Genomic DNA, 72,089 nt, shown 5'->3' on the forward strand with positions numbered 1-72,089 from the left:
TAAAGCTAATAAATATTTTAGCAATTAAGTTTTGAAAATAAAATTTAAAAGTGGAAAATATATTTAAAATTATTAAAAGATTCTAGATTTCATGTGATTAAAATATAAATATATTAAGATTGAAAAGTGGAATTATTAAAGTTAGTGCATGAGATTTAATAAATAAATAAATTAAATTGGAAAGAGTAAATTAAATATTATATTAATATTTGCTCACATAGGAGTTTGCAAATTCTCGAGAGTTGTCATGTAGACAACACGAGAGTTTGCACTCTAAGAATGCACAAGTTGTCTACACTTAGAAGTTAGCATTTTATTTGAGCACATGGTGTCTACAACCTTAAGACTCATCTAGAAGGTTGAAGAAGACCCATGCTTGGTTGTCATGCTTATCTTTTAGTTGTTTCTAGAGACACTCTAGATGCATCTTAGAGGCCTTTCAATAGAGGCTCTCCTAGTGTGTTTGGGGGCAAGCTTAATGGAAGCTACAAGCTTCAAGCAAAAATGGAAGCTTTAAGCTTACATGCATTTGTGAAGCTCATATGCTTCTATATGCTCATATGTTTCTCCATGCTCATATGTTTCTACATGCCTCTATGCTTTTTCTAGCAATTCTAGTCACTTGGAGATTTTCGGTTGGCTTGGATCTTGAAGGAATTGCGAATGATGGAGAAGGAAGAGACTTTCTATGGACTTCTGAGGCATGAAAGATTAACATCAGTGTCCAGGTGCACTCGTGATATTTGCATATTCTCTTTGCACTATTTCTCTTCCTGTCTTCATCATGTTTGTTATATGTTCTGAATACTCTCTGTGATTAAATCTACAATTGGAATCTACATATGCTATTTGGTTGAGAAGAAAACAATAGAAAAAACCCTAGATCCAATTAAAGAGGAAATTAGATCCAAATCGAGTTTGGGATCGAATCGAATTGAGAAATAGATTTTTTTTTTAAAGGGTTTTAAATTATTATAATCAAATATATTAGAAGTATTACCCTTTTGGAAGAGTCCTTAATTCATCTAAATAGAAATCCCTTCTTGTATAAGTTGGATATATATGTTCTCCTTTCTTATATACCTATGAAATTTGTACATATATATGTTTAGTACAATGCTATGTATTCATGATAGTGAACTGTGAGTATATATATATATACATATATGTATATAATTGTTTAAGAAAATGCAGTGGAGAATTCTCTTAATTAAATCCAAAAAAAAAACACATTGTTGAAATGTTATTAAAAACATTTTATTAAACAAATCAAAAATTTTAATACATATATTAAAGAGAGGCGAGGATGGATGAACCCATACCCCCACCCCTCTCGCATCGCACGAGCTGGCAACTCTGTTACCATAGACATTGCGACAGCAGTGCTGTCGCAGGTTTGCATCAGCAGACTACTTCGGCACTACCGCTTTATATAGCGGACAGTCGTGACGCACAGCCACGGGGTACAGTCTGTCGTGCCAATTTTTATATGGTTAATATACTAAGTTGTGTTATATAATATTATTTGTAACTCAATATTATTATATGTGTATATATATGTGTGTGTATAAATGTATGCACACACACACACACACACACACAAATATATATATTTATATTTATTTATTTATTTATTTAATAGTGTAATTCGATTTTGTAATTATAATGAAGTGTTGGATATTAATCGTTATTATATATATATATATATATATATATATATATATAATATTAATAAAATTTTATTTAAGATATTGAAATCTCAATAAAGCAATATAATTAGAATTTAATAATTATTTAATTAGTCTAAAGACTAATAAGAATGTTCTAAGTGAATTAATGGAGATTTTTTAATGGAAAGTTTGTAGATAGAGCTGATGGATAGAGATATTGAATTCAATAGAGAATGGATGACTTTTAATATTAATTATTTAATGTATATTAAATATTATTTAATATATATTAAATAATTTAAGAAATGATAATTTTAAATGAAGAGAATGTAATGTTAATGGATTAATTGACATGGAGTTATTATTATAACATTACTATAAGAAGAATTGTTATGTTATGTATTATTAGATAACTTGTCGATTTACCTTAATGGTGTTAAGAGTTAGTCAAATATTAACTAATGAGTATATGGAAGGATTCTATAGATCGAGTATTTATAGTTTGATGAAGTTCATTATTTATTAATGTTTGTAAGGACTATAAAACTATTAATAAATAATAGTTTGAATAGTTATCAATAAATTCGATTAGATTTAATCTAGTTGAGATTATTTAATGATTAAAGTTTTGAAGTGTAATTGATTTTTAATCAATTGATATTCATTAAGTTGATATTATAACTATGATATTAATACTTAAGTTATGTAATAGAGATTTAATTGATATAATTCTTTTAACGAGATTGTAGATTATTTATATCAAAGTTGATAAGTCTTATGACTTGAATTATGACTTTAGATATTATTGTCAACGATGATAACGATTAAATTAAAAGACTCAAACTTTAGTAATACTTAATTAAGTTTTTAATTGAAAACTATTAGAATGACAAGAGTCATGGAATTGTGTACCTATGTTAATTGGTAGATTAAATTGATCATTTTAATAAAGTTATAATTCTTCTTATTCAAAGATTGATAATTGGCTCTCTTATAATGTAGCAAATAATGATCCTTTGATTATGTTGAAAAGTTGAATTAATGATAAGGAAGAGTTATTCAATTAGTAACTTTGATCTTAGCAAAATAAAGTGAATGATTTAATTAAGGGTCAATGATGATCAGTTTAGTGAATATTTATCCTTAAGTTATTCTTAGAATGTAATTCTTAATAATAGAAGGATAATGCTATCGGGGAACAATTGGGTTGACTTGTAGGTCAAATGATGAAACTTAAATACACATGAGGTATACTTGCGAATAGAAAACTAAACTTCTACATATTATTCAACTATGTGAATTTAGTAAACCAAAACATATGTTTGCATCGTGTATTCTATATGCTTCTTGTTTTGGGTTTTGGGTTGACTAGTGTTGACCAGTCTTAGGTTGTTACTAGAGGCTCAGGGGTTATGAGATATGATGACATGTTGATCTTATTTGGTCTCGATCTTTATAAGCCCAACCATAGTTATGTGATCGTGTGCTCTATGAAATGTTTGTATTTACTGATTGTTATGGTTCATCAGTCTTCATGTGTGAAGCTGAGATGTATGTGTATGAGACACTTGAGCTAATCATTTTTGAGTCATCGATCAGTTATCCTTGGATTATTTTCTAGTCGCCATGATGGGACTGAAATGTGGATTTATTTCTTGATGATATCATGTTGTGACTTGTTTGACTCAACCATTTTGGAGTCTTCGATCAGTATGATTTTTAGATATTCTTGGTTGCTTGTAGAGAATCAATGGATATTGTGATTTATTTTGAGATATATTTTGGTTATTGAGAACCAATTGATACTTATGATTATCAATGATGTCTTCAGTTGCCAATAGAGAACTATTGTGGTCATGATTTTCTATGGATGCTTTTCCAGATGCTCATGGAGATTTGATGATTCTTATCTTGGAGATTTGATGATTCCTATTATGGATATTTGATGCTTATATTGTGGATATTTGATGATTCTTTTTATGGATTATCTTTTCGATTATCTTTACAGTCACTTGTACAGGACTATGGTGATTTTATGATTCCATGAGCTTAGGGTAGGTAATCTACTTGTAGTGTCGAGAAGTGGCTTGCCATGAGGGCCGGGGCCCTAAGTGGCTACCAGGGTAACTCATTGTAAGTTTGGTTAATAAGTGATAACCTTTACACACTAAATGAGGATTAAATGAACCTAAAAAGATAATTGTTTTGGTTCTCGCCCATGCCTTGAGTGCTTGTACAGGCTAGGATGGGAGTAGAGAGGACACATGGTTGCAACCTTGCATTCCATAGTATGCCTCGTCAGTATGAGAGGATACTAGTGGCCGCATGAGATCAGTATGGACTCGTGGAGTTTAGCTAACTGTCAGGGTAACTTGTATGTGATAAATGTGATGACACTTTCTCACTTGCATAGTAGGTTTCCTACATGTCATTGTGTGCCTTTGGGAATTAGATGTCAGTTTTGTGATTGGAACCTTTGAGTTAGTATACTTTTAGGATTCCTGAATTTATAGAGATTTATGCTTTGTGGTTTTGATAGCTTGTTTGGGACATGAGATTATCTCCTCAGCACGGTGGGAGTGGACCACTTAGGTTCCACGCGGTCGGGTGGTAGTGTATTTTCCACTCTTATCATTTGAGATCCATTTGAGACACCATGGCTGATGCTTTCTTGGTTGGTATTTATCTTTATTATGATCTTGGAGCATTATGATAGATGATATACCTTATGATGGATGTATTTATTGGTATGTTTCTTATAATGATGATTTGCATATGTTAGATGATAGTATCCTATGCTTTGCTTTGCATGTTAGTAGGATGTTTTAGGAGTGACATTCCTACTATGATAATATCGATGATCTCTTTGGTGCTTTGGAATGTTACGCATGGAGGGATGGCTAGGATCCATGATGGTCTAATGATGCTCTTTACGATTGGGAGGAACCGTGCACTTATTTATGTTTGTAATATATGGTTATCTTTTATGATGGATGTTTATGCCTTTTGTGATGATGTATCATGTATGGTTTTTGATTTCATTTACTTTAATTGCATCATAGATTAATATTGGATGATGATGTAGTTTATTTACATGGATGTTTATTCTTTCACGCCATGTAACATGTACAATGGATGATTGAGCTAAACTAAAATGTAATTACAAAAAGGAAACTTGTATATTGTTTATGAACATTTGACATATCATTATTATTTCATAAGGATGCGATGTTAAATGAGTAGATAAATTAGATGTGAATCAATGTTAAGGGATCCTTAAAGAATGTAATCTATTATGTTATGTTATGTGTACTTTTATTTGATTTGTTTCTATTGCTTCTGCAAGTGTTGTGAATGGTTTATCTTTCTTGTTTTAAAAAAAAATTGTTTAGCAAACTTAGTGAAATTCTTTGGATCCCTTGGCAGGGCATTACATTCGGTATCAGAGCCCAAGTTTCAACATTGGGAGCTTTGGGTATATTTGAATGCCACTAGTTGTTAACTATTTGAACAAAATGAAAACTTTGAACTATCATGTGTATCTTTTTCAAACTAAAAACTTGAAATTAGGTGAACTGAAACAGAACCTAAAACTGTTACTTGCATATTTTTCATACTTCAACACTTAGCTTTCAAAATTGAAAATTCTACTGAAAACCTAAATGAAGGCAAAAGTGAAAATTGAAACTTATTTTTGTTGCAAAACATGTATCATTCTATCTATGTTTTAAGGTAGTATGTCTTTGATTATTTTTGTGTGCATTAAGTTGCTCTTATTTAGAATGTATTAGGGGATCTATTTCAGTAGTTGTTAAAGGAATGATGTTGGATCGATATAGTTTTCGGTTTACCATTAAACTAGAATCATATCACTCTAAGTGTGTTGTAATATTCTTAGTGGAATCATATCCCCCTGTAGGGAGGAAAAGGGATCAATCCGACCCACATAGTGAGTATCTTAGTTTTTCATTCTTGTAGGCTTCTAGGAGTAAGCCTAATTCCAGGGGGGGTGAATGTAGTGCCTGCCCCTAGTTCGCATTTTGTTATCATTGTTGAACTCTTTTAGAGATGGTTTTATGTTGATGGTTAGCAGCATTGTTTTGGGACTATCAGATATTGTGCTATGGATTCAGTTTATTATGTGATGAGATTACTTAGACTCTACATTTCATGAATGCATGATGATTATTTTCAGTGTTTGTAATTATCAATGATGATTAGTAAGATGATTTATTATCATATGTGCTTTCTTATGGATACTTACCTCATACTTTCATGTGTATGGTGTGCGTGTTTGTTCTTATGTTTGGCATGTCTGATGTGGTTAAGGAAGGGAGTCATAGTCACCTGCTAGTCGAGATCTACACGATGCATCACTTCCTGCCATTGTCTGTTTATTTAGTATATATTGTGCTTGTACATGCATAGTTTTTATGTAGGTTGCAACTACCGGGTATCGACTTCCCTGAAATGCTAGGATGAGCATACCCTATCATATTATCTCAATGATAAGAGAGGGGAGATAAATTCTCAAGTCCAAATCCCAACCCTTTAAGCCATTTGTCCTAATTGAAAATTAGGACAAGTATCTGAGTTGAGTACCCTCTGAATACATTAGATAATGTAATTTATGATATAAACCCTAGGTTTGATTTTGTATGTATTTGCTATGATGGATTTTCGTATTTTACCCTTGTGAGTCTTTGGAGTATTTTATATTAATTAAGCTTAATTAAAAGATTTAATTAATGGTTTAATTTAATGGAAAATTAATATGATATTTTAATATTTATTTTATTTAATTAATTGGGAAATTAATTAAATAAAATAATTAAATTTGAAAATAAAAAGTTAAAAGTTTAAATTAGAATGTGACAATATTTATTTTAATAATAATATATTTGGAGTTCATTTTTAAATAAATGACTAAATAATATTATTATTAAAGCTAATAAATATTTTAGCAATTAAGTTTGAAAATGAAATTTAAAAGTGGAAAATATATTTAAAATTATTAAAAGATTCTAGATTTCATGTGATTAAAATATAAATATATTAAGATTGAAAAGTGGAATTATTAAAGTTAGTGCATGAGATTTAATAAATATATAAATTAAATTGGAAAGAGTAAATTAAATATTATATTAATATTTGCTCACATAGGAGTTTGCAAATTCTCGAGAGTTGTCATGTAGACAACACAGGAGTTTGCACTCTAAGAATGCACAAGTTGTCTACACTTAGAAGTTAGCATTTTATTTGAGCACATGGTGTCTACAACCTTAAGACTCATCTAGAAGGTTGGAGAAGACCCATGCTTGGTTGTCATGCTTATCTTCTAGTTGTTTCTAGAGACACTCTAGATGCATCTTAGAGGCCTTTAAATAAAGGCTCTCCTAGTGTGTTTGGGGGCAAGCTTAATGGAAGCTACACGCTTCAAGAAAAAATGGAAGCTTTAAGCTTACATGCATTTGTGAAGCTCATATGCTTCTACATGCTCATATGTTTCTCCATGCTCATATGTTTCTACATGCCTCTATGCTTTTTCTAGCAATTCTAGTCACTTGGAGGTTTTCGGTTGGCTTGGATCTTGAAAGAATTGCGAATGATGGAGAAGGAAGGGACTTTCTATGGACTTCTGAGGCATGGCGTATTAGCATCAGTGTCTAGGTGCACTCGTGATATTCACATATTCTCTTTGCACTATTTCTCTTCCTGTCTTCATCATGTTTGTTATATGTTCTGAATACTCTCTGTGATTAAATCTACAATTGGAATCTAGATATGCTATTTGGTTGAGAAGAAAACAATAGAAAAAAACCCTAGATCTAATTAAAGAGAAAATTAGATCCAAATCGAGTTTGGGATCGAATCGAATTGAGAAATAGATTTTTTTTTTAAAGGTTTTAAATTATTATAATCAAAACTATTAGAAGTATTACCCTTTTGGAAGAGTCCTTAATTCATCTAAATAGAAAGCCCTTCTTGTATAAGTTGGATATATATGTTCTCGTTTCTTATATACCTATGAAATTTGTACATATATATGTTTAGTACAATGCTATGTATTCATGATTGTGAACTGCGAGTATATATATATATATATATATACACACACACATACTCATACACATATATACATATATAAGTATATATATATATATAAGTATATATATATACATATATATATACATATATGCATATAATTGTTTAAGAAAATGCAGTGGAGAATTCTCTTAATTAAATTCGAAAAAAAAAAACACATTATTGAAACGTTATTAAAAACGTTTTATTAAACAAAACAAAAAATTTAATACATATTAAAGAGAGGTGGGGAGGGACGAACCTGTACCCCCACCCCTCTCGCATCGCACGAGCTGGCAGCTATGCTACCATAGACACCGCGACAGCAGTGCTGTCGCAAGTCTGCGTCAGCAAACTGCTTCAGCACGACCGCTTTATATAGCGGACAGTCATGACGCACAGCCACGGGGTATAGTCTACCATGCTGATTTTTATATGGTTAATATACTAAGTTGTGTTATATAATATTATTTGTAATTTGATATTATTATATGTATATATATATATATGTGTATAAATGTATGCATATATATATATATAATATTGTAATTTGATTTTGTAATTATAATGAAGTGTTGGATATTAATCGTTATTATATATATGTATATATAATTATATATATATATATATATATATATATATATAATTTTATATATATATATATATATATATATATATATATATATATATATATATATATATATATATATATATATATATATATATATATATATATAATATTAATAAAATTTTATTTAAGATATTGAAATCTCAATAAAGCAATATAATTAGAATTTAATAATTATTTAATTACTCTAAAGACTAATAAGAATGTTCTAAGTGAATTAATGGAGATTTGTAAATGGAAAGTTTGTAAATAGAGCTGATGGACAGAGATATTGAATTCAATAGAGAATGGATGACTTCTAATATTAATTATTTAACGTATATTAAATATTATTTAATATATATTAAATAATTTAAGAAATGATAATTTTAAATGAAGAGAATGTAATGTTAATGGATTAATTGACATGGAGTTATTATTATAACATTACTATAAGAAGAATTGTTATGTTATGTATTATTAGATAACTTGTTGATTTACCTTAATGGTGTTAAGAGTTAGTCAAATATTAACTAATGAGTATATGGAAGGATTCTATAGATCGAGTATTTATAGTTTGATGAAGTTCATTATTTATTAATGTTTGTAGGGACTAGCAAACTATTAATAAATAATGGTTTGAATAGTTATCAATAAATTCGATTAGATTTAATCTAGTGGAGATTATTTAATGATTAAAGTTTTGAAGTATAATTGATTTTTAATCAATTGATATTCATTGAGTTGATATTATAACTATGATATTAATAATTAAGTTATGTAATAGAGATTTAATTGATATAATTCTTTTAACGAGATTGTAGATTATCTATATCGAAGTTGATAAGTCTTATGACTTGAATTATGACTTTAGATATTATTGTCAACGATGATAACGATTAAATTAAAAGACTCAAACTTTAGTAATACTTAATTAAGTTTTTAATTGAAAACTATTAGAATGACAAGAGTCATGGAATTATGTACCTATGTTAATTGGTAGATTAAATTGATCATTTTAATAAAGTTATAATTCTTCTTATTCGAAGATTGATAATTGGCTCTCTTATTATGTAGGGAATAATGATCCTTTGATTATGTTGAAAAGTTGAATTAATGATAAGGAAGAGTTATTCAATTAGTAACTTTGATCTTAGCAAAATAAAGCGAATGATTTAATTAAGGGTCAATGATGATTAGTTTAGTGAATATTTATCCTTAAGTTATTCTTAGAATGTAATTCTTAATAATGGAAGGATAATGCTATCGGGGAACAATTGGGTTGACTTGTAGGTCAAATGATGAAACTTAAATACACTTGAGGTATACTTGCGAATAGGAAACTGAACTTCTACACATTATTCAACTATGTGAATTTAGTAAACCAAAACATGTGTTTGCATCGTGTATTCTATATACTTCTTTTTTTGGGTTTTGAGTTGACTAGCATTGACCAGTCTTAGGTTGTTACCGGAGGCTTGGGGGTTATGAGATATGATGGCATGTTGATCTTATTTGGTCTTGATCTTTATAAGCCCAACCATGGTTATGTGATCGTGTGCTCTATGAAATGTTTGTATTTACTTATTGTTATTGTTCATCAGTCTTCATGTGTGAAGCTGAGATGTATGTGTATGAGACACTTGAGCTAATCATTTTTGAGTCATCGATCAGTTATCCTTGGATTATTTTCTAATCGCCATAATGGGACTGAAATGTGGATTTATTTCTTGATGATGTCATGTTGTGACTTATTTGACTCAACCATTTTGGAGTCTTTGATCAGTATGATTTTGAGATATTCTTGGTTGCTTGTAAAGAACCAATGGATATTGTGATTTATTTTAAGATATATTTTGGTTATTGAGAACCAATTGATACTTATGATTATCAATGATGCCTTCAGTTTCCAATAGAAAACTATTGTGGTCATGATTTTCTATGGATGCTTTTCTAGATGCTCATGGAGATTTGATGATTCTTATCTTGGAGATTTGATGACTCCTATTATGGATATTTGATGCTTATATTGTGGATATTTGATGATTCTTTTTATGGATTATCTTTTGGATTTTCTTTACAGTCGCTTGTACAGGACTATGGTGATTTTATGATTCCATGAGCTTAGGGTAGGTAATCTACTTGTAGTGTCAAGAAGTGGCTTGCAATGGGGGTCGGGGCCCTAAGTGGCTGCCAGGGTAACTCATTGTAAGTTTGGTTAATAAGTGATAACCTTTACACATTAAATGGGGATTAAATGAACCTAAAAAGATAATTGTTTTGGTTCTCACCCATGCCTTGAGTGCTTGTATAGGCTAGGATGGGAGTAGAGAGAATGCATGGTTGCGACCTTGCATTTCGTAGTATGCCTCATCAGTATGAGAGGATACTAGTGGCCACATGAGATCAGTATGGACCCGTGGAGTTTAGCTAACTGCCAGGGTAACTTGTACATGATAAATGCGATGACACTTTTCTGCTTGCATAGTAGGTTTCCTACATGTCATTGTGTGCCTCTGGGAATTAGATGTTAGTTTTGTGATTGGAACCTTTGAGTTAGTATGCTTTTAGGATTCCTGGATTTATAGATATTTATGCTTTTCGGTTTTGATAGCATGTTTGGGACTTGAGATTATCTGCGCAACACGGTGGGAGTGGACCACTTAGGTTCCACCCGGTCGAGTGGTAGTGTATTTTCCACTCTTATCATTTGAGATCCGTCTGAGACACTATGGCTGATGCTTTCTTGATTGGTATTTATCTTCATTATGATCTTGGAGAATTATGATAGATGATATACCTTATGATGGATGTATTTATTGGTATGTTTCTTATAATGATGATTTGCATATGTTAGATGATAGTATCCTATGCTTTGCTTTGCATGTTAGTAGGATATTTTAGGAGTGACATTCCTACTATGATAATACCGATGATCTTTTCGGTGCTTTGGAATGTTACGCATAGAGGGATGGCTAGGATCCATGATGGTCTAATGATGCTATTTACGGTTGGGAGGAACCGTGCACTTAGTTATTAATGTTTGTAATATATGGTTATCTTTTATGATGGATGTTTATGTCTTTTGTGATGATGTATCATGTATGATTTGTGATTTCATTTACTTTAATTGCATTATGGATTAATATTGGATGATGATGTAGTTTATTTACATGGATGTTTATTCTTTCATGCCTTGTAACATGTACAGTGGATGATTGAGCTAAACTAAAATGTAATTACAAAAAGGACACTTGTATATTGTTTATGAACATTGGACTTATCATTATTATTTCATAAGGATGTGATGTTAGATGAGTAGATAAATTAGATGTCAATCAATGTTAAGGGATCCTTAAAGAATGTAATCTGTTATGTTATGTTATGTGTACTTTTATTCGATTTGTTTCTATTGCTTCCGCAAGTGTTGTGAATGGTTTATCTTTCTTGTTTTAAAAGAAAAAAATGTTTGGCAAACTTAGTGAAATTCTTTGGATCCCTTGGCGGGGCATTACAATATTTCGAAGGTGTTCCAAGATATTGTGGTCCTAATGGGGGTAATCCTGATGAAGATGGTCATGATGGAGGTGGTCTTGATGGTGTAGATATAGATGGGCCAACTATATTGAGTTGAGTCTGTCGAGTAGTAACTGTACATTAGGCATCGAGGCTTTTGATGTTTATAACATTAATAGAAGGCTTAACTTGTGATATGCATCCAATAAGGTTCCCATAGTCTAAGTATGAACTGAGGTGTAATTTTGAGACTTATCTCAGTTATCTCCTTATTTGTTTTGAGCATTGTTGGGTTTGTTGATAGGAGTGTTTGTAGGTGCTTTACTAGTGTTTGTGTTATGCAGAGGAAAAGCATTTTGGTATATCAAAAATCTTGCATTTGGTGAGGCTTGTTTCCCCACTGTGATCTCTTTCTGATCAATGAGGTCTTGGACATAGTCCTTGAGTTGCATGCACTTGAGGGTGGTATGCCCTTTGATGCGATGAAATTTTCATAATTCATTATCCTTATACTAGGATGCTCAAGACTAATTAGGCTCTAAGGGTTGCATTTGTGGATGTCGAATAAGGTTATCCTTGGCTAGTTTTGCAAAGATTGCATCAAAGGGCTCTCTCAAAGGGGTATACATAGAGGTTTCCTCTAAACACATGGTTTAGGTCCAATCGAAAGATTGATAGCATTAGTTTGATTTTGATGGTTGGGTACTTGGACATTGTGTTGATTGGTCTGTATAGGTGGTTGTTGATATATTTGTGGTTGTTGCTGGTAATGTTGTTGTTGGCAAAATGTGGTGGGAATGCTAGTTGCTGCCCCAATGACATGAACATGTCGAGAGTCGGTGACACCATTAGTAACTATGCTTTTATTCTTATTCCAATAATAGGGTTTTTCATTGCTTGGACCTCGGCGCTGGGTGTTTTCTTTATAAATTTTGATGACACAATCCTTGATGAGCCCTTGCTTGAGTCCCATCCCTTTTTCCTTAATGTCTTTATATGTTTGTAAAAAATTCATAACCATGTGATAGGAAATACTGGGAGGCATGTTGTTAATGAACATTTTGACAAGGTGATGTTCAGGGATGGTGCATGAGATCCTAGTGGTGAGGGTTTGCCAACATTGTAAGTATTCTACCAGGCTTTCTCCTCTCTTTTGCTTGGTATGACCTAGGTCTACTATAGATAAGTCAGTCTCAACCAGATGAGCATATTGAGCCACAAAGGCCTCAAAAAGATTAGCAAAGGTCTTAATGGTACCTTGGGATATATGATAAAACTATTCAAGGGCACCTAGCCCCTTAAGCTTTTTGGAAAAAGTTGCATGAGGAACATATCATTATAGGCCACTTCTTGGCAGTGCATATAGAATTCTTTGATGTGGGTGATTGGGTCACTCTTCCCTCTAAATTTATCAAACTTGGGGATCTCAAAATGTTTAGGAAAAGATGTCATCATGATGGTTTTGTCAAATGGGTACAAATAATCATTCTTGAATTTGAAATTTTTTGAGTTGGTCCCATCCTTAAGGGCTTTGAGAGCATTTTTCATTTCTTCCCATTTAGAGTTTATAGGTGGAGTAATGGGTTCCCTCGATCCAAGTGCCCTTAGTGTGGGATATGTGGCAAATGTTGAAGGTTGATAGGGAAAATCATGACTTCCATATGGTGATGCCTAAAAAATGGGTTGTGCTACTGTTGGGACATATGTTATGGGTGGTTAGAATGTTGTTTGAGCATACTGCTACATCTACTAGGTAGATTACTGTTGAGGAACATATGTGTGAGGTTGTTTTCCTACTAGATAGTTCTACGGGGATGCTTGGGTATACTACCAGTGTGATGTTTGTAGCTGAAAAGATGGTAGTGTAGGCAATGCTTGGACCATGCTTTAGGAGTGTATATTTTGTCCAATATATGTGGGTTGTGCTCTTTCTTGAGAAAGCGACTAAGTATTAGCAGGTGCCAAGTAATTTTTGTGGGGAAGAGTGTTCACAATTGGGTAGTGCGATGGAGGGGGCATTTAGCTATTGCCTAAGGTGGTATGGAAAAGTAGTTGGCTATTGTCAAAATGTATCACCTAATCTAGTTTAGTGTAAAAGGAATACTAATACTAACAAAATAATTCACAATAACTAAATAAGTAAACACTTATGATAGGACAACGTTATCACCAAAAGGAAGGAAAATCAAGAATGGTAAGCTCCTTGGGCATAACCTATGATGATGAAGCTATGTGTCTGATGGATAGTGGATGTGTGCTCACAGTGTGCTCAAGCTTCCGATAGGTGGGGGTTTTACCAAGTGCGTATATGGGTGAGGGTTTCAACAATGGAGGTGTGGATGTATTTCAGCATGACAATGGTGTAAAATGGATATGATGGAGTGGTTAGTGGAGCATTATAAGTTTTCATAAAAGTGGATGCTATTTGTGAAGGGAAAGGGTTTCATTTATAGGCTAAGGGGTAGAGAAATAGAGGATCATGATGTGGGGAAAGAGAAAGGATGAAGGAGGGCTAGGATGCCTTGAGAGGGGAGCACATGGATTGGGCTTATTTAGAGCCAATAGGGGAGTGACACTTGTCACAAGATGGATGAGTGTGAGAAGATGCGATAAGGGTTAGTCAAAGGGAGTACTGAGGGAGGATGAGTGTGTAATAGGGATGTAAGAGACATAAATAGGGATGTAAGAGGAATTAATGGCATGTAAGAGCCATTAATGCTCTTGGATAGGGATGGAAGAGGATAAGGGAAACTTGTTGACTTTGTCTTGGGTTAGCAAGTCTTAACCCTTGCTTAAAGTTGTGCGCATGTTTAGGAGGGGGATTAGACTTAGTTTAGAAAGGGGGTTAGGGGGCAAGTGGCTTAGCTTTGATGGGATGGGTTAGGAGGCTAAGTGAGGTTAGTATGGGTGGATGGGTTGGATTAGGGGTAAAGGTAGGGTTTAGGGATGTTTTAGGGGTTTGGAATGATCTATTAAATGATTTATTTAATAAATAAGGGATATGGGACTAAATTAAATAGATTTGAGGATTTATTTAATTTAATAGAGAAATATGGATTTAATTGATAAATTGATTTCAGGTTATCATTTAATATTATCAATTAGACAATAGTTATTTAAATTAATTAATTAACTAGGGGATGATGATTAATTAATTAAATAATAAATATTTAATTGATAATTTCCTAGGAGAAAAATAAATAAGATTACCTAGTGATGTAATCAGATTTAGGTGTTTATAGGTTCCATTTCTTAGACATTTTTCATATTGTAAAACCACAAGGATGGATCCAGTTAGGTTGAGATTTCTATCATGACCATGATTCCACCATTTCTTCAACATATTTCTCTATTATGAACAACAATGTTGTAATTTCTTGTAAGCAACTAGTTAATATAGTTGTATGTTGTGTATATTCTAAGTTTTGCATATACTTGATGTATTGGTTTCAAGGAGATTAATAAAAAGCTTCATTTTCTTAGTTTCATTCTGATTTTCATCTCCTTCCTCTATTGTCTACAACATTTTGTGTTTAAGAACAAAGAGCTTAAACTCATTTGCAATCCCTTAACGTTGTATGTCTGGATAGGTTTGCTATTGGAACAAAGAGCCAAGTAAATGCTTATTTACCTTGACAAGGTTGTAGGTTTCACCAAGAGGATACTACAATAAGTATGAGAGTTTTTATGAAGATAGATGTCTATTTACAAGGTGAGTGGATAGATCAAATATTAGAATACATGAGTATATTTCAGGTATCCATGTGTATGTTTTGACTTAGCTTATGCTCAATGGATAAGGGACTGATTAGCTAGGAGATTGCATGTGTTTTCTATTGCATATTTGGGTTATGTTGATATTCAACATCATTAATCAAGATATTTTCCCTTTCATGTTGAAGAGCTGAAAAGTGTTACACTCACTCAGCTTGTGGATTTCATAGGATTTACAATTTGCTACTGCACATCTTTGTTATTGCATAAATATAGGAGAAATAAGGATTTTATTTTCTTTGTTAGATTCAAGTGTATGCTTTAGCACTGGTACTATATGAATGAATTCGAGGTACACCTACCTAGTTTTTGTAGAGCCCGAAGTAGAAGAAGGGTCTAGCCTTATAGTTGGCTCAGTGTCTGAAAGGGTATGTTGTAAATGGGAAGTAGCTGCCCCTAGATGTATTCTATTCTCATTGGGATTTTTGAAACATGACATTTTAAAACACCAACAACACCAATATCCTTAGCCAACATAGTAGTTTGAAGGGAAACACGTGCCTCGGTGAAGTGGTTGGTTTGGTGCCCTAGAAGGAAGGTAACCATAGCAATTACGAATCACTCCACCATTCCCTACTTGCCTCGAGTTTCCTTTAGCTACCCCATCAAAATTCACTTTGTGCCAACCCATAGGGGGTAATGTCCATTGACATTCCTCTCTTCTTTTCTATGTGGCATTATTTCACCTGGTGTCTCCTACAAATGGGTTAGAACCTTTGCAAAAATGTAGTTCTCCAAAAGGGCATTAAGAATTTTAACCAGCACAATCTTGGTGGGGAGGCTAGCTTCCCTGAATATTTGATTATTGCATTCTTTCCATATTCCCCAACCAAAGTGAGGTAGAGCCCGTTTGTTAATGGTTTGAAGACCAAAGCCCTTTCACGAGTTGTCCCATTGTCTAAGGAATTTAGTAATCATAGCAAGGGCACACCATCCAACCCAAAAACATGGCTGAAAAAAGACCAAACCTCTCTCATGAAAGAACAATGAATAAGAAAGTGATCTATAGTCTTAGCTTGATTTTTGAAAAGGACACATCTATTAGGAATGTAAAGACCCCTTTTGATGAGATTGTTAATAGTAAGCACCCTGTTCTAGAGGAAAAGCCAAAGGAAAATATTGATTTTAGGAATAAGGCCAGGGTACAAGGCCTTTGCCCATATTGGTTTGGAATCCTATTTCAACTGAGCTTGGTACCCCAAGGCCACCAAGTAAATGCTAGAAGCAATGTTTTCCCACACTAATTGGTCATGATCCTCATTCAAAATCATAGTGTGAAGGATAGTCATCAAAGGTTTGAGCTCCTTAGAGATTAAGGAAAGGTCTCTCCATTATTTTCCTAATCTGTACTCATTGACTTTGCTACCAAACCTCTGAATGAAAGTATTAGCCCATCTATCAAAAGCTAGAAGATCAAGGAGAGGCCCTTGGATTAACTAGTTGTCCTACCAGAGCATTATCTTTGTACCCTTGACCACTCTCCATTTCACCTTGCTTTTGGTCATTTCTCTAGCTATTAGCATACCATTCTAGATGTAAGAGCCCTTAGGATTGGTGTCTTCATTGAACAATTGTCTAATAGAAGGTCTTTAAAGGTATTTATCATCCATGATATCATGTCAATCCCCCTTGCTAGAAAAGATTCTCCAAATTTGTTTGGTTTGAAGGGATTTATTGAAAGGTCTCAATCTTCTAATTCCCAAGCCCCCTAAGTGTTTGGGGAGGCACACAGTATCCCAAGAAATGAGAGAAAATCTCTTGTGTTCCTCTGAACTAGACTAGAGAAAATTCCTCTAGATCTTCTCCAATAAGTTAGCATATTTGAAAGGAATCCCAAAAAGACTCATCGCATAAGTTGGAAGAGTTTGAAGGGTGGATTTAACCAACTAAATTTTTCCAACTTGGCTAAGGGTTATACCCTTCCAGCCAACCAATTTCTTATTAAACCTATCAATAAGATTGGTCCAAAAAGAATCAGGGGGTTTGAGGCCCATTGGGAGATCCAAATAGGTCGAGAGAAGGGAACCTATTCCACATCCCAAAATTTTAGTTATCTTCCTCTATCTCACAACCAAAGTATTGATGAAGAAGGCATAGCTCTTATTCCAATAGATAAGCTATCTCGAACCCCTGGTATATGAGCTCAATATCTTTTTGACCACCCTGGCTTCCCCAATCAAGGCTCCCCACCCAAGATTGTGTCATCCATAAATTGTTGGCGAGACAACACAAGGGGGCCTGAAGAAGGCCTAATACCTTTCAATGCCCTAGATATCTTGTTGGCACAAGTCATCCTACCCAAGCACTCAACTAGAATGATGAAGAGAATGGGCGAAATGGGGTCACCTTGTCTTAACCCCCTTGAGGGTTTGAAGAAAATAAAAGGAGAACCATTGACCAAAAAAATGATAGAGGAAGTCAAGATCAGTTGGTTGATAAGGTTGCAAATCTTTGAATCAAACCCAAAGGTTGTGAGGACCTTAAAGAGAAAAGACTAGTCCACCCGATCGTAAGCCTTGGATAGGTCAACCTTTAGGAGAAAGCCTTCTCTCTTGCCTTCTTCCAAGGAGTGTATGACTTCATGGGTAGTCATAATAGAATCTAGGATTTGTCTCCCTGGAACAAAAATGGACTGCTAAGGAGCAATAATCAAAGGGAGGATCTTGACTATCCTATTAGCCAGGGCTTTAGAAATGATCTTATAGAAATAATCGCAGAGGTTGATGGATTTGAAATGATCCATCGAGTCAACCCTTGGAATTTTAGGGATAAGCACTAAAAAGGTAGAATTCACCTCCTTGAGAAAAATTTTTGCTTCAAAAAACTCTTGAACCACTTTGATAACATCCTGATGGACCACTTTCTAGAACAAGTGAAAGAAGAAAGTAGGGAAACCATCTAGGCTCGAAGAGTTGTCCATAGGGAGAGAGAAAATAGCCTCCTCAATTTCCAAAGGGGTAGAAATAGCCTCTATCATGGAGTTATGTTCAGGCTGGATCAAAACTGGAATGTTGGCTAAAATATCCTACTAGTCCCCATCCTCAAGATTAAGGTCTCTAGTTAGAAGACTGCAAAAGAAAGAGATGGCCTCTGCCACAATATCTTTTTCATCCTCCAAAACAACATGCACCTTCTTTATGCTACTAATTCTATTATTGTAACGCCCCGCCAAGGGATCCAAAAGAATTAACCTAAAGTTTCACTAAGTTTGCTAAACATTTTTTTTTAAAGTAAGAAAGTATAACATACACATCAAACACATAGTAGCGGAAGCAATAACATGTAATCATCGACAAACATAAATCGCAAGTTACATTTCTTAAGGATCCCAAGACGTTGAGTCACGTTTAAATTTAATTAATTCTAAGTCTAACAACCATCACATACATATGAAAGAATAATTAGAAAGTCCCATGTCCATAATATACATTTTTTCTGAATGCCTCTTGGCAAATTAATTCGGAATGCTCAATCATCCACTGTACATGTCACAGGGTATGAAAGGCTTAAAAGAATATACATATATAAAAATAGAAATGCTTCAACCTCCATGAATCCATGATACAAAGTACAGTAGAAATATATGAAACTATTCACCATACATGATACATCCATACATCCATAATGACAAAACATCTATCATAAAATCTAACCATCCATCATAATAATCCAAGAACATAGTGAAGGTAAATGCCAACCAAGAAAACTCCAACCACGGTGACCACGGAACGGATCTCAATGGTAAGAGTAAAAGAACTACCACCCGACTGCGTGGAACCTAAATGGTCCACTCCCACCACGCTGAGGAGATAGTCTCAAGTCCCAAACAAGGTATCAAAACACAAAACACAAGTACTCTCTAAGTCTGGGAAATCCTAAAAGTATGCTAACTCAAGGGTTCCTAAAAAGATCAACATCTAAACCTAGAGGTACCACAAGACATGTAGGAAACCTAATATGCAAGTGGGAAAGCGTCATCACAAAAGTCATGTAGAAGTTACCCAAGCAATCCCTTAGGAATCCCGGGTCCCTACTGATCCCTGCGGCCACTAGTATCCTCTCGTACTAACGAGGCATACTACGAAATGCAAGGTCATAACCAAGCGTTCTCTCTACCCCATCCTAGTCTGTACTAGCACTCAAGGCATGGGAGAGAACATACAATTATCTTGTTAGGTTCATTTTCTCTCATTTAGTGTAAATGTTTTCACTTATTAAAACAACTTACAATGGGTTACTCTAGGCAGCCTCTTAGGGCCCCAATCCCCATTGCAAGCCACTTCCCAACACTACACATAGATAACCTACCCTAGGCTCATGAAATCACAAATCAAAGAATCATAATAAAATCACCTCAGTCCTATACAAGCAACTGAAAAACATCATAAAAAGATAAGCCACAAAATTACATCAGTTCTTCATGAGCAACAGATAAGCATCAAATAATAATCATATGATCACAACAGTTCTCTATCAGCAATTGAAGGCATCAATGATAGATCACAAAATCCAATGGTTCTCCAATGAGCAACCAGAAAGTATCCCAATAGTAAATTACAATACTGATCGAAGACTCCAAAATGGTCAAGTCAAAACATGTCACAACATGACATCATCAAGATCTAAACGAACACTTCAGTTCTCTCAAAGCAACTAGAAGGTAATACAAGTATAACTGATCGAGACGCAAAATTGGTTATCACATATAACTGATTGAGACTCAAAAATGGTTAAGTTAGGTATCTCAAATACATACACCTCAGCTTCACACAAGGAAACTGGAAAGCAATAACAAATAGTAAATACATCCATCATAGAGCATACTATCACATTACCTTGGTTGGTTTGAAAAGATCGAGAACAAATCATCATAACATCACATTCACAACCCCGAGCCTCTAGTAACAACCTAAACTGGTCAACGCTAAACCAACCCCATAACACTCAAAGCATAGACAATATATAGAAAACATCATAGTCTCACAATTGGTTTTGATTTGAAAACATACAGTTGTGCTAAACAATAAGGTTTCAGTTTTCAGTGTTTATTTTCAAGTAAAAAGTCTTATAGTTCAATTTGATTGATAATATACTATTGAGTTAATGTGAGGTTTCCATTTTCAGTTGAACGTATGTTTTAAACAGATAGAACCCATGGTTCACCTTTACCAATTATCCCGTTCCTATATCCAAATGAAAAACCTAATTACCCGTAGTTGATTTTAAGTCAAAGTCCTAAAACAATCTAAGGGTAATAATTAAATTATTAATAATACTTGTTGATCTTTAATTATAATAATCTACGCTTCCATTAAAAATCAGTGTTATAATATTAAACTTGCTTAAACAAATTTTTGATTTAATTAATCTTAATTAAGTCAAACTTTAAATAAGATTAATTAATGATACATAAAGATTCATATTATATTTATTAATAATTTATTTATTTATAAAATTATTAATAAATAATAGTAAAATTTCAATATAATTTAAAATTTAATAAATTTTAAATTAAATAATAATAATATTAAATAAAACATTTTTACTTAAAACATTTTTAAAAAATTGATTAATAAAAAAAGTAAGTTGTAATTTTTTTTAATTTTTTTTTATAAAATAAATCGAGGTTTTTAAAAGGCTCGCCGGCCTGCCACACCCTACGGTCGCAGGTGTTACTGCTGCCGCAGGCAGCAATACCACCTGCCGCGGCAGCGTGGATGTGTGGGGCGTGGGAAGTGGTGGCCCTGCCCCACTCCAAATACATTACATATATTTTTTTAATTATATATTTTTTTAACTCTATTTTAATATATATAAAATAAATTTTGTTTTATTTTAAAATTAGTTTTGTTTAATTTCATTAAAACAATTTCCTCCAAAGGAAATATATATATATTTATTTTTTTTATTTTTATTTTTTTTAAAATTAGAACTTTCAATTTTACATTCAAAACCCTTACCAAATTAAATCTTAATTTCTTAATCTAGAAAACAAGGGTTCTAATAACTCTTCCAGTCTCCATGGATACAGAAATTATTGACGAACAATTAATAAATTCACAATATTGAAAGGTTAAAACTTTCATCACAGAGAATTCAGATTTACAAACCCCAGACACGAAGAAGATAGGAAAGGATAATTGCGTATTTAATCGAAAATAAAAAACACAAGACCCTACCTGATCCTGATGCTATTATGCAATCTCCAGGAACTGCAAGAGAATTCGCTCCTCTCAATAACCTTCCTCTGGAAAACTTTCTTGGTACCAACCTTCTAAAATTCGCTTCCAAAAGTTGTCTCCCAAAAATTTTCATCCAAATTAGTGTGTCACAAAAATGAACCCCCAAAGTTGTGATAAGAAGTTTTCTCCTCAAATCGGGGCACTAATTGTGCGTTCACCCGAGAAGACTCTTTGCACAACTCAGTTAACTCCCAAATTAACCTTTATTATCTTTTATTTTATTTTGCATTCATCTTTCATGCACATTAAGTTGAATTATTAAATAACTTTATTTAATATTCCACTTGACTTCTATTTTAAATTAATTTATTACTTTAATCTCATGTGCACTTTATGAAATTAAAATAACGGTATTGATTTCTATTATTTAATCTTTTAATTTATTTCTCATATTTAAACTCATGCTTAGATCATGCGATCTAGAATTCTTAATAATTTTATATCTTTCAACTTTTAATTTATTTTAGAAACTTAATTGATAACATATTTAATTAATTTAAATAACAATAATATTTAGCATTTATTTAAAAATGAACTCCAAATATATTATTATTAAATTAAATAAATATTATCCTGTTCTAAATTTATCTTTGAACTTTTATCTCCAAATTTAATTCTTTTATTTAATTAATTTCTCAATTAATTAAATATTAAAGATATCATATTAATTCTCCATTAAATTAAATCATTAATTGATCTTTTTAATTAGACTTAATTAATAGAAAACACATCAAGGACTCATATAACAACATACGAAAACCCTTCATAGAAAAACACATACTAAATCAAACAAAAAGGGTTATAATCACGAAATTACATTCTTTGATGTATTCAGACGGTACTTAACTCAGATACTTGCCCTAATTATCAATTAGGACAATTGGCTAAAGGGTTTAGGAATTGGACTTAAGAGTTTATCTCCCCTCTCTTACCATTGAGACAATGAGATAGGGTACGCTCATCCTGGCAATTCAGGGAAGTCGATACCCGGTACCTGCAACCTGCATAAAATCCACGCATGTACAAACACAATATTCTAAGCTAAACAGACAATGGCAGGAAGTGGTGCATCGTGTAGATCCCGACTAGCAGGTGACTACGACTCCCTTCCTTAACCACATTAGAAACACCATACATAAATAAAACAAACACGCACACCATACACATGCAGTATGGGGTAAGTATCCATAAGAAAGCACATGTGATAATAAACCATCTAACTAATCATCATCGATAACTGAAAACATTGAATAATCATCATACATGCATGAAATATAGAGTACCAAGTAATCTTCATCATATAATAAACTGAGTGTAAACCAACATCTGATAATCTCTAACATAATAATACTAATCATCAAACATAAAATTGGCCTAAAAGAGTTTGGCAAGGATGACAGAAATGTGACTTAGGGGCAGGCACTACAATTATGAACTTTGTGCTTCAGAGTGGAGATATGGAAGAGTCTAGTGCTTTGGTCTCCCTCTTTAAGCCAAACAAGTCTTGATCTCTATCTCTAGAAAGCCTCATCTTGCCCAATAATATTGTGAAGATCAATAAGAGTGATTTTTTCCTCCTCCACCCTCTCCTCATTATAACCCTCCTTATGAATAGCACCCTGAATAATACTAAGGTCCTCTGAAATCTTGGCTTTGGATTGGATTATGTTACCAAAATTTGACTTATTCCACTTCTTGATATTGAGTTTGACATTTTTCAACTTCTTGGCTACCCTGAACATGTGAGTGCCCTCTATGTGAATGTTCCGCCACTCTGAAATACGAAGCAAGATATTTGGGTGGGAAGTCCATATTCTTTCAAATATGAAGGGGAAGTTACAATTAATAGCAATGGGATCCAAAGTGAGAGAAATAAGAGAGTGATCTAAACTAGTCCGAGAAATAAGAGATAAATTACAATAGTAGGAATTCATCCAATTTAAAGATATGAGAGCCTTGTCTAGTCGCACTTTGATGCATTCCCTTGCCATTCTTCTATTATACCAGGTGAAGAAGCCACCTGAAGCTCCACATCCATCAATGCTAGATCATTGATGAAGTCAGAGAGGTCCTGCCTACTCTCTAGATCCGAAGCCAGACACCCTTATTTTGCATCATCCCTTAAGGGGGTGTTAAAGTCCCCCATGATGATACAATTGCCCACCTAGAATCTAGATCAAATATTTCTAATCTTAACCCAATAGTTCCTCCTACAATTCTTAGAATTAGGAGCGTAGACATTCAAAAGATACTAGTACTCATTGTATTTGATATTAAGAACTTGAATGAGTAGAATATTACCTTCACCATATAGGACTTGAGACTTGGAAATGTTGGAGTTGCAGAGGGTAAGTAGACTAACCGAAGCCCCATCAGAGTTTGTAGCAAACCTCTCCATACTACTACTAAAATAGATTCTCTCCACACTCTCCTTTTTCATTTTGGTTTCTTGAATGAGCATAAAATTAGGTCTACATGATCCCTAATCATATTTTTGAGAACCACTTGTTTGTGGACTCCATTTAGCCTACGTATATTCTAAGATATGACCTTCATATCTTCTTGGTAAGGCAGACCTCATGGATGGTCTTTTGATTCCCATCCGCTAAATTCCTTCTAGTTTCTTGTTGCCTATTTTGGCTGAGACTATTCCTTGCAAGGGTTCTAGGGTTTTCTCCAACATCAGTTTTCATCCTACATCTTTTTTTTCTCTCACCATCATCTATTCCCCTTGCCATTCATTTGCACAACTCGCAAATAGAGCCTCCATTCTAGTTAATTGGCATGGCGATGAAGCTCTAACCAGATCCAACACAAACCTTCCCTAGAGAAGCTACCCCCAGGACAAGGCTATACTTGATTCCCTACAAGAGGGACCGCACTATTGATCAATATCCTCACCTCTAACAAGAGCCTAGGAATCTAGGACTTGAGATATATCAAAAATCCCTTGCTCCCCAGATAAAAGACCCCCCATACAAGTAACCTCCATCACATTCAAAGGGATAACAAGATCCTTAGAATCTCTTCCCAAGGGAACTTCCTTGGTGCTAACCTCATCAGTAGCCCTCCACTCAACTGCCAAAAGTTGCAATGTTTCAACTTCCTTAATGGAGATTCCTCCAAAATCTACCTTGTGGACCACAAAAATGGTCAAAGGTAGGGCACCCACCTGGTCTGCCTATTGTTGCTTGGGCCCTCCTTCCTGATTCACCATTTCCTTATATTGCCATACCTTTTCTCCCTCACTGGAGTGCTTAATTTTATCTTTGGAAGTTCCCTTGGCCTTATTCCTATTCTACGTTCGTTTCTTGGCTTTCTCCTCCATAAATCTAGGGCATAACTTAGCCACATGGCTTATTTTTTACAATGAAAGAACACAAAAGGGACACTTTTAAAATCCAATTTCTAAATGTGTGTACCCAGTTTGGAGTGAAGATACACAACCTTCAACATATCTCTACCCTCACTGACCCCAATGCAGATCCTTGCATAAGTTAATCGACTTCTTAACACCATAATGGGATCAATGGATAGCATCTCCCCAAAAGATTTTGTTATGTCATCAAAAACATCCTCATACCAAAACTCCATTGGAAGTTCAGGAAGGTGAACCCAAACAGGAGCTTGAACAAAGAAAGAATCATTAAGATGTCCATTTCTGCAAAGCAAGGGTGGATCGACTAAAAGACTTTTTATTAGTTATGATGATTGATATTTAAATATTTTTTTAATTTAAAAACATTAAATATTAAAAAAGTCTTAAAAGTACATGGTTTAAGATCCCTTATGTAATCTTATTCAAATTCAAAGGAAGGAATTATATATATAAATATTAATGGTTTGTTAATCAAGTATTATCTTATTTTTTATATTATTATAAAAATCATTTTTTATGAAAAATGAAGAAAAATAAAATTGGATGATATTATTTTTTGTGTTTTATGTTAAGCACGTGAAGATTTGTAAAATCTCATATATTAATTTAATTTTTTTAATTTTTTCAAATACCAAGATTTTTGAACTTTTAATATTAAATTCATATAATAAGGAAAGTCAACAATCCTATAGTATAACTTGAGATGAGATTGATATGTTTGTCTTGCCAACTTTGTGAGTGTGAGGGGATCTTGTATGTGTTAAAACATGAAAATGGTGATTAATATATTTCAATAGAAATTTCAACTTACAAGGAATTTATAACATAAGATATATATATATATATAAAGATAAGTACAAACTCATAAACTTGAAAAAATAGTATGGCGTAGTATGAAATATAAATTCACATACTAATATAGTGCAAGATGAAAATGTGGGTGGAAAAACAATGGCCAACTCTATCACTTGAGATTTTTTAAAACTTTAATGAAGGAAAACCTTACATTTTTCTTGGAAGCTGCCTTTTATATGACTAGTTTTTCTGTTATAGAGAAAAAAAAAATTAAATGGAAGAAGACTAGAAGTTAAAAGGTTAACAACCAATTTTAGACAAGATAGAAAGATCATTCTATAATTCAACTCTTTCAAGAAAGCTCAACACATAAGTCTTGTATAAATCAATGCAAAAATGTTGTATAATTTCTTAAGAGGTTGTATTAAAGATAAAGATAGTGAAAGGACAAGACAAATGATGAAAACTAACATGAACTTGAAATTTCCTAAGAATATTTTAAAAATTTGACAACAATAAAATTTTATTTGACACAAATTTTATAACCCTATTTATTTAGATTGATAATCCATTTATGTAGGCCTACAAATTTCACTTGGACATCATTTATAGACATTTCTCTAAACTACTATTGATGCATATCACATTTATATTGGAAAATGACCTCAACATGATATTTTTTGACATTTAACAATTAAATTAAAACTTAAAATATAACTATACTCTCATTTTTAAACTTAATTATTAAATATAAGAAATTGTTCCTTTGATGGTTAGGTAGAGAATTCCTTTATATTACATATATCAATTGAAAACTAAATCCAATTTACTTTTAATAAAATATTCCAAGCATGATTGTTCACATGAGAAACCTTTTAGTTAATAATAGGAAAGACAGACTAGTAGTTGATAAAAGTATCAATATATTGTAGTGGGTAGACAAAAGAGACCTTATAGTGATGCACTAGAAGTGTCATATCAACAACCACTCAAAAGATTCCTCCAAGTCTTATAAAATAATAATCAACCATGTGATGAAACATCAATATATCATTAAACATGACCTAGTGCACTCTTATGAGACTATCTTACAAGTTGAAAAATATTGATATGACCATATAAATTAGAAAACAATTTAAAATAAAAATAAAAACCTTACAAGCCTGTCATTTTTTTTTTTTTTAAATCACTAAATAAAATTAAAAGTAATTTCAAATATCTACAATTTCTTTTTCTTCTAAAAATCCTCTACTCCCATATCACTAAAATAAAAAATTTAGAATAGTTTTCTTAACATACTAAAAGAGAGGTAAAAATCTGTTACGACAAGAAAGATAGAAATGGGAGAGCTCAACAAGGAGTTCTCCCCTATCTACAAGGTTACGAGATAATTTAGAGGTAATTACCCCTTATTCTTAACATTTCAATCTTGCACATGATCACAAGCACAATTAGCCAAGCAACCCACAGCTCATTCTACTCCAAAAGAATATAAGTAAAACAAACCTACTCCAATGAAATGTAGAAACATAGCAGGAAGGGAGTAGGTTCTTAGTTTTGTCATGGACCATCTAAATCCAAAACCAAGCTAAATAAAAAGTAGACAAATTCAAATCTTCTCCAATAAATAAATAAAAAACAAAAATAATCAATGAGTAGAGATTTAAATTAAAAATCACCACCTCAATTAACTACAGCGGTCCAGTATTTACTCATACCTTTCAAACGGCAATGTCAGGCGGGATGCTCTGGACATTGCGGAACACATTGTGCGGATCAACTCTGCTCTTCACCCGCACCAGCCGCTCATAATTATTCAAAAAATACTTATTTCCCCATTTACTCGCCTCCTCAACGGCAGAAATACTCTTATTCAACTTCTTCCCAAAACTTCCAAGATCAAGGTCCATGTAATTCACGTACGCAGCACGCGGATTTTGCGACACGTAGGGTTGCATGAACGCGTAAAACTTCCTCAGCCATGCAAGATATTCGGCGCCGTCTTTTTTCTCATCGTACCACGACACAGAATACTGAATGCTGAACAAATTCTCGGCCCTGTGAGGAAACGGAACGGAATCTGCAGAGATTTCCCCCATTCTCCCTCCGTACGGGTCGAAGATAGCGCTCCCCAATGGCTGTTCTCGCAGAAATTTCAGCCCTCCGACGAGGGCTTTCAACGGGATCGGATTTCTCACATAGTCGGACTTGGCGTAAAAATACAATTTGTTTGAATCGTATCGGTCGGTTAGACTGGATACGTTGGAACCCCTGCCGGAGAAAAACAAGACGGATTCAATCCAGCTCATCTCTTTACAATCTTCCGTCACAATACCCAGCTCGGGAAAGCTGGAATTCAGGGATTTCAGCATGGCGGTTTTCCGGCCGAGGTACATGCAGTTAAAATTAGCGGCGGTTGTGCGATTATCCGGCGCCTGCAAGTAAGCGAACAGGTAAAACTCCTTCTCCAGAGCCGGCGCCGCCGTCTGCCACTTGTAAAGCAGCGCCGCCACGTTGAGCAGCCCCTGCCTGGAGACGCTGAACAATGTGACCGTGGGCGGGACTCGCAGGAGCTTAATCTTCCACGCCACCACAATTCCCCAGCTCCCGCCGCCGCCCCCCCGTAAAGCCCAGAAGAAATCTTCGCCCATGGTTTTTCTATCAAGCAGCCGCCCCTCTGCGTCCACCACGTGCGCATCGACAACGTTATCCGCCGCCAGGCCGTATTTTCTGGAAAGAAGGCCGAAGCCGCCCCCGCTGAAATGCCCGCCGGCGCCGACTGTTGGACACGACCCCGCCGAGAAACCGTACTCGCCGGAAGTTTGCTCTGCAATGGCGTAGTATATTTCCCCCAGCGTTGCGCCGCCGCCTATCCACGCCGTCTCTGTGGCGACATGCAATCTGACGGCGCTGAGATTGGCGAGATCTATTATTACGAAGGGCGCTTCGGCCGTGCTGGAGGTGCCTTCGTAGCTGTGGCCGCCGCTGCGTATGCGGATTTCGTAGCCCCCTTTGCGAGCGCATGTGACCGCCGCTTGGACTTGGGGGCTTGTCTGCGGGAGAATGATGAAACGGGGCTTTGGCACGTGTGAATCCGCGTACCTGAGATTCTGTATGGAGTAGTCTAGCAAAAATTTGTAGTCTTTGGAATGGATGCTTGTTATATTTCTTATGCCATTTGATGCCACGCACTTTGCATAAAATTGATCTGAGACTGCAAATGCTGGTGTGAGAAGGAGAAATACGAGAGCACAAAAAATGGATGTTTTTGAAGCCATCCCGTTTTGAGCAAGGTTGGGCTTTCTGTTCAGCTGTCTTTCATTTTCTTAAATGGGTAAACAATGGGCCTGCAAGGAAAAACGTGAGCCACATATATTTGCTTGGACATTGTTCGCTTCGCACGACTTTTGTCGTTTTTTTCATATACATTGGACTGGTGATTTGTACATTGAATAGCTGGCTCAGTTTCCCTCCTATAACTCCGTCTCTAATTCCGTCCGGCAACGTCCTGTAATCAATTAAAAATTTTAATTAATCAATGGAAAATTAAAAAATAATTAATGTAATTGTTTTTTTTTTAAATTTAATTCCGGCTTACAATAAATGAGACATTATCGTTACCGCCTAGACAATATTGGTAGTAAGACATTATTTGCTTGGAGACTGTTAGCTTCACACTACTTTTGTGTGTAGAAGCTACGTTAACAAATAAATTAGGATTCTTAGATTGAATTGTAGGCCGAGTCTTTGTTTTAAAGTGCCGCCTACGGCCTGGTCTTGTGGATTTTCTGGAGCCGATTGCTCAAAACTGATGGGAAATTTTCAAAATTGTATTTTTTTTTGTTTTTTTAACTGGCAACCTTCCTTCAATTGGAATATGATATTTGCTTGTGTGGATGGATCAAAAAGTAGAAGGGGAAGAGATCTTAATTATTGCTTTTCAAAAGTTCAGAAAAGAAATAATATATGTATTAATAGCTGATCATTTTTCAACTTTCTTGGTTGCTTATTGTTCTATTTGTGTCGAGTACTATTTTTTTTGTGAGTGGCTATTGGGGCTGAATCTAATGGGGAGAATGCTTTAACACGACACTTTTAGACCACTACACACTCTACGACTTCTACCCAGAGCTCCATAAATATGCAAATGCCTCATCTGCTCTTTAATCAGAAAAAAATTGACAAATCTTGACATATAAAAAAATATCTGATCTCGAGAATCTATGGTTTTTAATTTGTGGTTTAGACATTTTCATTAATGAAGAGGGTCAATTTTTATTTCATTCTATTTCTTTTCTATGCTTTCCTTTTAGACCTATAGAATACATTCATTCAATCATTAGTACTTAGGAACAAGAATAATCTTAAAGCCCCAACCATTAATGTAACATTGTCAAATGTATCTTGTACTAAACTAATAATAGCTATATAATAATCATTGGAACATGCTCAACTAATAGATCCTTTCTAATATTAGTTGAACACCATAATTTTATGCTTTTTCCAAGATATTTTAAGATAGAAGGTGGTTGTCTATGAATTTTAATTTGGCATATTGCATTCATGTGATTAAATAAATAATATTAATAAAAATTTGAAGAAAAGTAAAACTAGTCAGACAATTTCATGAATGGAACACTTAGCACTCATTGCATATAGTTATGCTCACATAGCACTAGATCGTTCATCTCAATACTACAATGCAAGTGTACTTAACTATGGAGTTCCCTCTAAGATTAAACCCACTTACTTCAAATGAAAAGATTTTCCAAGCTTTCTTCTGACCTAATATGCATACTATTACTTTGTTTTGTGGCCCAATTGAGTGTTGTGAAAACTTTTGCATAAATACTTTAATTAACCTTACTAAAAGCATCATATTGATTCAAACATTATCTAGATTATTTGGTATAAATTAGAGTTAGAATTAAATTCTTGTTATTTTAACTTCTTATAAAATCAAAGTTGGAGATAACTTTTTATATGAGTGTTGCAATTTTTGTGTCAAACTAATTGACCTATGTTTCATGACTAGTAGTTGAAACTCATTTCATGAGAATGAATGGAACACTTAGAATTCTTTGTATCTAGCTAATACTCAACATCAATCACTATTCCTCCCTCAAATCGTCCATCTCAGTACTACTCCATGTGAATGTGTTTAACCAAAATTTCAAAGGGAAAGATTCTCCAAGATTTCTTCTTGACCAATTCAATATTAATATGCATACTAAAAGTATTAGATTGATCCAAATTTTATCTTTAAATGAGCTCAATAGAAATCAAATCTTGTTGAATGGAAAATTCCAATATCATTAAAAAAAAATTAACAATTTGAAAATGTTTTACAAATAAAACAGCCAAACGAGTCCATATAAGTAAGCAAAACAAGTGTTGTGGATAAAGTTTCCGACGAATGACAGGAGCACCTCACTCGCAACTTAAAAGGCGATAAAAGTGAATCAAATTTCAATTTCTTAATCAAGAGTATAGCAATACAGATCTACTTTATTTCATTGCGTCTGCCGGGAGTCGAACCCGGGTCTATTGCTTGGAAGGCAATTATCCTAACCGTTGGACTACAAACGCAGGTGAAAATCAATTTTGTAATTAAGGGAAAGATGTCACGACTCATGGGCTCTCTTCACACCCCTCGAAAAACTTTATTGCTGCTCATGGAAATTAACATTAAAATATTTTCCCAAATTAACATTTTGTTTGGTTTGTAAAAATAGATTACTTGGCTTGGAGTCAGCTAGAGTCGATGAATGAAAGACAGATGTCATTAATATCTGTTATGTGAAAGCAGTTTATGAGACCTCTTCTAAGCAGAATACATTTCTAAATATGGAATCTTAAATAATTTGTAACAACATTTGAATAACATTGCAGATCTAATAGCAATTTAGGAAATTCAAACAGCAGCAGGATCTTCCAATAAGATCTTATGAAATTCGTCAATTTTTGAAAAATTGGATATTTGTAGTGATATAATTTGCAATTCACTTCTTGAAATAATTTCTGTTACGATTATGTAACAGCACGTCTGGGTGGTGTAGTTGGTTATCACGTTAGTCTCACACACTAAAGGTCCCCAGTTCGAACCTGGGCTCAGACATGTATTTCAATCTACATTTTTTATTAGCTTTAACCTTTATTTTTAATTTAAAAAGTGCTGAGAGGATAAAAGGTTCGTTTGTTTGAATGCATTGTTGGAAGCATGTATGACTCGAGTACATTTGAGACGAAAAAGTTAATAAAATATAGTTTTAATCTATCTAGCTCGGTAGCCATAAAATGCAAAACTGTCTTCTATAAAAATGAACGATGGGAAACAATCAAGGGGTGGTGGCGCAGTTGGCTAGCGCGTAGGTCTCATAGCTGATTTGAGGAATCCTGAGGTCGAGAGTTCGAGCCTCTCTCACCCCACTCAAATGTTTTCTCTAAAAAACTTGTACACTTATTTCGTATTTAGAACATTATGGTTTGCACCTTTTTTTGTTAGTTTGGGATGCAAGCAGCAGCGTCTTATCTACAAATAGACAATTTTATTCCTGCAATTATTTTAATTATCTTTGGTTAAATGATCAATAACTATATGTTGTATAGTATTATGTTTTAAATATTGGAACATTTTTAGTTAGATTGGCATGTAAGCATCATTACCTTTTCTACAAATAGACAATTTTATTCATAAATTTCAGTGATTCAATTTTTTCCTGCTGTTATTTTAATTATCTTTGGTTAAATGATCAAAAACTATATGTTGTGGAGTACCATGATTAAAATACTCCAATGTTTTGTTAGTTTGGGATGTAAGCATCGCCTTTTCTACAAATAGACAATTTTATTCTTGAATTTCAGTGATTCAATTTTCTCAATTATTTTAATTATCTTTGGTTAAATGATAAAAAATTATATGTTGTGGACTACTATGTTTAAAATATTGCAACTTTTAACAATTCAACAATGTTAGAATTGATGGCTTATCATCAAACAACAATGCTTTCATTGGTCTAGTCTCCTAAGTATTTTCACCTTGTGTTATTCCATGAGCCATGCCCACTAGAACACCTTCATCGAGTTTGATTATATGCATGCTAATGACTACAAAACTGTGCTAAAGTATTTTATGAATTTGCCTTAAAATTGTATAAAACCTCACCAAGAATATATTTTATCTTATATTTAATTGAAGTTATTCATGCTAACGTTATTCTAGTATATTCATTGTTCCTTGTCTATAAACTACCCCATTGACTCAAGATTTTATTGTATTAGACATGAAGTCTTGTTGTTTCTTTATTTGGGTGAAGTTTCTTAGGTTGATTTTGTTACTTGTCTTAGAACTAAACAAGTTTTTGTTGGGTTGACTCTAGAAGAGGGTCTCTCTTGAAGTTGGCATCTTTAACATGATCTTGATGATCATATAGTTGATATGTAGATGGGTAAAATGAGATACATACAATACATCCTCTATCTAAACATGCCAAATGTTTGTTAGTGTTATCGATTGTCTAGGCATGAAATTGAGATGGTCCTTTGACCAAACTAGTTGTTAACACTCTTCCTTCAAGAATAAAATAATTTATGTAGTTGACTGCAAAGCCAAGGAAAATAGAAAAGACAATGCTTCATCTAAGCCATTTATTTGTTTTAGTGGCTAAATTCAAAAACTAAAGATATAAAAAGAAAACCACAAACAATAGACAAATTTTTTTTCCCTCTTATAGGACATTTTGTAAATCTATGCTAAAATTTACACAAGTTGCATTAGCAATGATCAATTCTATCATCTCCAAGGGTCATCGCCACCAACAACACTTCCCCAACTTTGATGGTTTAATAGTGATCTTGTAGTCAATTTAAGTTATTGCAAGGAGAATGTGAGTTAAAAACATGATGACCTTTCAAGCCATTCATTCTTATAGGCAATTTCAATTCTAGAGGACTTCCTACGAAATATTTATTTATCTTTGGAAGAGCTACATAATAAGAATGCAAAATTTGAAGGAATGTATCCTCAAATTAAAATTATTGAATGCTTTTACTATCAATAATTATAATGTTCTGGATAAGAATAAAAGAGAAAGATATATATCAAAACTTTAAGGCCAATAGGTAATTCAAGCACTTATATTTCATCGATTAGAGTCATCTATCAAAGCTACAATTGTTAACGCTCACTCTTAGCAAGGGAGGATGATTTCTATCCAAATAAACATCACAATGTATTATTGTTATCTCACAAAAACATTAGGAGTATGATATGCCCAAGAATATCAACTATATTATTTTCACCATACTCATATATTTTCTTGGTATGTGAATTAGCATCACGTCTTATGATGTCTACCAGAGAAAAATATCTGCACATGGTATCTCCATATGCTAAGACTCATAACACACCATGCCATATCTTAATAACCTAGATACATGAGATAGACACTATTAGATTGTGTGGCATGTCAATGAATATGTTTGATCAAAAGATATTCATCATAATGTATAGCATATCCACAGATGGATATGTGCAGGATCATGGTGTGCCAAAAAGTGGTGATGTGAAAAAAATGGAGTTTTAAAACATCTAAAAGTGTTTCAAAATTTGGTCTAATTTTTTTCCACCCATCCTGATACCAAAGTAAAAAGGTTAGACCAACCCTTATCGGATATTTGATCCATTATCAGGTACCCAATATCATATCGAGTATTGGATATGAGATCGGATACCCAAAACCTGTGACTACAAATTTAAAAAAAAAGAAACCTGAGAGCAATCATTTTCTATTATTTTTCTCCCCTTTTTGGGCATATGATAGGAAAATGGGTATATGATTCAAGTAAGTAATTTTCATTTTTGTTTATTTAATGGTTTTCAATGAATTGTATTTAAAATTAGGTTTTTTTAAAAATAGAAATCACTGATTTGTTTTAATTTAATTAAAAACTATTAATACAAAGTAAGTTTTGGATTCTTTGCAATTTAATAGGCATGTCTAGCCCGAATGATATCGATAGCACTGAGTCACGAAACAATGTTCCTCAAAACCTTCCACCAAATGATCCTTTACCCCCTCAAAACCATCCACCAAACGATCCACTACCCCCTAAAACCCTCCTCAAATTGAAGATTTGATACAATAAAATCTTACTGAACTGAGGGGTTTGCAGATCACATATAACACTATACCTTCACTAGCTCCCATGTTATCCACATTAAACACCATAGTGGATAATATTCATACACTTACTGATGAACAAAATGTTGCTCTTCACTAGTGTGAGAAAACGCATGCCATGTTTGATGATGGGTTGGACTATGATGAGGTTGCGGCCCTAAACATAAGTAAAGATGATATAGTTAATCTTTATGTAAACCCAAAAATCGGTAAAAAAGTAGACTGCACAAAGCCCAAATTATCAATTAAATGGAGCACAAATGAGGCTATGTGTGTGAACTTTTGGGATCGTTGGTGGATGGTTTTTGAAAAACCTCCACACAAATATTTAGAGGTGTCATTCTATTTCGTTATAAAATTGTATGTTGAATTTGTGTTGGTCCTCAAGGTGAACTACTAGAGCATGAGGCCCAACATGGGTGTAGGAGGAGGAGCTCCTCAGGATAGACCCTTTGTCTAGTGGAAGAAAGCTGACACTTTTATCCCCATTACTGATGTGCCCCCCCTTCCTCCAATGCAACATCTTAATATCATTGTAGAGGCTAGCTTTCAAACTATTAGATACATCCATAGATTAAGTAACCCATCAATATCCCAAGCTAGGTCAGTGTTGCCTCCTCGTGTTGATGATGCTTGCGCAAGTTCATCATCAGTGAGTTCATCACATGTTTGTGTGCCCCATGCTTTCATAATTTGCAAGAATATTTGTTTTTGTCCCACTAGAAAATTTCTAAGTATCAGTTTCTATTTGAGGAGGATGATACATCAAACACACCTACAAAGACTACACACCCTAATGTGAGAGAGGAGGAGCATGCAGAGCCATGAGATCCTTCTATGTTGGTACATGTATATTTTTTTGTTACAACATATGTGGTTTAAATTTAATCTTAATAATAGAATAATTTTAACCCATAGTGACTTAGACATGTATTCGATCTTCATTCATGTTTAGTTGATGGCTCAAGAGGAGCTTAGATAGGTTGATGATGTCACACTCTTAGCTATTTCATTTGGCCTTGAGACATCTATGGTACATTATGTTGTATTCTCATTATTTTTTTATTTGATATTGAAACATATATGGTCTCTAATCTTTCTTTTCTCTTGCAGGTATCACCTGTCAGTGAGGGGCAGAGTGTGGGGGGTGAAGCACAACCCGTTGACAAGGGAAAGGTAATTAGGTATTTTTAAAGTGACTAAATATCGATGCATTCTTGTAAAATATTTGTGCAAATGAAATTTAATTACATTCTTTATTATACAAGGCATGGCTATTGGTGATGAGTCCAGGCAAATTCGGCATCGTAGACCCTTTGCCATTTCCATTTGTAGAGAGAGAGCCCCATTGTATGTATAAGTATTATTTATTTGTTATTTTCCTTATTTTCATAAACTAATTTCCATGATATTAACAACTAGGCTTTTATATCTCATAGGAAACACCTAGTGCACAGGAGGCTCGATGTCAGAGTTTTGTATCTTTGCTTACATAGTCATTATACCCAAAGGAGGAGTCGATAGAGGTAAGCTTTAGTTTGAATTCTTGATTATATGTTATAAATTTAATATTATATGAATTATAATATTATAGTTAAAGTTGTAAATCCATATGACAACCATACTTGAACATATACATGCCACAATCAATGAGGTTAGAGGATTGCCAAGGACATATGAGAGGACTCCTGACCGTTGCAGGAGGTTGACGAGAGAGGTATTTATGATGAAAGTTTAAAACTATAAATCTTCATTAAAAAAGGGATCATTATGAATTTGATTAATTCAATGTTAGATACATAGAATCATATAAATTTAGTAGTCTAACTTTGGGTTTTCCTTTTTTGTTTATGTAGGAGGCATCTGATCCACTATCAACCTAGGATAGTATAGTTGTCTTAGTGCGCATCATGAGACATTTTGAGATGGCATATGCCACATTTTATACTGAAACATTGATATTATACATATTTTGATAGCATGATCAACCACATTTTGTATATGGATCTATGTCTTTTGATATATATATTTTCATAATTTGTCTATGGATACATGAACTTTGATATATGTTTGTGTAATTTGTCTATAGATACATGTATTTTGATAGATATTAATTTTTTTAATTTATGTGCACAAGGATATGTATATTAATTTAGTTTAGTATTGTTTAATTTATCATGGATCATGTGTGTTTTTCATGTTTATGATATATCATTCATTTTTATCATGTTTGTTATATTCAATTCAAATGCAATAATTTGTGAAGAACATTTTAACAACCTTTATTATCAAATTTTGATGCAATATTTAATTTGAAATTATATCATATATGTTTAATTTGAAATGATCTATGCAATCCCTTAAGATGTCAACAATTAGCCAAATCCATGGCCAATTTGGTCTTAGGAGCCAATCTTTGGTCTTACGAGACATTTCAGTATGTAGTGGTCGCAAATGTTATAGGGGCTGTGTGGTCAAAATAGGGGTGTCATTAGGTGTCACTAGGTTATTGTAGATCACAACATGATCATCCTATAGCATTACACATTTCACCAATAGCCCCCACAAACTTTGAGTTGCGACCATCAGAAGATCAATCTCCAAACACACTTAGAGCATCTTAGAGACTCTTCAATACAGGGTGGCCACGATCATTATAGGCACTCCACAATCAGAAAAAGCATGTCATTAGGGTTCACTCACCCATCCATAGCTAATGGCATTGACGATTTGATGCCAAAATCAGTGGTTTCAAAGTTATGTAGTGATGCACCAATGAACTGAGGCACACTACAAGTTTTGGCATCGAGCAAGTTCATTGTGCCAAATCCAAAAATAATGTGATCTCTTCAAAATGAGATAGATTATTATAGACCTCAACATAACTATTCTGTAGCATTGGACATTTCACTAATATCCCCCATGAAATCAATCTCCAAATGCACTTAGAGCATCTTAGAGATTTTTTGGTACAAGGTGGCCACAAACATTGTAGGCTCTTCATAGTTAGAAAAAGAGTTTCATTATGGTTCACCCACCATCCAAATCTAATGGTGCTAACAACTTGATGCCAAGATCAATGGTTTCAAAGTTACAAAGTGATGTACCAATGAACTGAGGCACACTACAAGTTTTGGCATCGAGTGAGATCGATGTGCCAAATCTAAATAGAGTGGGATCTCTCTAAAATGAGATAGGTTATTGTAGACCTCAACATCACCATCCTATAGAATTTGACATTTCATCGATAGGCCCCACGAGCTCTGAGTGACGACCCTCAAAAGATTGATCTCCAAACACAATTAGAGCATCTTAGAGACTCTTCAGTATGAGGTTGTCGCGAATGTTGTAGGCTCTTTGTAGTCGAAACAAGGGTGTCACTAGGGTTCACCCACCCATACAGAGCTAATGAAATTGTCAATTTGATGCCAAGATCAACGGTTTCAAAGTTATGTAGTGATGTACCAATGAAGTGAGGCACACTACAAGTTTTGGCATCGAGCAAGATCATTGTGCCAAATCCAAACAAAATGTGATCTCTCTGAAATGAGATAGGTTATTGTAGACCTTAACATTTCCATCTTGTATCATGTGATATTTCACCGATAGCCCCCACAAGCTCCAAGTTACGACCCTCAGAAGATCAATCTCCAATCACACTTAGAGCATCTTAGAGACTCTTCGGTGTGGGGTGGCCACAAATTTTTTAGGCTCTTTGAGGTTGGAACAAGGGTGTTACTAGGGTTAGTATTAAGTAAAAACTTTTTTTTTTAGCTCCCTCAAGTTTTTGGCATTGTGCACAGTGAAAGTTTGGTGTTAGTATTAAGTAAAAACATCATTTTTTAGGTCCCTTCACATTAATTACATTAAATAAAAACATCCTTGTTTCTTACATTAAATCAACAAGTTTATATTTACAATATCTCAAGTGCTTCATCATTATTACATCAATACACAACTACCAGAAATCGTAGTGTCAAAAACCGTAGTATCAAAAATAGAATAGATATTTCTTCATTCCACTCCTTATTTAGTTTTTATCTTCATGCATGGCTACTCTTCATGATGTATCTACATTCCAATATCATAAAAAATATTATTAAATAATTAGATTAAACAAGATAATCATCAGTTCACCAAATCATTATGAACAAAAGAACATACAAAGTAAATATACCTAGTCGAGTGTTTCTATAGGGTCCTCTATCTACTTTAGGGTCTCCAATAGGGCTTCATGATCAATATTACTAATAGTAAAAAGTTCTTTCACTTTTGGTCTTCCTTGATGCTTCAACAACTTCACATTTGCTACTATAATAAGATAATAACATATGAGAATTGTTTTGTGCTTATGATAGTCTTTGAATGCAGAAATTTCATTCCTTCTAAGCATGTATGTCTGTAACCATGTTTCAACAAAAAAAATTGAACCAATAGGATATGTGAATCCATCATCATCTATAATCTATTGTGCAAGCTTTTGTTTACCTTTTACACAACATGTTAACCAATAATCTGATTTCTCATCATTCCCCTGTGGTGCAACCAATGAAAAGATGTGTCTTAGCTGAAAAAGATTTGATAGATGGTTATGCTCAATTGAACTCTCCATGTCATCATTTATCATAGAGGGTATGATAGAAAATGGATTAAGATTATGCGGAGCCTATGTGTCCACCTAGTCACTCAACTCAAGGTGATCCCAATCACACTAAAAACAACTAGGACTAAAGCAAGCTAGTTTTCGTGTCCAAATGGTCCATGTAATAGAATCAGAGCTCCAAAATGAATACATTTTTGATGAATCTCTAACAATAAGACCATCTGATATATCATCCATGGACCCTTCCTCAACCAACCAAAAGAACCTATGTACTATTGAATCAAGAGTCTCCCCTTGTGATAATGTTGAACCACACCAATAAATAATGCTATGAGAACCAAGAAGCTTTGCTTCTGAAATCTTCAATTGTTCCTTAACTAGAACCCTTTTCACACATACCCCTGCCCCATCATGTTCTCCTTTTCAATTTTCAGACTCAAAAAAACTCCAAATATGAGGCACCCCCTCTCTACATGCATCGTACACAACCAATTAAACATGCAAACATTCTTGAGTTGACTTGTGCTTATGTGACCAAATTTTATGTCTATCTATAGCAGTTTCATGCTCCTATAAGAAATTAAAATAATTCTCAAAACAATATTGCACAAACTCGTGAGAGTCAAATCTATCATCACTCATGCAAAAATGAGACTCTCTAATAATCTTTTGATTATCTTTCGCACTATTAGAGGCATGTCTATATGTTATGTGGACAAAATTAGCAATGTGAATGGAGTTGTAATATTGAGATCGTGTCTCATTTTGGGTCTACAATGTGTAGTTCTCTTCAAAGTCAACAATTGATATAATAGCGCCAAAGGGAAAAGTCTCCTTACACATTCTAAATTGTTGATCCAACCATTGAGATCTGTGACTATGCCTTGTGTACTTGTAGAAAATATTTGTCTTGAAATCTGACATAAAAATAGCTACACTGATTTCTTTTACAACTAATTCACATCTAGAGCCCTCACCTCCACTCTTTAATGTGTATTTTACTATTTCATATACCTTTTTTTCTTTACTATTATCCTCACAAGATCTTGTTCACACCCCTCATGAAAACATATATCAAACTTGGAGAAGCCACCACATTCTGAACACTTCTCATTTAAGAAGGCATTTCTATAAAAGAAACAACCATCAACTCTATAACATAAAAATTGATCTAGCAAGTTTCATTACTATGCAAAGTAGAATGGATGGAGCATAATAGTTCATGGTGCATAGAAAACTCCAGATGATATTTATAACATGTATTTTGAATCCTAAGTGGCACACAATAAAATGGCTTCAAGGATTCAAAAACCCTTTGAGATACATGCAATATTGGATGAATCTCTCTAAATTCTTTGAACAAAATAGTTTGACTTACCTCTAAATAATGTTTAGGATGTGGTGTGCAGTCTTTAATACCAATTCTCAACTTCAACATGTCTTTAGCATTGGGTGAAACTCTTGAGCTAGAGTGTCAAAACTATCTAATTGCTTGCTTCACATCATTAGTTAGCTCCTTATCAAAATACGAAAGTCTCCCACTAGAAGCTCATGTATCATTTTGAAGAGGATCATCAATTATCTCTCGTTTAGTAAGTATTGTTCTCAATGTAGTATGATTTAGGTTCAACTCGATACAAGTTTGTCTCATATATCTACCCTTTCTCAAATGATGACTTACCAAAGAGGTTGTAATAACCCTTCGAGTTGCTCTCATATCCTTCTCCCTGCTATTTTTCCCAATGCTATTGAGAGCATTGAAAAGATTCTTCACAATAATGACATTTATTTGCATTTTCTTATTGACACAAATATTCAATTTGGAAATCATACATATCATATTTTGCATCTTTAATAAGTGCATAAAAAGTTGACATTGCTCCACCACTGTCTTGTTGCTGAAAAACATCTTATATAGTCTTGAAGCCCATAACCGAATGATTCTTTGTGATTTTTTTCTTTCCAAATTACTAATAATCGTTTCATCAATTTCAATTAACCATTTAGGTGTTGTAGGACCTTCATTTTAGTTGTAATTAGGAGATATGTAACATTCCTATGCATTTTTATTTTCAACATTGTCAATCGTGGCATTCATATTATAAATTGGTAAATTTTCATTCTTCAAATTTTCAATCCCGACATTGTCATTATCAATTGGTACATTTTCATTCCCCAACTGAACATATTCATTTTTTGGACCTTCGATCAATACATCATCAACTTGATTGACATTTAACATACCTTTTATCTTTCTTCAATGATTTAACTTGTCTCTTTCACTAGATGTTGCAATGTCTTCATTTGATACCTTACGTTTGCGTTTAGCCTTTCGACTACTACTACTCCAAATTCAGACAAAAATAACAAAGACCTAATGAAATTTTGTAGCTACATTTCAAACAATAGGCCCCCCAAAAAAATTCTACAAGACATTGTTGAACCCCTTGAAAAAGAAAAAAAAAAGTCATTGTTGGGTCTATAGTGACGGAGAATATTTTAGTAAAAGTCTGTCAGTGGAAAGATTCAGGTACCTGATATGATATCAAGTACCAAAAATTTGTGCCCAAAATTTGGAGGGAAATCAAGTGGGGACAATAATATATAGTATTTATAGTCATATATATTATTTACTTGAGAATAATTATATATTATTATTATTATATAATATATATTATTGTTTTATAATATAGTATTTATAATAATATATATATTATTTATTATATTATCATATATATAGTTAATAGTAATTATATAAATATATAGAATTTACTTATTATATATTATAGTTATTATATATTATTATATACATCTATTATATATTATTTTTAATCGATCATATGGGTTGAAGAGGGTCATAGGCTAACCAACAATGTATCCCTAGGGGTCCTAGAACCCCTAGGGACATATCATAATTGATCATAATGGTTAAATAGGGTTGTAGGCTAACCTATGACCCCCTTCCATCCATTTCATCACCAAATATGTCCCTAGGGGTCCTAGGACTCCTAAGGACATATTGTAATCAATCTTAAGGGTTGAAGGGGGTCATAGGATAATCTATGACCCCCTTTGACTCATTTCATCACGACATGTGTCCCTAGGACCCCTAGGGACATATAGTAATAGGATAACCTATGGGTTGAATGGGATTGTAGGCTAAACTATGACCCCCTTCGATCCATTTCATTACCAAATGTGTCTCTAGGGTTCCTAGGACCCCTAGGGACATGTCGTAATTGATCATATGGGTCAAATGGGATCATAGGATAACCTACAATCCCCTTTGACCCATTTCATCACAACATGTGTCCCTGGGGGTTCTAGGACCCCTATGGACATATCCTACTTGATCATATGGGTCAAAGGGGGTCGTAGGCTAACCTATGAGCCCCTTTGACCCATTACATTGTGACATGTGTCCCTAGGGGTCCTAGGACCCATATGGACATATCATAATCAATCATATGGATTGAAGGGGGTCGTAGGCTAACCTACGACCCTCTTTAACCCATTTCATCATGACATGTATCCCTAGGGGTCCTAAGACCCCTAAGTACATATCATAATCGATCATATGTGTCGAATGGGGTCGTAGGAAAACCTATGACCCCCTTCGACCCAATTCATCGCGACTAGTGTCCCTAGGGGTCCTAAATATTACAATCGATCATATGGGTTGAATGGGCTCATAGGTGACCCATTTCATTGTGACATGTTGATCATATGGGTCGAATGGGTTCATAGGCTAACCTGTGACCCCCTTCATCCCATTTCATCAGCACATGTGTCCCTAGGGGTCCTAAGACTCCTAGGGACATATCATAATTGATTATATGGGTCAAATGGGGTCATAGGCTAACCTACAACCCCTTTCAATCCATTTCATCATGGCATGTGTCCCTAGGGCTCCTAGGACCACTAGGGACATATGGTAATTGATGATATGGATTGAAGGGGGTCGTAGGTTAGGTCGTAGGCTAACCTACAACCCCCTTTGACCCATTTCATCATGACATGTGTCCCTAGGGGTCCTAGGACCCATATGGACATATTGTAATCGATCATATGGGTTGAATGGGGTTATCGATTAACCTACAACCCCTTTCGACCCATTTCATCATGACATGTGCCCTAAGGGTTCTAGGACCCCTATGAAAATATTGTAATTGATCATTTGGCTTGAATGGGGTTGTAGGCTAACCTACAACCCCCTTCAACCCATTTTATCACTACATGTGTCCCTAGGGGTCCTAGGACCCCTAGTGACATATCATAATCAATCTTAAGGGTTGAAGGGGGTTGTATGCTAACCTATGACCCCCTTCAACCCATTTCATCATGACATGTGTCCCAAGGGTCCTAGGACCCCTAGGGACATATTGTAATCAATCATATGGGTGGAATGGAGTCATAGGCTAACCTACGACTCCCTTCAACTTATTTCATCAACCCTTTTTAATCCATATTGTAATTGATCATATGGGTCAAAGGGGGTCATAGGCTAACCTACAACCCTTTTTAATCCATTCTAAGACCCCTAGGGACATATTATAATCAATCTTAAGGGTCAAAGGGGGTCGTAGGCTAACCTGACCCCCTTCAACCCATTTATTATGACATGTGTCCCTAGGGGTCCTAGGATATCTATGAACATATCACAATCGATCATATTGGTTGAATGGGGTTGTAGGTTAACCTATGACCCTCTTCAACCTATTTCATCACAAGACATATCGTAATTGATCATATGGGTCAAATGAGGTCGTAGGCTAACCTATGACACCTTCGACCCATTGCATTACCAAATGTGTACCTAAGGATCCTAGGACCCCTAGGAACAGATTGTAATTGATCAAATGGGTCGAAGGTAATCTATAACACCTTCGACTCATATCATCACAACATATGACCCTAGGATTCCTAGGATACCTTGGGACATATTATAATTTATTGAACTATATAATATTGTGTAATAATTTCTACTACTATGTTAAAATATATATTATAGTAGTATATTTAATAATATATATTTATTATTATATAGATAATATTTATAATATTATAGATAATATAGAATACTATATAATAATATATCATACTATGATCCTAATATGCTATGTAATCATATTTCATATCATATATAATATAATAATAATAATATTTATTATATAATATATAATAATAAAATAACAATAAAAAATATTCCAATATGATTATATCTTAAATGTAAAACATATTTAAATATGATTGTAAGCCTTTTGGTTTAAAATGTACAATTGGTTCCCACTATCTCAAATTTAAAATTTCATATTTTGTCACCACATTTCGGGCACCCGATTAGGCTTGGTATTTACCAAACCTCTTTGGTCAACTCAAAATATTTTTGGGCCATGTTTTCTTGACTTTTAGACTTCGATTAGCCATCTGATAATATTTTTTCTTCCAAATTCAATGAAATAGAAAGGGTTTTTTAAGAACACTCTCAAGATTCCATTAATCTAATTGGTGTCAAATAATGAGTTTGATAGGTATTTATTAGTTAATTTCTATTGAAGATGTATGTAAACTGTTAATTGACATACTGATTGACAAATAGCTATAACTTTCAAATGATAAAACATTATTGAGATCGAAAAGTTGCATCACATTCTATGCTTTTCCTAGTATAAGAAAAATTTAATTTTGTAAAGTTTTCAATTAGTTAAGGAAGTCCGACTTGGGAATTTTTTATTCTGAAAAAGTTATAGTAGAAAATTTTTATTTTATTATTTATTTGGAATAAATATACCCAAACATAAGTGTCACATCTGGGAATGAGTCTACTTTCTACATCTATAATCATATTAAAAAATATTATGATTTGATTTTGATTAAGGTTGTCAAACATACACCTACTTTTTATTTTTGCCCTGAAATGTTTGTAGTACTACATTAAAATCCAAAATTTTGACCAATCAAATATTTTTTTCTCCAGATAAGGCCTAGTAGTTTAGAAACTATATTCAATTTCATACAGATTAGTTTCTTACAAATTTTTGATATAAAGGCCATAACCACTTTAAATTATGTCTCAAGTTAACATAACCCTTATTTGTTGGTTTTTCATTGCCACTTAAGGCCATAGTTTGGTTGACCATGGTCTTGCACATACCCAAATATCTTACTACAAGATATCCTCCATAGTGTATGGTATATCCACATATATCTTACTACAATATATCCTTCACACAAATCATTAGATTGTATGCAATACCAACAAATATCTTATTACAAGCTATCCACCATTATCTAATGATATTAAGAGTAGTGGTCTATGAATATCAAGCCTCATGATATTCACCAAGTAGTCAAAATGTCCATAATGTATAGATGCATATGTATCACTCATATGATATTTTCCATAGGGATAGTATAATTCATGGCCTATCCATGGATATTGAATCCATCATGATATATATAGACACACACACACACAATACAACTCATAGATATCTATTAGGTGATATCTATCTCTTAGTTGATATTGATTACAAGATAAAATCTATTATGTTCTTCTTATGTATCATCCATATGACATACATCATGATAGAAGGTTAGATTATTGTAAGACTGCCACCTTACTATAGTAAACATAAAAAAAACATCAATGAAAGATCATCACCTTCCATGATATTTACAAAAATTCATGTAGTAAACATGACATCTACCATGAACATTTCTAGAGAGTTGAATAAAGGCTTTCACCTCAAACTTATCTCTCATAGAGAAGGGTGCATTATAGTACATCTTAGGTAATCACTGATGTTGAGGCTTCCTCTCACTAGAGGCTCTAATCCATTAGTTCAAGATTGTCTTCAATAATGTACAAACTTCACTTTGGTAGAAGGGTTGGCAAAAAATGCCTATTGTCAAATCTTTAGTAATAATGTATTGTGAATGAGTAGTATTCCAAGTATCTATCTATGATTAAGGCAATCACATAAAGACCTTTAGTCTACATATATGTAACTTCATCTCATGAATTATATTCCTCTGACTACTATAGTTTCTTGATCACTGGAGAATCCATCTCATCATGGTCTACTCCCTTTAATAAATATGATCAAGATCCTCAAAAGTAAACTGAAACATATCCTCAAGATTCACTCCCTCTGTTACAAAAGAATACCTTGATTCATAGTAATATGAGTGAATGTACTCAAATGTGAATTTATCCTTAGGCTTGGCAACTTTAGACATTAAGATAATGCAATTCTCTTAAGTACGTGTATTAACCTCCCAACTTCTTTGTCTAAGGGTGCCTCTAATTAAATATCAGGATCCCTCTTGATATAGAAGGATGCTCATAATCTTAATTCAAGAGCCTCACTTTATCTAGTATGATTATCAAATGACTAATGACTTATATATCATAACTTCTTTGGATCTATTGTCATAATATTGTGTTGTACATAATATTTGGTTGCATACCTAATGTACCAATCTTCTTTTCCTACAAGAACATCCCCAAAGACAAACGAAAAGATCAAAGCAAATAGATTTGTATAGTACGTATAGAAATAAAACTAAGAGAGAGACTAAAATGAGTAAACACATATAATAATAAAGGATAATAAATACTTATATGCACATCAATATCCTTGGTACAAGTTTCTCCAATGAGGGTCCACATGAAACAAATCAGAAAACATTTCCATATAAACATTTTTCAAATCATGGGAATGGAATATTGATTATTATTCTCCCTCACAATGAAAATTCTCACTTACTCCATTTTATAGAGTTTTTAGTCACTATTTAATCCTATGACTACACACATCAAGATTATACGTGGTACTTTGTAGTCATTTTGTATTTCAAATCATTACCAATACTAATTGTTGTGTTTTATCGCTCTTTAGAGGACTACTCTTTTATTCTACAAGAAAATTCAAATGTAGTATCATCCACTCCATGATACCCAAGTGTAATTTGAACTTTGAATTCTATACCAATATAATATGCCACCTTGTTGTCATCGTCTACCTCATTATCCAAGACAAGTTTTGCAACATTTGAACTTATTATCGTAGTTTCACCAATTCCTCATTTAAAGAAACTACAACCTCCAAAATAGATCTATCATCATCGGTGACCTCTTTCTAAATATCGTAAGGACACCACACATGATAACAATGAGTGCAATGTTCAATGTTTATAACAACTAGTAATATAATTTCAAGATCTCTGTAAATAATAGATCATGTGAATGTATGTGAATCTCAAGTCCAAGTATGTCAGCTAGAAGAAAAGCCATTACAACTATTCATTGATCCAATTATATGTTTTTTTTTGCACATAGTAATTTCTTAATTATTAATTCATCTATCATAATATGGTTTGGATTGATAGTAGCACTAGTAAATTTAGCCCTAAATTTTGATGAGAAAAGGTCACAATTTTAACCTGAGTTGGTCGAATAGATGACTAAACCTGTTGTTTATCTTTTTTCATCAATTTTTTGTCACAATCATTATGAGTTGAAATTTTGACTTTAAAAAGGTTGACTTACTAATGAGAGGTTTTTCGATTTCCTTAGTCTAGCCTAAACTCTTATTTCCTCATTTGCATCCATCGCTGGAAATTTTTTTGATGAAAACCCCTTGACATTTTCAATGGTGAAGCCAAACCTTCAATGGAAAAAATGACCAACCGGCATTGAAATTGCCACCGAGATTGCTTCAATCTTCTACGATGGTGCCATACTATGGATGGCAGAATCGACCAACCATCATCGAAATTGCAACCAAGATCCCTTAATTTTCTATGGTGATGCCATACATTCGATGGCAAAGGGAAGAAATGTGCGTAAAAATTGAGACCAACACTTGGTAGAAATTTAGATGGATTGTACCAATTATTGGAAAAGCTTTACTCTCATAGGAGCCTTCTAAACTGCACAAAATTTGATTCTAAAGCATAATTTCTTAGTGCATGAGACTCAGGGTATCATGCACATTTCTACCTCCACACCATTGTTTCATTCATCATATGATTTATTTCATACAAAACAATGGGGAGGAGGAAGAAATGTGCATGATATCTTGAGTCTCCACTGAGCAATTATGCTTTAGAATCAAATTTTGTGTAGTTTAGAAGGCTCCTATGAGAGCAAAGCCTTTGCAATAATTGGCACAACCCATCTAAATTTTGATTATTGAGACACCATTGCTTGTGAAGACTGTAGGAAAAAACAAAATTAGGAAAGAATTATTTATCGGGAATGAAAGCCACTAACAATAACTAATCTCTATTTTTCAAATAGACAAGTGTGACAAAAAAACTTACAATCCCAATCACATCATCATAAGAGAGCATATATAACTATAACCCCTTATTTGGCTACTTGTTGATCAATTCCTTGGCAAGAGCATCCATGACATAATATTAAAACACAACCAATCACTGAGCCTTTTAGCTCTTTTCTACCACCAAGTTTGGAACATAGTAACTTAGGATCTAACTATGTCTAAAACCAACATAATTTACAAATATCCACAATCCAAATATTATCCCTTGATGTTTTCTTTAATGCAAAATTTTAACTCAACTATGTTATCACCCTGGATGTAATACCAAACTTTCATTAGGCTAAAGACTGTAGCAAGATTTACGAATGCAAGGAGAACTACCCAGCCAAAGTAGAAAATGACATGAAAAGTTAACAATCTATCAATTGACACCTCTAGATGAAATATTTCTAGCAATTGAACTGTACTATAGAAACAAAAATTGCCTTAAAATTGACACCTCAGCAGTTGTAGTTCATTTGCATCCATAATGGTTTCACAAAAGTTGAAAGCTTACCATTTGTCAAGAACACAAAAGGCATTTGTAGTTCAGCTACATTAATAAAAGTAAATTTTATTTGAATGTTCAAAAAATGTGAAACTTCCACTTAATAGCTAGAAAAGCCATATCCTCACTATACATCATCTTTGATGGAATGTTCATAAGTGAATGATTTTCTCTAAAATCTCAAACTTATGCACAAAGAAGCACCATGCTCTTGAAGATATTTATACAAGTTACAAGATTGATATATCAAAAGGAGCACAGTGAGGGCAAGAGACTATCAATATCGATTGTGGAGTTGTAGATAGGTAAGTCATAAACATAAAAAGGTAGTACAAGGCACCATTTTCCATGTTCTAATATGATGAACTACCTTGGAGCTAGTTTGGAACCTTGATTTCTTAATGTTGGATTTGATCCAATGGTACCATTATCTGGAGGAGGTCCCACACCCCAATTTCCTTCTAATTCTGAAGGCTCAATGACATAAATTCTTTCGTCAGTCATTCCAAGAGTGAACAGATTTGAGTTAGATGGATGTGATGCAATTACTAGAGGATAGACATTGCATGAATAATCAAACGATACATTTTGAGTTAAATCATAAAATACTTGGGGATCCATTTATTCATACATAACATAACTTTTGCCTCCCTGTGCCAACTTACCTATTCATGCTTGAAGCTAAACATGCAGAAGGTGCAATATGATAGCGTGGCCTCAAGATCTTTGCATTGAATATTCCAACAACACCATCACAGTAGCTTGCAATTATGAGAAGGTTGTTGCATGAATATACCACACTTGAAATAGGAGTATATAGAGAATCATGAGGTGTCCACTATAGTACAAAAAAATGTGATATCAGTTTACACTCATATAGAGAAGGTAGCTTATATCATTATCACTTACTAAATTTGAATTCTAAATTGCTGACAAAGACTTACATAATGCAAACGATCAAACTTAGAAGCATCATAAATAGCAAACTAGCTCTCATGAACAACCAACAAGTGAACTTGATCATTATGGAACTGTACTCTTGTATCCCCAACCAATGGTGATGATCTTCCTGTCTGCACTTGTAAAAATTTTGACTTTTGCTTCTCCCATCTATCAATGCTCCATAAATAGAGCTGCCAAAACATTGGCCAAACATTTACTAATTTGAATCTATAAACATGTGAATGTACAAAATGAGATGGCAATGGATATACAAAAAGAAGACAAACCTGGGCATCAGCCCCAAAAGATACCAATACACTCAAAGCGTGTGAAAATGCCAAGCCTATAATTTTCTTTTGGTGGCCTTTAAGCTTCATTTTTACCTGGTTAGTTTAAACAAGTTTTGAAAAGACACAAGTTAGAAGTCACCATTTTTAATGATGTACTAAATGAGTGAGCAAGAAAGAGACTCATTGATCATACCTCATCTACTCAGACATTGTATATCTGATTGTTGAATCTTCCATCCCAATTGCAATGATATTATTATCATGAGGGTGAAAAGCCAAAAAAGTAGTTGTAGAAGGAGGTGCCATGAAGGTAGTCATAACCTACTATAAACACTCATTAGCAAGCATGCCACAAAATATTTTCTCAAAACTTTGGTTGAAAAAAGAAAACAAAAAACTTGATAAGGAACCCAAGTAAGAATATAACTTCTAAATTGACTAGCTCATCAGTCATGTTGAAGAGGAACATATTTTCAAAAGATGCACCTTGAATGTCATCATATTGAACAAGGAGACCTTTCCACTAGAGGTAGACATTACATAGGAATCATTCTTAGACAAAGCTATGCAAGCATCAACTTCTTCTGGATTCGTAGCACCAATATCATTAGTCATCAAAATCCCACTAGCTGGCTGCCACATTTGCAGTTGAAGATTGGCAATAGACTATAGAGAAGATCAATGTCTTGGTCACTTAAAAGACAATTTCTAAGAAGCACACAAAAATTCTTTCCAAATTAAGAGCATCACCTTTCCAGATGGATTTCGCTCATTCCATGGCCATTTCCACAGTTTGTGGAGTGCATTTGATGCCAATGCTAAAAGAGCAACACCAAAATTGGTATATATCAGTCTTGTAACCTGTAAAAAATAATAGGTGCTATCCTTGTAAATTTTGTTAAAACAATAAATGTGATTCTAAAGCAGACCTTGAATGATGCAAACTAGCTCCTTAAACTTGGGAGGTAAGAAAATGAATTGTTGAGGAAAAAAAGTTTGATTGATGATGTGGTGAAGATTATTCATGATGCCTTACATTCATATTGATGCATCTTTTTCCCTTAGAACAAAAAATGAAACTACTGACAGACTTATTCAAAGATCACTCTGCACACCTTGAAGAAAAAGCATAAGAGGTCATAATGAAGATGAATGACAAAAGGAAAGTTAAGAGATGTAACAAGTGCACTAATGCTCATACCATGCTGCAAGAAAATCTAAATAATGTTAGAGTGTGTGTCAAGAATATATACTACAAATCTATTCAAGTATAGTTTGAAATGGCAAGACTCTACCAAGCACATCAAAGCACAAATGGAATCAATATAAACCCATATTTTGCTAATGGACACATGATTTAGAGAAAGACAATGATGTCTCTCCTATTGCAAACTAGTCAACTTCATTCACTGCTAGATATATTACAAGAGAAAAAAAATCAAATTAAGAAAGAATTTCTTCTATTAAGGGAAGCAATTGATCAAACAATGGTGACTTTATCTTAGGTTTCGAAAGGTGCATAATAAATTGAGAAGAAAATGCAGAAAATAGATAATTTTGATTTGCAAAAGATCTTTTCTTGCAATTTAATGTCAAAACATGATTCTGTCTTTACCATTTCCTCATGGGAATCTGCTTTTGGATTGTTGAAGATACAATATAATGGCATATTACCTGATGTATTGGTCTCATTTGGTCATAATGTATTTAGCCATGAAATTTTAAATTTTTTTGAGTCACCTTTTATGTTGACTATCATTTTGAGATTGTGTTAGCATGTGTTGTGTAGAGTATTCAAATAAATGATCTTTTGTATCCCCTTCCCGAATCAATGCATTGGCTACAAATTAGCCCCATAAAGATTACAAAAACATATCATTGATAATGGAGCAAGAGAAAAAAAAAATTTAGATTTTTCATGTTGAACTAAGAAAGACGATTGATATTCAAAAAAATCAACAAAAAGTGAAGGACAATGTCACCAACGAGATGCATTGTAGAGAGGTAGCCAATAGAAAGGCATTAGTAAAGGAGGTGGTTTAAGTGATGCATTATATAGAGGTAGGAAATGCAAGAAGATATATCTAATTTATGGATCATTTAAAAGGGTGAAAGTGATTCTCATTCCATGCACCCTTCAAGTATTTGGAAAGATACAAGTGATTCTCACCATATCTATGAAGATACTATCACTCAAAAATGGAAAAATTAAATATAGAGGTTGGCATATTTCACATTGGTTTCACCAAAGGAGTAGAATTAAAAGTTCACTAACCTCAAGAATAATTAAAATCTTAATGGATAAATTATCTCTTGTGACACTTTACGTAACCAACACTTTGGTGAGCTACAAGATCAAGACAACTAATATGATAAAAGATATAAAATTCAAAATAAAATAAAATTTAAGATACTAATAAATAATGGCATTTTGACTATTGAAAATGTAAACACAAAAAATAAAGGGTAAACACTAAAACTCACAAGATCATGGTCCTAGAAACTAGTGTGAATCATTGATGAAAGTGCGGATTTTTGACATTAGCATAGTGTGCATTGTTCTTTTATGAAAATAATACATGTTTTGAGGCATGAACCCTTAGGAAAAAAATAATAACACTAACTGAAATATAAAAATAAGACTAATCTAACTAGCAAGGAAATTGACTATGAAATTTTAAAAATATATACTTAGAATGAAAAGATGCAAGATGAGAGAGACTTGCAAATAAAGAAGATCAAACTATCTCACTTCTTCCTCTAGTGAACCTTAACAAACAAGGACAATGGAGAATGTTGGTTGGCTATTCATAGACTTGCTTCAATAAAATTTTCATTTTGGTGTTTCCACCTCCTTGATTTACACACAATAAATGGTGATAGATAACCACAAAGATAAAATGATTAGAATGTTAATGAAAGAAAAATATAAAGAACTTTGATAAAGTATAGTAATATGAAATGAAGCAATGAGAGTAACTTCCCTCAAAAATTGCAAGGCCAAGGCTTGATGGAGTGAATGAAAGGATTATCTAAGGACCACAATGAAGCTTCCCCAGTGTGACTAGAGAGCTTAATAATATGACCAAGAAAATATGAAAATGGAGCCCAAGTATAATAGAAAAAATGGAGAGAAAAAGTGAGAGACGAACCATGAAGAAGAGGACCAAATGAAACCAATACAAATGGATTCTAAACTTCCTAGGTAATATGAAGCTTTTTATCATACTTGTAATATGAGACCATACATCATTATCAAGGTTCATATCAAGGTTAAGTTCTAAACTTCCTACTGTTCATGAAACTTGAACTTACTTATCTCCATACTCTCAATAGAAGATGACTGGCAAATTGATAGCAAAGATGCAACAACAAAGGGATGATTTGGAGAAACATTATGAATGGATATAGGCTATAAGCATGAATCCAAATTAGAATGTCACATAATATCATATAAACAACAAAAAATACCATAAACTTGTAATCATAGCATCATGATCATACCATCGTATCATCATATGCTTCAAGTTCAACATCAAAATAATAGAATGTCAAATGATAAATCATAACATCAAGTTCAAGTAAAGGAAATAGAGCTTGTATAACCATATTTTTTTGTCATACCCTTTTTGCAAGGAACTTAAAAATTATTCAAATTAAACAAGTATGAACTGTAAGAGACTAAGAAAGAAGGAAAAGGTGTTACCTCACTAGGATTATAGTAATAATGAGACAAAGAACCATGAAGACTAAATCCAAGGAGACCAGATCTCAACATCCAGGTTCATTCAAATTCAAAAATTGGTTTTCCTTCATAGCACTGTCAAGTCAACAACATGAGCATTATTTTGTGTCTAGAGTGTCATCAATGTTTTTAAATGTAGAATGAAATGGTTGTAAGTATGCATTTCTACCACATGCAAATGATTTTGAGATATAGACCCATGCAATCCAATCTCCCAAGGAATAGATAGCACCACTTATCGCCATCTTTGCCAAAATTGGATTTGTCATAAAGTGATGCTAGAATAGTTACTAAAATGGTCATAAATTATGTTCTTATAGTAAAAGAATACTTTGACTTAAGAAAAAAATACACAATATTAAAACATGAGATTGTGCTTTAAAAACTAAAAAGGTAACTGTAACAAAGAACTTCATTTGGACTTGCTAATTGGTTGTCACTATTAACTATAAGCTTATCTTTAAAGTTTGAGCTTCACTTGGTTTCGAGAATAGTTCAATATTCTCTACTAAACAAGGCCAACCACATGAAGGTGGAAGCTCATTTGGCCCCTCCCCCACATGACCCCCCCCCACATCACTCTAAATTCCCCATTAACATTTAATAACATTCATTCATCCATCCATTTTTAAAATATAAAATTCAATCATTATAATCACATGATAACATTCATTAACACATAAAATTCATTAACACACAACATTCATGAATAATTCATTAACATGCAACATTCATGAGTAAGTCATTCATGAATAATTCATTAACATGCAACATTCATGAATAAGTCATTAACACATAAAATTTATTAACACACAACAATCATTTCTTTTTCGCTTTCTTACTATTTTTTTTTTCATGAAATTTCTAAGAGGACTATCAATGTCCTTATCATCCCCCTCCTCTACTGGTTCTAATTGCAATGCATGTCTCCTCCTCATCTCTTGAGGAACATGAGGCCGTTGCACCAAAGGGGGGTCTACTGCAATAACAAGTACTTCATGAGTTAAATTCACACCATTTTATATTAGTGAATTATGAGTTTTTATTTAAGTAAAAGAACTATAAATTAAAAAAAATAATTTAAAAGAACAAAACATAGATTTTCTTTACCTGAATGTGCAACATGATCTACCTGTTGATCAGTCTGAACATCCTTTGGCACTCGTTCAGCATGACATGATTCTATATTCTCTAAATTATGCACAAAAAGGTTACACCAAGTTCAATTAAAGATGTTAAACTGTATTAATAATTACATAATTAGTTTTAAATAGCAAATGAGCACCTCCATGGATAGTACGATGCACATTAGGGCTTCATGATGCGGCATATGATCTATGTCACAATTAATAGGCTACATTGCAATGTCATGCACATTATTATCAAATAGATTGTTGCTCAAGTATTCAATTTCTAATATATATTTTTTTTTATTTACCTATGCACATGATGCACAAGACTGTTCGGTTGGGGCAATGGAAGCTTGTTGTAGGCATTCAACCACGGCTGCATAGCCTTGCTTGAAGGCAATTCTTTTGTGTTCTTCTATGGCCTCTAGATTAAAATCAGTGCCCTGCATTTTGTTATTAATTAACAAAATTATTTTCATTTTATAAATAATTTTTCTTTGCAATTCATTTACTACTACTTACAACTCATGCTTTGATTTTAGAATATCCCCTAGAGCCAAGTCTGTGTTGCCCAACCTTTTCTAGCCTGGCCTTTGTTGCCTTTGATATGTCCTACAACCTATAAAAAGTTTGAAATAAGTTAGATGATATAGATATAAATATCAATACTAATTAGTGCATTATTACATTAATGTACTAGTAGTTAATACTATTGCATACCTTCTCGCACTTGCTGGTGTAATTTCTCTTCAACCATCCCCTTTCTCCTTTGCATCCAAAATGAACTCATTACATTCCCTCACTGTAATAAAGGGAGGATGCTCATACTTTGGGTTTAGGATGAGACTCTTTCTATATGATTCCCTCACAACCTTAAGATGTTTGCAAGCTTTTTGTAACATTTTCTTATGATCAAAAATATTAATAGCAAACTCATGCTCTAAATCTTTGATGAGCTGATGTTTTAATTTTTTATCTTGAAAGTTCCACCTTTTAAGAAAAAACACAAAATTGTTAGATATAGCTAGTAAAAGAAAAGACTCGAATGAAAGGAAAAATGTTGCACCAATTAATGATATGAAAAAAAAATAGTGTGATAAAATTACTTCACTTATGATGTTCCACCTTGTACATATGGTGGGCTCGAATATTTGTAGTGTGAGGTAATGTCATGGGATAATCAATCCAAAGCTTCTTATGAATAGGTAAATGCATATTACAATATAAAAAATAATTATTTAAAGTACCTAGAATCTTAGGACATTTTAAAGGCATCGATTCATCATTGTCAATCAACAACAATGTCTGCACATGGGTAGCTCAAGGAAATGATGGTGAATTATGACCAATACATGCACTATGATCTGTATCTGGCATAGCAGATGGTGCATCTCCTACTAGTAAAAAGAAATACACTATGTGATGCATCCAAGACAAAAGTAAAAATTATCAACTCATAATTAACACAAAACCAAATATAGCAAAACAAGGATTTACCAGCTAGACTTTCCCTTGTTGCCGACATTGCAGTTGACAATCTCGTATGGATGCCCATCAACCTCATAGTAGTCTCCTGCACTTGATGACCTGAAAAATAAATTTTTAGGAGAGACATTCTTATATAATAAAAGTAAGAGTTAATTTAAGAATTTTTTGAATGTTCAAAATAAAAAACTCCTTGTAACTTTTCAACTAAAAGATTATTTTACTAGTGGCAGTCAGAGCCATGCTAGTAATGGCCTCACTACATTGTCGTTGACCAAGTTCTGGATTAGTTACCAAAAAATCCTATAACAAGAACACATATTACATATTTTACTTCACAACATAAAAGATTATAAAATATTAATCTTTATTGAACTTTTATTATAACTAAATATCCATTACTGCTTACTTCATAACAACAAGCTTGCACTCTCAAATTAGATAACTTCTTCATCATCTCCTCGGATGGAATATTTGCTTCATCCAAAATTCTCATTATTTGTAAATTTATTTATTTTATTTTTTTTCTTCAACATAATTGTTACATTAGGTGTTTCTGCAATATCATCCTCAGAAGGGGTATCTATTGGCTCTGTACTTATTGCAAGTGCTTTTCCCTTATCCTAAGCATCAAATTGTGAGAGGAATATCAATAGAACTATCATAAAATATCAAAAACCGTAAATAAAATAATATAATAATATTAACAAAAATTCAACTATCTAATTTGTACAATTTCAATAAGGTTTACCCTTGCTGAAGAATGGTTGGGAGTAGCATCCTTGTGGCCTCTATCATGTGTGAGATCCATAGCATCCTGTCACAAAGATTAAACATAAAAACTTCAGCTAACTGAAAGCAATAGACAACAAAAAAAAACTTATTAAAAAAATGGTATATAGTACTTACAACCCTCATGATAGTAACTTTTTTTGTATCTATGTAATTTAAATGGTAATCTATTAGTAGTTCCTCCTTTACACTTATTGATTTTATTGCACAAACAAAAACTTCATTCCCCTCACACGCCTCAAATATGCAATTGGGTTGCTTACTAGTTGAGGAATGTCATGTACTATTTATAAAACCTGCAGTATTACTTGTTGTTTTTGGTCTACCATCAATTTACATAGAAAATCTTTTACTTTGATCATTTTCTTTCCATTGAATATAATTAGCTAATAGTGCATAACTACACATACTTTTTTTACATCGAACAATCTGCATCCAATCATTGTAATTGTAACATGGACTGACATACTTGAGAAATTTAACAACTTTGTTGTAACATACCTTTATCCCATCCAAACCATGTAATGAGGATGGAGCAATGCGATATATCCTCTCATTAACACAAAAATTGATGTTAATTGGAGGTAGCTCATTGGGTACCCATTCTTTCTCAATGTGTGTGTACCAAAAGGGCACCTTGATGTCACCTTTGGTCTCATCATCATAAGAACATGACCCCCCATTAGCAAGGAAAAATTGCATGTGTTTATCAATTTTTTTTCTAATATTTTGACATCTAGTTGATCTCCCTATTTTAGCCATACTACATGTAGAGCTTTCATCTACCATTTCCTCATTTCCCTCATTCGATGTAGATAGATTTGACAAGTACCTATTTGGTGGGTCCTACAATCCATCAAATGGAAATTTGATAATATTTAAATAATATATATAGAATAATCAAGTTGTGGCTCATATGTGTAGTTCTTCTTTTTCCATACATGAGAGATATAAAATGTAGTGAGTTGAAAGTGATTACACAATTATATTTCTATACGGACCTTCTTTGTATATATATACATTATATGATTATATAATATATCTATTTATAACATACGTGCTCAATGATAATATAGAAGAATATAAGAAAATTATGTCTATTTATTGACTTATACCTACTGATCTATGTCACTGTGCGGAATCCATGCCAAAGGGGTCAATTTTCCTGCATATGTTAATCATTTATCTTAAGTTAGCTAAAAATTGCATGATACACGTATGCTACAAATAACTTAGAAGACAACATGAACAATATGTAACATCATAAACATGAACAAATTTACCTTATATATGGAATGCAAGATCGTCAACAGATGGGGTCACGATGTCTGTAGTCAATTGCCTATTTGCAAAAAGGGTGATAATTAGACACAATATAAACATTGGTAATTATAAATAACATATGTTGTAATCATTAGAATTGAACACAATAAATATGTAATCAAATTTCTTACATATTTTAATCATTTATCTTAAGTTAGCTAAAATTTACATGATACGCATATGCTACAAATAACTTAGAAGACAACATCAACAATATGCAACATTGTAAACATAAACAAATTTACCTTATATATGGAATGCAAGATCGTCAATAGAAGGGGTGATGATGTGCTATCAAATTTCTGGATTTGATTGTGTATAATTTTTTTTTTTTTACATCAACGTTTCGGATCATACTACATGATCCATCATCAGGATGCTAGAGAGAAAAGAGAACATGAAAAATTAGAATGCAGATCCAACCAGCTGAAGAAATAGAAGGGAGGGGGAAGGGGAGGAGAGAGAGTTAGTTGATGAGACAAGCCACCTAACTCATAAGGAGAAAAATGAATTAAAAATAAAAATAATCACAGGGGGGAAAGAAGGGGGAAAGAAAGACCCCAATTAGAGGAAGCCACCAAGCACAAAAAATAACTTAAGAAGAGAAGACCGAAGGAAAAGGATCAAAGAGAGAAAAATACACGCACCGACGAACTAAAGGTGCATCAACTTGAATAAAACCAAGCGAGCAAAAACAAAGAAGCTCAAGAAATGTAAAATTACAGAAAAGTCAAAAAATCGAAGGAGACTAAGCCATTACCACTCCTGAATTCCAAGCTGTTACCACTCCATCTCGAGCTCGCGGCTAGCTTGAGACCAGACCTCTGGATCCGTTTAGATGTTACCTCTCATGCCAAAGCTATGGGATGGAAATTTGCATGTGTTCGAAGACAACAATCTAAGTTTGATGCTCTCCTCCGAAAAAAGCTCTGTTTCAATCTTGGCACTCAACAGTTCTCCTTTCACCTACGTAATGGGCTCCCCTTATCGCCCCCTTGCTGGGGTCAACGTGGTGCTAAGCAGCAACTGGACCCGCCACTTCGTAGTTTTTGTGGCCGTCCCAGCAGCGCTCTTCCTCAGCGGTCGTCTCTTTCTTCGCTCTGTCCTAGCTCTGCGGCGGTGTCTGCAGTGGTTTCCCCAGTTGCGCAACCCATGCTTGGACCCTTGCAGCATTGTCCTCCTCAATCGATCTCCTCCCCCAATCTCTCGGCATCTGGATGGTTGCTCCAGGCATGCTCACACAGATCCCTGCACGGCTCTATTCTCCAACGGTCATCTTCCAATGTTTGCCTTCCGTCATGTCAAGGTGCGGCTTCTTCTACCTCCCCCTCTCGTTTCAAATTTAATGATCTTTATGAGTCTGTTCCTGCGTCTTCGTCTTCCACGCGTTCTAGTATCTCTCCTATTTATTGCCAACCACCCCCCTCCTTGAATTGCGTCCTTGGCTCGGGTGCTGATTTGCCTAGCAGCTCCGATTGCCAATCCCCTCCTCTTTCTCCCCATTCGCCCCCTCCCCTCTTCGTTAGCAACCCATCCCCTGTGCTTTCTCGGGCCCCATGCATAGATTTGCCTTCGCGTATAATCCCCCCTTGCCATCCGGTTTGCCCTCCCGCTTCAAACAGTGGCCCCATTGATAATTGGGAGTCCAAATTAGTTGTTAACCTTTCTAATGCCCCCATCGACCCTCTCACTTTTAGGGTTCTCAAGCGGGGTCTCAATTTCTCTCTCTCGCCCCGCACCATCCCTCGCATTGATTTTTTGGTGGACATTGAGAATGCTCTTCATTCTCTTCCGGCCAATACCGCTGAAGAGGCCAGGCACGTGGCTCTCAGGAAGGCCAAGCCCCCCAGAAGCAACATTCCCTCGCATGAGTTTGCAGCTTTTATTAATCTTCTTCGTAATTTTGATCTCATTATTACTAGGGCGGACAAAGGTAATGCCACAGTAATTATGAACAAGTCTGATTATCTTTCTAAGATGTTGGACCTCCTCTCTGACTCCAGTAGCTACAAGATTGTGGCCTCTAATCCTTGCGCTAAGATCGTGAGAAAGGTCAAAGCTGCTATCAATGATTCCTCCTTCGACATTGATACAAAAAAGCGATTGTTGCCCACGAAGGAGCTCACCCCCCACATTTATGGGGTTCCCAAAATCCACAAAGCTAATATTCCGCTCAGGCCCATTGTTGACACTATAGGCTCCCCGACCCACAAGCTTGCGACATTCCTCGCCAAATTATTATCCCCCCTCGTTGGTAATTCTAACTCTTATGTCAAAGATTCCAACCATTTTGTCCAGTTCATTAAAGATTCCTCTTGTGTCAACGGCGATATCTTAGTTAGTTTTGATGTGGTCTCGCTTTTTACTAAGGTTCCCATACCTGATTCCTTAGACATTGTCAAGAAGAAAGTTTCGTCTGAGGTTGCCTCTCTTGTGGAGTTATGCTTGAGATCCACTTTCTTCTCCTTCAATGGTGTCATCTATGAGCAGGTTGGGGGGGTTGCCATGGGTTCCCCTCTTTCACCGGTCATTGCTAATTTATACATGGAAGAGTTTGAGGCAAAGGCTTTACACTCTTTCCCTCTGAAACCCAAGTGGTGGAAACGCTATGTAGATGACACCAATGTCTATTGGTCGCATGGCCTAGACAAGCTAGAAGAGTTCCATGCCCACATCAACAACTTAGTTCCTGGCATCTCTTTCACCAAGGAGTCAGAAGCAGATAATTGCTTACCTTTCCTTGATGTCTTAATCCTTAAAAAACCCGATGGCACTCTTGGTCGTCGAGTTTTTCGTAAGTCCACCCATACTGACCTCTATCTCCATGCTGCCTCCCACCACCACCCCTGTCATAAGGTAGGGATCCTAAAAAGCCTAGCCTTAAGAGCTTTTAGGATTTGTGACAGTGACAACCTAGACCAAGAGCTCACGCACCTTCGTCAAGTATTCAAGTGGAATGGATACTCTGACAAGCAAATATCCACAGCTATTCGCTTGGCCAATTTCCTCTTTCTTTTGGCCCCTCATCCTCCTCTCTCTATCACCCAATCGCCCCCTTTCTTTTCGATTCCTTATGTCGAGGGGATTTCCAACAAGATCTCCAAGATTTTGGGCAAAAAAGGCATTAGAGTTGCCTTTCGGCCCGCATCCATGCTTAGACATCGTGTTCCCCTTATCAAAGACCCTAGGGATGCCTTTGCAGATTCTGGTGTCTATAAGGTCATGTGCTCTTGCAGTACCCCTTACATTGGTGAAACGGGCCATTCATTCAACACTAGAATGAAGGAACATGCCGCTGACATCAAGCATGAGCGGGTCCTCAAATCTGCACTAGCTGATCATTCTTCCTCTACTAAGCATCATATCTTCTTGGAGAGGATGCAAATTGTGTTCAGGGAAGACAACTTCGCTAAAAGAAAGCTCAAGGAAGCCATTGTCATCAATGATAACCCTTCTAACCTCAATCGCGATGAAGGATGGACCTTAAGCAGTTCTTGGCATCCTTTGTTATCCTCCTTCGCAAACCGCCGCGCTCTTAGCTCTCTTTCTTGTCGCATCTCCCCCTTCTTCGAGCTTCCCATTGTCCCTTCCTTCCCCTCTGGCTCCTCCTTCTCCCTTCTCTCCTCTCCCCCCCCCACCCTTTCTCCCTTGTCCTGGCCCTTCGACTGGGTGAACACATCGTTTTCTTGTTTTTTTGTTATTTTACCTTTTTTCAGTTAGTGTTTAATTTTCTTTCCTTTGTTTCCTCTTTTGCTTATGCGTGTGCTTTTCTTTCTTTTTTATTTCCCTTTTATAACCTTGTGGTCGTCTTCTCAGTTTCAATTCTTTGGTATGTTGGCATTTTTTACTTTGCTTTAGCCACACTCAGTGGTCTCTTGGTCTGTCTCATTGTTATTTTCCCTTGCTCTTCGATGTGTGGTTTCGCTTATTTCGTGGCGCCCCTTCCTCCTTGTTTCTTCTTTTTTCACTTAAAATTTTTTTTTTCTCTCTTTCATCCTTTTATTTATTTATTTGTGTTTTTTCTTCTTCGGGGTTCATTGTTTTAGTTTATAGGCTTATATATATTCTCATATATTTTTTAATTTTTATTTAATTCTTGATCGTTATAGAGATTTATATAAATATGCTACAATATTACTACATATATATATAAATATATACCACAATATCTATTATAAAAAAATTTAAATACTTTTCCTCTTCGTGGTTTCTTGTTTAGGTTTATAGGCTCACAGACATATATATATATATATACATATATATATATATATATATACATATATATATATATACATATATATATATATATACATATATATATATACATATATATATATGTATATACATATATATAAATACATATATATATATATACATATATATATATACATATATATATATATACATATATATATATACATATATATATATACATATATATATATACATATATATATATACATATATATATATACATATATATATATATACATATATATATATACATATATATATATATATATATACATATATATATATACATATATATATATATATATACATACATACATATAGATATATATATATATATAAATAAATAAATAAATAAAATTTAAAAAAAAATTATATATATATATAATATCGTGATATATATTTAGATATACTTGTATCAATAGTGATATATATATATATAATTCTATTTTATTCACGCATATAGAAGTAGCCATAACATATATATATATATATATATATATATATATATATATATATATATATATATATATATATATATATATATATATATATATATATATATTCACATATATATGTATATATATATATACATGGATATATATGTTTATATATACGCATATATAGTTATATACATATATATATTTTTACATATATACATGTATATATATATATATATATACGTCTACACATGTATAGATGTATATTTATATGTATATACAGATATATATGTATATACACATTATTATACATATATAAATGTATATATGAATATGCACATACATACACGTATAGACATGTATATATACATTTTTCTATATTATCCTTTTTTCTATTTTTTCCTTTTTTTCTTTTTAGTGTTGTATTTTCTTTCTTTAGATGTTCGAGTGTTTGGTTTCGCAGTTCTCCCCCTTTATTCTTTGTCGTGCTCGGTGGATTTTTTATATTTCTTTCTTCTTTTATGGCTTAGTCCCCTTCGATTTTTTGACTTTTCTGTAATTTTACATTTCTTGAGCTTCTTTGTTTTTGCTCGCTTGGTTTTATTCAAGTTGATGCACCTTTAGTTCGTCGGTGCGTGTATTTTTCTCTCTTCGATCCTTTTCCTTCGGTCTTCTCTTCTTAAGTTATTTTTTGTGCTTGGTGGCTTCCTCTGATTGGGGTCTTTCTTTCCCCCTTCTTTCCCCCCTGTGATTATTTTTATTTTTAATTCATTTTTCTCCTTATGAGTTAGGTGGCTTGTCTCATCAACTAACTCTCTCTCCTCCCCTTCCCCCTCCCTCTTATTTCTTCAGCTGGTTGGATCTGCATTCTAATTTTTCATGTTCTCTTTTCTCTCTAGCATCCTGATGATGGATCATGTAGTATGATCCGAAACGTTGATGTAAAAAAAAAAATTATACACAATCAAATCCAGAAATTTGATAGCACATTAGCATGGATTGTGGAAATCTAATAGATCTCAGGGGTGATGATGTTTGTAGTCAATTTCCTATTTGCAAAAAGGGTGATGATCAGACACAATATAAACATTTATGGTAATTATAAATAACATATTTTGAAATCATTAGAATTGAACACAATAAATATGTAATCATTACAATTGAAAGCAATAAATCATGTCAATCATTTCATTGATCATTTCAATTATGTCATTGATTATCTTCTTCTTCGTCATCATCCTCATCATCATCATCATCATCATCATCATCATCATCACCATCATCACCATCACCATCATCACCATCATCATCGCCATCATCATCGCCATCATCACCATCATCATCACCATCATCACCATCACCATCATCATCATCACCACCACCACCATCATCATCATCTACATCACCATCATCTTGATCTTCATTATCTATTTCTTCATCATCTTCAATATCTTCTTCTTCCATAACATTATACTTTATCAACCTTCCTCTTGGATCATGTCTAACAAAAAATGACCAACCCTATTTATGTGGAACCTTTGAGTAAAAAACTTGCTCACAGTAGCTTGGAAGAACATAGGGCTCATCTCCAATTTGCTTAAACAACTTTGTATTAATCATTGTCAATCTATTATCATGTTGAATAACCATTCTATCTGGATCATTTTGATTTAGTCATAACTTTTACCATTTGATGATAAATAGAACTACTTTGAAGGAGTTAAAGTCGCACTCAATTATATCATCCAAGATGCCATAGTATTTATTTTGAGATTGTTGAGGATGTATGTCATTTCTAGATGATATATTGGTGACCTCAAAAACTGCAGTTATCCCAGAATCACAAGTTTTCTTTGTCATCCAACTTTTTAATGTGAAATTTATGGCCATGATAGTACATAGCTTTGTGGCGCTTGACCTAAAATTTTTGAAGCATGTGTAAATTACTTTCATCATGAGTTGATATGAAACATATGTCAAGTTATGATCATTAATAAATTTCTACGTACCTCTCCACCTCTCAAACCCTTTACTAGATCAACTACCATCAGTGTAACATTGGAATCTCCATTACGATGAGCTTCTGTAACCAATGAAGCAACACCTTCCCATGTTAATAAGCAACCATTTTGTTGACATCGCTCAATCCATACTGTCATCCAATCAAGATTGTTTGCAATATACAAATGTATTCCATCCCACTGTCGACCACCTATATAAAAAAAAAAACACCAATTATAGATAACTTATATTGAAGATTTATAAGAATTAATTAACTACAATAACATCTTAGATTTACCTCTCACTTTCCTCAATCTATCTTTTCCTATCAAGTACTCCCCTTTGAATTTTTTAATTGAGTTGGGATCCCAAATACAATCTACATGGATCTTTGCTGCAAACTTAGGAAGATATTCACTAATGTACACCATGGTCTAGTATACCATATATCCCTCCACCATATAACCCTCAGGATGTGCTCTCTGTCAAACCAAGTCTTTCAAAATTTTCAAGTGCCTCTCAACCATCCACATTGACCTAGTTGACATTGTTGGCAAAGTGGTGTGGGAGAGATAGAGGTAGAACGTACTACAATATTTATAAAATGATCTTGTCAATATTTTATAAAAGAATGCAATTAAAACTACATGCAATATAAAAATATATAGTGAATACAAAATAACATGAATTACCTTAATAAATGTATGCCAATCATATGTTTTCAACCTTGGCCCAAATTCACTTTTCTTTTATATGAGATTGTTTATGTTTGCAGAAAATCCTATGGGAAATCATATTTTTTTATTACTTCTTTTATAGCATTGCTCTACTACTCTGACAATAACCAATTAAGGGCACTTGTATCAATCTGGTCTCCATTTTTATTTGATCGAATGCCATTTTTCATTGCATGGTTGGATTCTTCAATATCACTACAAGTTTTAACAATTTGGTCTTTGTCATGCCTTCCATCCAAGACTTTCCATAATGTCTCTGTTACATTCTTTCCAATATGCCTAGGATCAAACAAATGCACAATTGGGAGTTGCTCATAGTATAGCAACCTAGTAAATTGCATAGGATAAATTTTTAGTCCTTTTGAAAGTTGGTCATTGATGCCTTGACAACCTTCACAAGCATCAATTACATAATCAATAAACAAAACACAATATCAAAATATAAATTTGAAACAAAAACCATCAAATAGAATGACATTACCTCGATGATTTATTTTATTGTATGGCAACTTCCATAGGCAAGGTGTCATTCTTTGTTGATTTGACGTAGTCTCTTCTTTCCCATTGAAAATATATTTTTCAATAATTCAATACTTATGATTTTTGTGCAGAAAGTGTCTATTCTCATCGAACACCTACTTTCTTAAAAATTTTGAATGATGAGATTTCATCTTTGGACCACAGACTGGACATGCAAAATTTCCTTTTGTCTAAAGACCTACAAGATTGTGTATAATTGGATTAAATGTGTTAGCTTTGTGTTGTCACCATAACATACCAAAAAAGAGGTGTTAAGAAGAGAACATACCAAAAAATGTGTTAGCCCAGGGGCATCATGTATTGTCGATACAAGCATTGCATGAAATTGAAATTGTCTTTGTCCTATTGGTCTACAGATGTCATATATAGTAACCCCATTCCATAACACCATCAACTCATCGATAAGAGGTTCAATATATACATTGATATCTTTAACTTGGTACTTACCTAGTTGAATGAACAAAAACATAACATAACTATTATGACCATTTTGATGGATTAGTAATAATAAATTAATTTAGATGACCATTAAATCAAAAAATACCTAGAACAATCAGTGTCAACATTATGTGTTTTGTCTTTATGGACAACCAAGGAGGTATGTTATTGTTGATAACAAAAAGAGGCCACACTGAGTAAGTAGATCTCATCTCTCCAAAATGATTGACATCATCTGTTGCCAATGAAAGTTTGAGATTACGAGGTTCTTCTTTAAAGCGTGGCCATTTTCTTCTATTTCCTTAAGTTTTGAACCATCTGTAGGAATTCGCATAATGTCATCTTGACTTCTATTGTGTGCATGGTAATCCATAAATTGTGCCAAGCTTTTGCACCTGAATAATCGTTGTAGACATGGAATAATGGGAATATGCCAAAGAACCTTGCAAGGTACCTTTTTTGTTAATCGATCTAATTGATATCTACTAGTATGACAAATACGGAATTATGTTGCAAATTCATGTTGTTTATGATATATAATATGATCATTTAGACATGCATGTATTGTTTGATACTCCATTCCAATATCTTTCATGATGGAAGATAATTCTCAATATGAGCGAGGTAGAATGTTTGATGGTGATAACAAACTTTCACCTATCAACCTATGACCAAAAATATAATTTGTTAATTTCAAGAATATTAATTGCTACATGAATCCAATGTCAATTGTAAGGGAACTACAAATAAAATAATGAAAGAAGATGACACACCTTAACATACATGTCATTGCTATATTGGATAAACTATTCATAACCTTCAAGTTCACCAACAAAAATACAATGGCAAGAAGAGTTGTTTCAGAGCCTTCATATAGGGACTCATGTGCCTTCTCAAGTATAAGTACATCAAGCTCTATGTCAACATCATCATCATCATCATCTTGATCATTATGATCTTCATCATCACAGTCTTCTTCCATGGTATCATTACCTTCTACTTCAATATTCACACCTCCATGTTCCCTCATTTGGAAATCTGCATTCTTCGAATTGTCATGGTCCATAACATGAAACTCAAGGATGTTGACCTATATGAAAATGATGACCTTATCTTAGCCATGACCATAATGTCATCATCAAATCATGTCTTATGTAATTTATAAATTATTAAAATACATACCAATGGGCGATATTTGTTTCCCCTTTCAATGTGACCATGTTGCCTATAATGTTCCTTAGCTATTTTGATTAGATATCTTCAAGTCTTTAAGCCCTTGAAAATTTTGCAAGGACAATAACATTTTCCATCATCTTTTCTTTTTAAGTTAAACCACAGTCTAGCACTTGTCTTCCTATTTTTGTGTGTATTGATATCGTTAGAAATGGTCTTTCTTGAATGGAATGACTCATTGGTGGAAGAAGGATGATTTGTTTGTAACCTAAAAATAGAGTAGTAAGAGGAAGACACATATAGAAATGAATACTAAAGTGAGATAGATAGAAAGAGATATAGATAGAGAGATAGATTGATAAAGAGATAAAGAAATATAAAAAATTGAAAAGAAACAAATACTTAGTTGACCTTCCATAACTCTACCTCTACATATTGTACTTGCTACATACAAGAACTTCTTGAGAAAATGGGCAGCAACAACCAAGAAGGGAATAGGAGAGTCCATTTGGTCCAAGAGGAGGATGCACAAAGTGACCAAGGGGCAAGAGGAAATGTTGATCCAGAGAGAGGAGAGTCTCTAATGTTCAATAGAACCCTGTTGAAGACTATCACAAAGCAAGAACCTCCCCAAAGAAAGACATTATTCAGAACTCTCTACAAGGTAAGAGGTAAGGTCTACAAAGTTATTGTAGATTCTGGTTCAACTGATAATATAGCCTTAGTAGAAATGGTAGAGAAGCTTGGATTGAATAAGTTGCCTCATCTTAACCTTATAAGGTTTCATGGCTAAATAAGGAGTAGTAGGTCATAGTAAATGAACAAGTTCATGTTCAATTTCAAATAGGGGAGTACAAAGACAAGATCTAGTGTGATGATGGTTGGAGAGAAGGAGTTTTTGAAGACCCTCAAGGTGAAAAACACCCCTTGCTTTGCCATAGTAGTAAAGCCAAAACTTGGAGAAAAGGGAAAGGAAGATCCAATGAAAGGATTGTGGGACCCAAGGAAGTAAGGCAACTATTGGACAAGTACAAAAAAGTAATTTCAGATTTTATCAAGGGAAAATACACCAAACTTGAATGATGAGGAAGATGGGACCCTTCAAAATTTTGCAAAAATATGGCATATATGCATATAAACTTGAACTCCCTACTGAAATTGGTTTATCTAACATTTTTAATGTTTGTGATTTGTATCCCTATAAGGGAACTACTAACTGCGATACAGGTCAAATGGATGGAGTGGAGGTGGTTGTGATAAGGCATTTCAATTAAACATTTGTTCACTATTGAACATCAAAATTCCATAAGCCTATGATTACACTAAAACATGATTTGATTCTATAGATAATTATCCACAACAAAATATGTAACCTCAGAAGAAGAAGAATCCTCACTGCTAGAATCTTTTGCTGGCAGCTTCTTTGTGATGGCAAGATTTTTGCTTACAAGATGCTTCACCTTCATCTATAGAGCATTAACACAAAAATGAGTACCATAAAGTCAAAACATATGTTATATTATCAATATGATCCCAAAAAGAAACAAAATAACTGGCATTCTTCATATCTAGTATTTTTTTCAACATATATGTTCTAGTTCACTCAAAGACAAAGACAAAGACCCTAGGAGAGTGGGTTCGACTTGGGAAGGTAGAGAGCCACATGTGGTAGGGCTTGGTAATAGTTGTGTACTAATGCACAATCTATGTTGTGTTGTCAACCATCTCAATAAAGAAAAATAGAGAAATTTTTTACTTGAAATTAGATGGAGAAAGATGTAGCATATGACTTCTGAAACCAAGGCTCGGGATCTATAGTATAAAAAGTTGGATTTTCAAGTGTAAAGAAATAAGTTTAAATGCATGCATTTTTTTCAGTCTATAATGTATGTCAAATTTCATGCTATGCAATAAAGGGTTAAAATTGAAAATACATTGGTCTATGGTAACCTTATACAATCCTATTGGTCTATGGTAACCATATACAATCCTTTGCTATGTTATAAAACTCTTTAAAAAGGGTATTAGGAAGTGTCTTCAGATTGTCAAACATTTTGAGGAAAACCAAAGTTGTCCCCATTCCAAGCATGCAATATGACTGATAGGTAGGGTATTGTGCATTTGAGCCAAATTTATAGAAGTATGGTATTGTCTTAGAGTCTTAAGATCCTTGTGCCGGTTAATTGGGTGTTTAAGAAACCAAGTCAGCTTTTAGGAATAGTGTGATAGACTTAAACAAGTTAATTCCTTGAAGAATTTGAAGTTTTTGATAGGCACAAATATCTAAGTCTTTTAAGTTTACGACTTTTATTGTGTATTTAATAGCAACCACCCTTCCTCTGCATCAGTAGTTATCATAGAAATTGCTCTAATTTGATTTATAATTTTTGGAACACAACAACCTTTAGGAATCTATTAGGGAACTACAAATAACTTGGGGTCAATATCAAATGGTCTTCTATTTTTGGAATCAATCCCTAAGTCGATTCAAGCATACTCGACAAGGTGACTTGATGGTTATAGGGTTTGGATAGAGTAGTAGTTTGATTGGTTTGTGCCAATCAAGGATTAGAGTATGTATAGAAATATCTAAAGGTATAGTTTCCAAGAACTAAGAATTAGGATTTGAATCTTTTTGTGTTCCTTTTGAATCTTTGTAAGGCCCGTCAACAAGTAAAGTCTTAAAACCCTTGTAAGTAGGCTATTTTATAGGAATGAGTTGTATGGAAGGGTTGAAGAACTAAAACCTTGAAAATATTCAAGCTCTCTAAAACCATAACTTAATTGGTATCTTCTTGAGTTTTTTTTGAAATATTTTCAAAATGGAAAATTTGGAGGCCTAATTAGTGGTGCAAGGGCACCAAGATCATCCTATGAAGACACCAAAACATACCATGAAGACTAGAGGAGTGATTAGGAAAAGGAGATATCCAAGCAATACAAATGGACTAGAATTAAAAGCTATAATGGTTTTCATAACCAAACAATGTAATCAGATGAGTTTATTTTTTAATGTCCTAAAAGGACTGAAAGTCATACTTGTAATGTCCTTAAAGGACCAAGAATTTGTTTGTATTGTACTAATGTTGTCCAAACCTAAGTTATGTTTA

The 72,089-nt window shown here is 33.8% G+C and overlaps 1 protein-coding gene and 3 non-coding genes across 4 annotated transcripts; 2 read left to right on the forward strand and 2 right to left on the reverse strand.

Annotated features, from left to right (window-relative positions):
* Window positions 1–27,447: 27,447 nt before the first annotated feature.
* LOC149558482 (berberine bridge enzyme-like D-1) lies at window positions 27,448–29,462 on the reverse strand. The gene has a single exon (XM_089832691.1). It carries the CDS (start codon window positions 29,343–29,345, stop codon window positions 27,789–27,791), a length of 1,557 nt encoding a protein of 518 aa, XP_089688817.1. The 5' UTR covers window positions 29,346–29,462; the 3' UTR covers window positions 27,448–27,788.
* Window positions 29,463–31,584: 2,122 nt separating this feature from the next.
* TRNAG-UCC (transfer RNA glycine (anticodon UCC)) lies at window positions 31,585–31,656 on the reverse strand. Its single transcript has one exon. It is a non-coding gene; the product is annotated as a tRNA-Gly (tRNA).
* A 455-nt stretch (window positions 31,657–32,111) lies between these two features.
* Window positions 32,112–32,185, forward strand: TRNAV-CAC (transfer RNA valine (anticodon CAC)). The gene has a single exon. It is a non-coding gene; the product is annotated as a tRNA-Val (tRNA).
* A 224-nt stretch (window positions 32,186–32,409) lies between these two features.
* Window positions 32,410–32,496, forward strand: TRNAM-CAU (transfer RNA methionine (anticodon CAU)). Its single transcript is given in 2 exon segments — window positions 32,410–32,447; window positions 32,461–32,496. It is a non-coding gene; the product is annotated as a tRNA-Met (tRNA).
* Window positions 32,497–72,089: the final 39,593 nt, after the last annotated feature.

This window comes from Cupressus sempervirens, chromosome 5 (genome assembly GCF_028749045.1).
Source record: "Cupressus sempervirens isolate cs-2001-9-10 chromosome 5, ASM2874904v1, whole genome shotgun sequence".
Lineage (NCBI taxonomy): Eukaryota > Viridiplantae > Streptophyta > Pinopsida > Cupressales > Cupressaceae > Cupressus > Cupressus sempervirens.

Bases quoted from the DNA above. Each gene is read 5' to 3' on its own strand.
- LOC149558482 (XM_089832691.1), bottom strand. From the start codon at position 29,345: ATGGCTTCAAAAACATCCATTTTTTGTGCTCTCGTATTTCTCCTTCTC.